Source organism: Photinus pyralis, unplaced genomic scaffold (assembly GCF_008802855.1).
Source record: "Photinus pyralis isolate 1611_PpyrPB1 unplaced genomic scaffold, Ppyr1.3 Ppyr1.4_LG4, whole genome shotgun sequence".
Lineage (NCBI taxonomy): Eukaryota > Metazoa > Arthropoda > Insecta > Coleoptera > Lampyridae > Photinus > Photinus pyralis.
This window is the reverse complement of record NW_022170511.1, coordinates 18,921,494-18,990,757: the sequence shown is the minus strand read 5'-3', so window position 1 is coordinate 18,990,757 and position 69,264 is coordinate 18,921,494. Positions and strand designations below refer to the sequence as shown.

Genomic DNA, 69,264 nt, shown 5'->3' with positions numbered 1-69,264 from the left:
GGTGCTAGGGTTAATAGCAAAAATACATCGTCGACTGATACACCTCTTCATTTTGCTGTTAGAAATGGTAATTTAGAAATTGTTGATATGCTTCTAGACAGACATGCTGAAATCAATGCTACAAATGTACGTGGCACTACCCCACTTCATATTGCTGTTGAAAAGGGCCACGAGAATCTTGTTAAGTTGCTTCTGGAATATGGAGCTGATGTTAATGCTGAACATTGCAATGGTAAAAGCGTACTATACATTGCTGTTGGAAGAGGAAATGAAGATATTGTTAAGTCACTTTTAGAATGTGGAGCTGATGTTAATGCTGAAGATCATGATGGTAAAAGTGTACTATACGTTGCTGTGGAAAGAGGAAATGAAGATATTGTTAAGTCACTTTTAGAATGTAGAGCCGATGTTAAAAATCAAGATCGTAATGGTAAAAGTGTACTATACGTTGCTGTGGAAAGAGGAAATGAAGATATTGTTAAGCCACTTTTAGAATGTGGAGCTGATGTTAATGCTGAAGATCATTATGGTAAAAGTGTACTATAAATCACTTTTAGAAGATCGATAATGGTAAAAGTGTACTATACGTTGCTGTGGAAAGAGGAAATGAAGATATTGTTAAGCCACTTTTAGAATGTAGAGCCGATGTTAAAAATCAAGATCGTAATGGTAAAAGTGTACTATACGTTGCTGTGGAAAGAGGAAATGAAGATATTGTTAAGCCACTTTTAGAATGTAGAGCCGATGTTAAAAATCAAGATCGTAATGGTAAAAGTGTACTATACGTTGCTGTTGAAAAGAGACATGTGAATCTTGTTAAGTTGCTTTTGGAATGTGGAGCTGATGTTAATGCTGAAGATCATGATGGTAAAAGTGGACTATACGTTGCTGTTGAAAGAGGAAATGAAGATATTGTTAAGCTACTTTTAGAATGTGGAGCCGATGTTAAAAATCAAGATCGTAATGGTAAAAGTGTATTATACGTTGCTGTTAAAAAGAGACATGTGAATCTTGTTAAGTTGCTTCTGGAATGCGGAGCTGATGTTAATAGTGAAGATCGGGATGGTAAAAGCGTACTATACGTTGCTGCTGCACAAAAATCTGTCATAATTGTTAGACAAATTTTAAAATGTTGTCCTAATGTGAGCAGTGAGAATAATAGGAGAGCTCTTCATGTTGCAGTGCATGACCGATGTAGGACGGTAGTTGAAGATTTACTTAAATATGGTTTCAATATAGAGCGTGAAGATGTAAATGATTATAAACTACTGGATGCTGCTGTTACGGAAGGATATTTGGGAATTCTTGAACAGCTTTTAAAATATGGTGCTGATGTTGACACACCTTTACATAAAGCAACAAAAAATAAAGTGGAGGGAGCAGTTAATCTGTTGGTAAATTATGGAGCTGATGTTAATTATAAAGATAGACATGGAAGAACTGCCATATTTTATGCTGCTAGGAATACCGATTTAAAAATTTTTTACTTGCTTTTAACTAATTCTGATATTAGCATGAGTGATAAACATGGGCAATCACTATTGCATTTTACAGCTTTGAAAACTGACCAGTCTTTTCCTTTATTATATTTTACAGCTTTGGAAACTGACAAGCCTTTAACTGATGCTGGTAATAATGCTAGGGGAGAAATTGCAAAAGTGATTTTAAGTCGGGGTGCTAATGTAAATGCCAAAGATGAATATGGTAACACACCTCTTCACACTGCTGTAAAATCAGAATATGTGGAAGTCATTGAAGCTCTTTTAGAACACAATGCAGATGTCGATTGTACTAATCGTTTTAACAGAACTCCACTCCACCTTTCTGCTGAACAAGGAAATGAAGTAATTACTGAAATACTTTTAAGCAAAGGGGCTGATGTCAATGCCAAAGAAAGAAATGGATCAACCCCACTTTATAAGGCAATTGAAGGGAATCATAAAGATGTTGTAGAAGTGTTACTAGAACGTGGTGCTCATTTGGATTGTATAATCAATAATAACTTAACATCACTGCTACATTTTGCTGCTAAAAAGGGATATTACAAAGTTATTCAAACTATGTTAAAATTTGGAGCTGATGTTGATTCCAGAAATCATCAAGGGAGCACAGCTCTTGATGTAGCTTCAGAGAATGGTCATTACGAAAGTATTTCAACTCTTTTAGAATATGGCGCAGACATTAATCTTACAAATAAAAATAAGAAAACACCACTTCAGGTTGCTAACGATTGTGAAATGTCCATCGCTTATGATGATGATTTTGATTATGATCGAGGCATATCAATGTTTAAATGGATTGCTAATATTTTTAAAGACCATATAGTTAAAATGACTACTGCAGGTTTGTATGTAAGTCAACAGAACTTGTATGCAATGAGTGGCTATTCTTCCGAATTAACGGATTACGATAAAAATGACTGTGAGAAGGAAATTGTAGCCATGAAGACTGAGAAAATCTATACTACAAACGTATCATTTCATGATATCTTATCAAAAGGTATAAATCAATTAGTAGCATACATGAGGAACGAACAAATTATGAGTCATTTAACACCTGACAATATAGAAAAAAAATTTCCAATCTATTCTAGCATGCTACAGGATCGTATCAGAAGGGGTATAGCACGGAAAAGGTTACTTGAACAAGGTGATAGAATGTTCCGTGTCTTGTGCAACAATGTACCTGATATGCCATTACTTTGTACAGAAAGAATATTTAGTTATCTCAGTAATAAGGAATTAAAAAATTTTATTGGTGGTTGTGAGCTTAGAATCTAATGTGCCTTTGTAATTCAGTCAACATCATTATGAATTTCTGCTCTATAATATCTATGTATTATAGAAAATCTATACATGTGTTTATAACTTTGAATAAATTTTTTTCTCTTAGGTGTCCTTCCACACTCATTTCTATTAGCCTTGATTTTAGGTAGGTGTTAACAGACTGACACCATAGACCCCCTTCTAACGCTTGCATCGCTTTGCTCTGCCACTTAATAACCAAGAAAATATGGCTATTTTTATTAAATTGTACCAGATCTACAAGTATGGGCGCATCATCCTTCTGCATCCAGGCAGCTGAACTGTGGAACAAGTTGCCAGGAGAACTATGTAGTTCGCCATCTAGGTAGCTTGTGTTTTTTTTTAAGTTTTAATTTATTTGATGTGTAATATGGCTATAAGAACATAGATGTTTGTCATGGAAATTTCCTGTATATGAAGCAATCAATGAAACGTGTCTATTGCCATGTTACATTACTAATAGTCTACATATTATATGGTTGTTGTGGAAATGGAGTAGGTACTTATTCATAAGTAAATAACCAAGACTTAAGTACACGCTAAGTATGAGTAAAGTGTAAGTCTAACTTAAGTAATGTTTATGAATTCCACGCTAAGAGAATAAAGAGTAGGTAACTAATATTTTGAAACTAAACAAATGTAAAAGATTAGTTTAACACCTTCTTAACTCAAGGACTGAACACAAGTAATGAACCTTTTTTCATCGAAGGTGTTCTTGAATGTAAACATTCTTAAAGGCATAATAGTATATTGGAATTCACAGCTATATCTGACACAATTTTTATCTTAATTCCATCATATTTCGATTTTTAAAACGCGTTCACACCTCCAGATGCAGTATGGAGTCTTATGGACTAAATCCTCTTCTTATACCTACTATAGTTTGCATGATTCTTCGATAACGCTGGCCTTGTTCCTCGCCACAATGATGTCAAACTAACAAATTTAAGCACAACATAATCTTGTGTGGTCATTGTCACGTTTGACAAGCATGTACTGTATGTACATAAGCACCATACTGAATCTGGTGGTGAGAACGCGCTATAGTAAATTTACACCAGTTTACTTAATTTAACGTGGAAAATTTTTTCGAGTCGGATGACTAAATTTTTTTTTACCTTCAAAAAATATTTATAGGTATCATTTAAAACCATTTAAGTGTAAAGAAAGTATTCAAATGCCCCAAAAGTATTTAAATACTATGAACGTATTTAAAACCAAATACTCTTAAGTATTTAAAATCTTCAAATACTTCCGAGCTCTGCCCCTGGATCAAAACCTTGAAGAAACGATTCCAGGTCTGCAAAATTCGTTAAAAAATAACTAAATATATCAATAATAAACCCATAAAGAGCGTTTAAAAAAGCGGCAGAGCACCTCGGGCTTGTTACAAGTGGCAAATAGGTCAACTGTGCAAAGTTTGAACCAAATTTAATCGGTCCAAGCGTTTGACAGTTATCGTGTTCAAGGACAGACGGACACCATCGACTCCTCTATAAAGCCTGCATCGCTTTGCTCTGCCGCTTAATAAATTCAGCCTGGTGATAAACTAACGTTAAACGTAAGTGCAGGGTGTCTGCAGAAAGTGCCCATAATAATAAATTACGCAACTTTTTGTAGATAACCTGCACGTTAGGTTTGACGATTCTGATACGTCACAGGACCGATTATCTTGTGGAAATCCTGTTGAGTTCAAACAGTTTGTCTACTCTTTAACCACCAGACTTCCATCTATAACTCTGACGATCCGTAACATGAAAATATAGACATACCTATTAGTAAATTATAAGGGGAAAAGTAACTGGAGCGAAGAGAACATGAAATCGTTTCATAACACCTACTTATAATTATAAACCTAGAAAAATTAATGCAATAACAGACTTGAGTTAATGTACAATGAAACTTGTAACAAGGGAAAGGGCAACTGCTATGTAGCAGCACCGATCCAGTGATGTTTGCGAACTTTTTTTTGATACCATGTCACATTAGTACAATTACTTAAAAAACAAGAATACTGTCATACTAACAAAACGCTTCGAAAGGCGACAACAGAGGTGCCGTACACTCCGGAGCAGAACGAGTGTAGTGAACGTGAGAAAGAAATCCAAGATTAGTAATAAGTAAATGTTATGTGCATGTATGTAGGCCAGTACAACGCTGTAGAAAACTGGAGGCAAAGGCAAAGGTCGCTTATAGGCTATGAAAGACATGATGGTTATCATATTTAGAAATTGTTGGTCTCAACAGGATGGTGCACCAGCGTACAACGCCCTATAATTGTGCGAGAATACTTATCGGGCAAATTTTCTGGTAAATTTCTCCAATAGGTTTATTCTCACATTAATAATAATAATAATCATTTCATAACACATAAGACACCATACTGCAAATACACCCCACAGATAATACTTGAAAACAACACACATAAATTATATTTTCTTAACATTTTGTCCATGAATGTGGCCCATGTGAGTGATTTAGCTTGAGAGCACTGTAACTTTTTTGCAGCATATGGGTTACGTAACTTGTAAATCTAAGTTTGTAGTCTATACTGATATCCAAACTGTTTACTTTATCGGTAAAATCTAACTTAGCGCCGCCCAATACTAATTGCAAATTATTATCATAACCCAAATACTATCGCTATCTATTTTTTAGGGTTTATTTGAAGGCCGTAATTGTTTGATATTGAAATTAAAGTTTCCAGATCGTTATTAATGAATGCGTTTACAACTGCCATTTGATTAGGGAGAAAAAAGGTCATTAGTTGTGTAGTCGGAAAAAAATAGCGAAAACGAATTACCTTATGAAACTGGGAGGTATAAACTGTGTAAAGATTTCTGGAACTCCTCTAGTAAGTGCCAGCGATTGTGACGTTGTTCCTTCTATAAATATCCTTTGACTTCTATCTGACTAATATTGGAACTAAGAGAGGATGACTATATCATGTCGAAGGTCTTAGAATAGGGATGCAAAATTAAGGTTAGCGTCCTTAGGTTTAGTGGGAATAATAGTACGTCGTCTTATTTGAATTTAGTTTTTTCAATTTTACCCACTTCTCCGTAACATACTGGTCTCTAATTTATGTTTGATTGGGGCGTTGTGCACCATCCTGTTGAAACCAACAGTTTCCAGTTTTTGTGCCGTACACTGTACACAGTTGTGTATTCATGATCAAAAATGCTAATATACTATGTACTTTTTTACAGGACATATCTTCGGAAGTAAAATCGCAGTTTTCTTGTTCTTTACAGCATAATAACACTTTAATTGCGCAATTTTCCTCTAATTTGAACATCTTCATACCTTCTATGGTGTTCGGGATCCTCATGACAGACCTTCTGTTGGACACAGTGTATATATTTTTTATTTTTGAATGTCTTTTATCTTTAGCAAACACAGAAAAGTAATCGTTTAAGAAATTAAAAACATTACCACATTGGCGTCAAAAAACATGAATTTAGGAATTCAGTCACTTAGTAGAGGCTGAAGTTATTTTATTCCAGGTAAACTATTATTTCCGTGTTTACTCTAATTTGAAAAAAAATCAGTTCATAGATAAGAAATATTTCAGTTCTGGAACTTATGGCACCCAATATACTACTGCCTATCACAAATATGATCTATTCCTAGCAATTCCTGTCAATTGAACAAAAACAAATTGGTCACTACACCAATGCCCTTGATACATTCAATGACGACATGAAAAATTTTAATAAACCATAGTTTCATTCCTTCATCATTACAATTCAAAAGCATTAACAGGAATAAGTCTGTTTTCATTGTAACAATCCCATACCCAATCGGATGTGACGGCATGTGCACTCGAGCATACTTCTTTCAAAAATCCGACATTTTTTGAGGTAGTGATAATAAAATCAACTTCGGCAGGTCCATCTGACACAGTTCTGAAAAAGAAATAAATATTACAATAAAAGACAAGAACTCTCTTTCTTACCCATTCAGCGCCATGATATATCTATTTAAAAGTTTCTTTTCTTCCTCGCTAAGTTCGTCATCTATGTACAGTTTTTTATGTGCTAAAATTGAAGGTAATTCTGGTATATCACCATTCCGATCAGGTCTAATAATTTCCTCGTCGGTGTCAACAGAATAGCTACTTGCAATGCCGGTATGTTGCTTTGGCACTGATGACACTGTTTGGATTTCATCATCTGTACTGCTGTTATCATCAATAAACACGTCATTTGAGCTAAAATAAAATTTTCAACACTATTATAGCTGGCATTCATAATATAGATAGATATACAAAGTACCATAAACCACTGTTTTTGGGACAAATATGAAACTGAAATACCCTTTGTCAGTTATAGATCTGTACTCTGTCCAAACCTCCAAGTGCAGTTCCAGCTATATCACCTATGTTCTATGAATATTCTTACAACTGCCCCTAAATGAATATATATCTAGAATCTCCCAGGAATATTACAAATATACTTAGAATAAAGTGAATATTCAAGGAATATTATATTGGATATTCCATGATTATTTCCTAAAGAATATTCCAGGAATAATTTTAGCGGAGGTTAGTAGTGTATTGACAAGAGTGAATAAAGACATTTAGGGTGAGCACTCCTACTTTAAAGTGAATAAACTGTTCCATGATGACCTTGTATTGTTACTCCACATTCCTACTTTCTTAATTTTTTCACTGGTGACACCCCAATATACTACAACAGATATTTTAATGTATAAATATCATCAGTAGTTCATTGAAAATATTCCAAGTATAATCATAGTTAATTGCGTTAGCGTGAACACGTGTATTATAAGCTTTGAATGTGAAATAATAGATTTTTAAGACGACACTGATGATCAACTGTTTCTATTATGTCATATGTGCACCGTTTTTTGATATTAAATGTTCAAACCATAATTGTTTAAGACAATATTGATTAAGAATATTCGGGGAACAAAAATTCTGAGATTATATTCACAGATATTCCTAGAATAATCATCTTATATATTTGGCAGAATATTCCTAGAATGTTCTGTGGGCGGACATAAGATATACTATGAATGTGCGATAAATATCTAATATATTTACGGTACTTATATTCTAACAATGTTTAGATATTCCTAGAGGAATATTCTCAGAATATTTTTAGAATACATAAATTGTGCTATCTGGGGGGGGGGGGGGCGGTTATCGGCTTTTGTAGCCATGTTGTAAATGCTAGAATCTAATTTAACATCTCTTATGCTACCAAATTAGTTATATATTATTGCTATTTTGTAAGTTTGGGAGGCATACACTGTACTGCCACTAGGTTCATATTGCCATTGAAGGTTTGGACCAATTAATTTTCTGTAAATCAATTTGATTGTTTATACAGATGTTTTGGTCACTTTATTCTATCACTTTTAGTGATATTTTTTGGAAAACATGGCTAAAGTTACATATTTTTGACATACAAATGGAACACTGACCTACTACAAACATCCGGTGAGCTAGGAAAATCTTCGCATATTTCGTCTTCGCTCTCATCTTTATTTAAATCATTACGATCCAGCGCATACCTTCGCCAAGGTAACCTTTTCCGTAGTGCGTAACAGTCGGATATCCACAATCTGTTGACTATTTTACCCTTGCCTTTAACCTGATTAAACTTCGGTGTGTTCGTAAAAGCGCAACTGAAATTAAAATTATATCTCGTGTGACTGTAACAGGTACGGATGTTACATTAAATGTGTGCAGCTGTTATCCCAGTCAGGTTTATACTTAGCGCCCATTTCGAGTGCGTTATTACGAATCGTCGACCTTTCCGGATTTTCAATACCACTAATTACGATTGTTACACCATCGAGTAGCCGATAGAATGGCTTGGAGAGTTTTTTAACTTTAATTTTCTTCGGTGATGGATCTTTCTGTTTTCTCTTCGTGGCATGTGAAGGAGTGGTAGGTAACGGACTTGCTGCCTTTTTTCCATTTGCTACAGGCTTTTTGTCCTTTTGTTTGGTTTTCTGTTGCGCAGCTTCGGCAATTTGTTTCTCGTCTAATTCCTTTTTCCTTTTCTTCATTAGATTGTCAATTTTTTCGTGACTATCTTCTTCGTCCTTTGAGTACAACAGTTCATCTCGGTTTCTTCGTTTTGAGGTATCAGTGCTAGTGTCTAGAGATGTGTCTGGTTCATTCGGGGTTGTGGATGGCTTTGCAGCAATTTTCAACTTTGGTGTTTTGTAGGATGGATTTGTTGATGTTGACGAATCTCGAATTGCCGCAGCCGCTAAGCGAATAATTGAGCATCAATAAAAAAATTTTAACTACAGCACACAAGAACTATATTTGCGCGATATAAGAGAATGAAATTCGACACAGAGTCAACAGAGATAAAATGTCACTTTGACAGATGTAGACAATTTCAAGAAACGGTAATTTTTACACAAATGCTAAATTCTAATTTATTTAATTTTTTCAGTATCCCAAATTGCAAAGTAATAAATGAGCAGACGCAGAATTTTTCAAGCTAGAAGAAAACTATTTACAATTTTGCTCTAAATTAATTAGGGAAGAACGGTATAAAGACATTCACATTGAAATCCCTGTGGTGGGTGAATTAACCGCTGCTACACCCTGTATAAAGAACATTTTATATAAAACCAATAATAACGCTCTTAACAAACTGAGGGGAAATTTTAGTGTAGAAAATATTCAAGAAATCCAGAAAGACATCGTGACGGCAAGTTGATAAAAGATTAGTCACCAGCGATAACGAATGAAAACGGATGCTACACATTCTTTCCTTGAAATGTGATACGTCTTCTAGAATATCCGAGAATGTTACATGATTTTTTCTAGAAATTTTTCGTTTGCTATATATACGCAAATTGAATCGCGTTTAAAGGCAGTTTCAACATCGATGCCTAAGTGATTATTAGTAAAGTTAGCGCTTGTATGTGATAAATTTACATATAAATTTGTGTACATTACTTTTCACTCAACGGTACAAGTGAGTTATTAACTGTTATAAAATCAATCTATTTAAGGACTGTTATAAATTCATTAATAATTGATTGTACCTAAATAAATAATGCAATTAAATTTACGTTACAATATGTTGTGCGAGGAAGAAGTGCGAATTGTGTGCTAATAAGAACGGACGTCAATTTGAATACGGATATTTGTTCTTAGTTACAGGCGGATTTTTTTCAAAATTTTAACAGAAGGTGCTTTTCAAATAATAGTTTGTCATCATTTTGATTAAATGACTAAAACAGAGTTTGGCTGGAGTAACGAATTATTGCAAAACTATTCCATTCTCCCACCAAATTTTTTTTTACATAGTTATATTAACCCATACCAACTTGATTCTGACATATTGATCAATAGCAGAATTATACCAAATTATTTACAAACCTGATGGAGAATTAGTCAGATCAAGATTCCTTCTAGAAAACAGGGTGCCTGTTGCCAAGGGATTGGGCGAAATCGGACGAAGTGTGAACTTTCCCAACTTCACTGGTGTGGCGCTACCATCCTTCGGCTCTGAACTACTACCAAGCTTCACGCCATCAAGTGCGTTCCCATCTTTATTTCCTGGAGTGTGTAACGTTAAAAAGGAGAGTCCGTATTGTACATGTCTATTAAAAGGTTGTGTGCAGACAATTTTAACAACGTCCCACTTTTCGTCCCGTTCCGGGCTCTGAAATTCGTTATAGGTAAACATTCTAACTTTGTTAACGTTTGTGCTTTGTCGCGATTCTAACGGACTCATGAAGGATGACATAACAAGTAGAACTTTAAAATCCTCTGTACTGCCAGAACGCTTAACCAGCACCTCGACGTAAGCGGAGTGTTCATTCCCAATATCAATGCTAGATATCAAGCTAGCTTCGTCTAATTGCAAAATAAGATTAGCAGATTTTTCTCCTTTTGCTGAACATTTCCACTTTTTGGTAGGCTCCGATGTTAAAATATTCGCAGCTTTGTGGTTCTAGAAGTAACAAGGTAGATGATGAGAATATAATTATTAGAGCTTACAGTGTCTTCTGAACTAAAACTGACTACGCGATTAATTTTTAATTTGGACATTGCTGCTTGATAGTAAAGCACAAAATTTTGGAAATTTCAAATATAACCTCCCTTATCTTTCAACATAACCTCCAAAAATATGTTTGCGTCTCAAAAGAGAGGGCGGCAAACAGTTTGTTATACAGGAGGTTGCGAAAGTTACGGTATTTGATTAGATCTTCGACAATACAGGATATTCATTTTAAATCTCCAAATGTTAAAAAAAAATTGTAAAAACACGTCCATTTTGATAGCTAGGGGGAAGTTTAATGAAATACATTTTAAATTCTTGGCAGATGTGCTTTAATACTGGATTTATGTTTGGTACCGAAAGCGCATGTTAATACATGCGTTTTACAATTAGATTTATCATTCATTGCAAAGTCACACTGGACCAGAGGTCGGAACCCATATGAAATATGTTCCGGTTCCACACTATATACATATAGGTTGAATCATTTTTTAAGGGTTCCGGTATAGGTTCCAGTTTTTTCGATTTTTAACGGTTCCAACATAAATAAATATAAAATTATTATTAAAAAATATAAATTTTTATTAATCATAGAAAATAAATAATAGGTACACAAAATTAAAGTAGGTACATTGTTCTTTTGCTTTTAAACATATTTGTTTCATTCTTTGTAGTCTCGTGTCAAAATGCTATTCCGCATGTGCGGTGTTCTACTTACCGTGCAAAATATACCTTTGTCTTAGTTTGACATGTTGGCACAGATACTCCTTATTGAAAGTAAATGGGAGGCTATCTATGTATGCAAAGTGTTACATACAATAGAACTAAGTATGTAAAAAAATTGATAGTTGGTTTGGTAGTTTGGGAGTCACCCTCAAAAAAGTGATGAAATTTGCATTTCTTTTTGAATTTTTTTTCAGCAACTATAACAGTTATAAAGACTGATGGCCCGTATTTGAACAGGTTTTGGTTGGGGTATGCCCCTGGGGATCTGTTTTTTACGAAACTTGGAATCTGAGGGTTTTTGAACATGAACATGAATCACGAATCTGAAATTAGTTATCGAAAAAAAAATTCAACTACAATTCTTGTCCGGACAACGAAAATGGAGAGAATTTCACCCAATGTGTTATGTACATACTTCATGAGTTAAGGAACAAAATTATCGAACAGTTTTTTTCAAATCAGTATTCAGACAATACTATTTAAAAATTGGTCCTTCGGGTCAGAAAAGTATCCCCCTCCTACTACTGAGTTATCTAATTTCGCATGTAGTTATTTATAGTTGAAAATGTCGCAAATAATAACACGTCATTTAAGTCGATACTAAAATCAATACTTGGAATATTTATTGCTATGGAACTCTACAGATGTCACGAAAAAAGAACGCTTGAAGGTCGAATGCGCAGTCGTCTTTTTTCAATTATTTTAAGCGCGGCAATTCGCAAAGTCCAGTGGCGTAGTAGGTACATACAAATTATAATAAATTTAGCGGAAAATAACAGCTCAGACGATGAATTTAGTGATTAAATTAATCAATTAGTAAATGTTTAATGTATACACAATAAACACTGTGTCCAAGATAAGGACGTCTATCATTAGGATCTCCGAACCCATAGACGATTCGACGAAGATCAAATTAGAGAAAATAGGCGCAATTACAGAACTATTATCATCCTTTAAAGAAAAACCAGAAAATTCCGATTCCTTCCGAAAATACACCTGAAAACCGCTGATTGGCTGATTACTGATTTCGTTATTAACGAGCTCCTAGCGAGTTTATAATTTTGTGGTGTCTGTCCGTCCGTCCGTCCGTCCGTTAGCACGATAACTCATAAACGAATGGACCGATTACGATGAAATTTTGCAGGTGGATTCTTTATCAAATTTGTAGACCTGAGTTCGTGAATTGGCAATGTAGCCCAAAAAATAAAGTAGGCCCTTTTGACATCTCCGTTAGTTATGAACCGAATTGCATAATTCAATATGCGCATAGCTTTAGCCATATAAAACACAATTCCAAAAGTTGAGCCTAATCGATCAGCATTCACAGTGCCCTTTGCGCATCTCGACAATTTACAGATCGAATTGCAAACTTTCTTATTTATGAAGGTATTTAAATGAAATTTGATACATAGCCACTTGGAATAAAAGAAAATTTAACGCCAGTTTCAAAATTTGGTTTTGCGCATGCGCAGTGACAACTTTCTTATTTATGGAGGCATTCAAATGAAAATTTATACATATACACTTTAAATCAAAGCAAAACTAACATCAGATTTAAAATTTGGTTTTGCACATACTATAGCCATACCCAGGAGCTCGTTTGCTATATTTGTTTAATTTATTATTTTTTTCTGATGTCATTTGAACAGATACAACAAAATTTAAAAAACGGTTTCTCATTGCCACTTTTTGAGCTCTATAAGACACCGTTGAGAGATTTTCAATACAACGTTTCCTTTCGGAGCAATCATCAACTTTATTTTTTTATATGGGCCCTAAAAAAAGTACATACCTACTGTATTGACTATCATACAACGATATACGGCACACACAAAAAGACAAGTTTGAAACTGTTGTCGTCGACAGGATGGTGCACTCGTGCACAAAGCTCTAATCGTGCAAGAATTTTCTGGAAATTCCGATAAGTATTCGTATTCTCGCACGATTACAGCGTTGAGCGGGGGTGCACCATCCTGTTGAACTCATAATCAGTTTCCAACTTTTGTAATATTTTGTGTTCCGTGCCTATATCGAATGTGGTGCAAGCGAAACTTTGATAATTCACTCTCGCAGAATTTATAGCACATTACTCTGGAACTGAAAGAGCACGTTTTGGTGCTACAGATTTGTTTGAAGCGCTAGCAGAATACGTTACGCACGAACGAAAATAAAAATACGGAAGCCAAAGCAACAATATTCAAATTAATTAATGTGACAGACAGACTTTATTTGTTTTAAGAATTTATTTTTGTTGCATATAATTAGGCGCCCTTCAGAAGAGATTTCTACATTTAAAAGTAGACATAGGGACAAACAATACGCTGGTTTTATCCTTCATGGTACTCTAATGAGAGGTGGTTACCAATTATCGCTTGCTTTCCCCGACCTATTATCGGGATCGCTTATAATTTCTTATATTTCAAGAGCCGATTGTCGGTTTATTGGTGATGAGTATCTCGAAAATGTTTGTCGGAAGAGAGTACTCCCAAAAGCAAAATTAATCGTCTGGACGAGACATATCTATTGGTGAAGTCCAAGCGATTATCCTGAAAACGAAGTGTCGGAGGAAGGTATTCATCATAAAGGGTAAGTGAAGAGTCTGGACGATACACATCTACTGGTGAAGTCAAAACTTTCAGTGCAAATATCTGCAGAACGGAACTTTCCTCAAGGGGTGGAAACATCTGCTAGATGCAATCTGTCTACTGGCGACATGAAAACTTACCTGTGAATATCTCCAAAATGTTGGACGAAGGAAAATGCAATAGGTATTTCTTTCTGTAAGGTCTAGATGCTCTTGAGTTCTTGCGTTATATAGCTCCCTCCCCCATTAATCATATAGCAAGAAGACAAACATCGATAAATATAGGTAGCATATCCTTATAACACAACAATTTACCAAGCCATTTCTGTTTCAAAAATGAGCTTTATCTGCACAATGAGGTGTGCACAATTTATACCTATAAGTATTTATTTTTGAAAATGCGTTACCAAAAGTGGCTGGCTCAAAGAACTGATTTGACATTTCAGAAATTCTTTTCTTACCGAGGTAATACCTGCAGAATCTAAATATTTGTATTTTCGTTCCATGTTTGTATTGGACATGACAATAAACATCAATTTCATTATATCATGGTAACACACCCGCACGCCTTGTATCAAATTACTGCATGTTTCGATTAATCGGATTTCATTTATGCAGTTATTAAAAAGCTACACAGTTGGTAATGGATCATTTTTTAGAAACGAAACGAAAAGAATGCTATCAAAATAGCTCGTTAGACGATGGTAATTTCATGCCGAATGAAACGTTTTGTACGTTGATATTTGATGGAATTATGTGTTGGAAAGCGACAAAGGGTGGCACTTTGAGCAAGCAGCCCTGTCCGTACATGGGAAATTCGCAGGTTAGTGCAGTAGGTATTCGCTTCAATGAAAATAATAATTAATTGTTAGGATTTTGCAACTAAAAAATGCGAAAGTAACGGCGAATGGTATTTCGATACGAAACTAAATCGAAGTTGGACGAATTATAGCCAATGTTGGGCACTAATTGACCATGAAACTGCTTTGGTCAATTTCGATTCTATTGAAAATTCAACCATTTACCGTAAATGGGTTCCAATATTAAAGCATGTGACCCACAGTGGCTACATTATTTCACTAATTGCCCTTATATCTGCAATGATTATTTTTTTCGCGATTAAGTAAGTTGCACTCTGTTACATAATGATATGCGCATGTTCATCTAGGTAATAGAAGTAGGTACATAGACAGTAAGTAGGTACATACTAAATTTTTCGCGCTTTTTCGAACTGCAGTACCTATAGTTTTCGACATATACTTACACCGTCGTTATGTGTGCCTCACGCCCAACATTTTTATAGCTACTTATTCTGGATTTTGAGCGGAGGGTGTACTTTTACGTCCACGCGCACATAGGCCTTCCTTTTGGGCCCTTGATTTTACCCTTTGTAAGTCACTCCACTCCAAACTTGAGGACACATGCAGAGGAAGCACCTTGGTCGTGCTCGGCCAGAATTCCCCCAGCAAGAAATCTCTCATTTGGACGAGTGCGACTTGCGAGACACTCGCAAAGAATGTGGTGAGCATGCAGTGCTTGTTTAATTTACACGTGGCCTTGATAACCTTGTACAAAACCGCGCCAAACTGCGAAATGGTCCTGTGATGGCCTTTCTCGCGTATCGGCAATCTGTCTTATTTTGGTAGCTTGAGTTATTATATTAGGTTACAGTGGATACTTCAGGTGAAAGAACCTGTTCTGCTTACAAAACGATTGTTTTGAGGCTAATTTCGCTAGTCTGTCGACTTTTTCATTTCGTTCTGTTCCAGCGCACCTTTTGAGCCACATGAGTACAGGGAATTCTTGCACCAGCAGTTCTTTTGAGCAGATGCCGGTTCGTATGCATTATTTATGATAAATAGTTATATCAAGTTGGGATACAACTTTCTCATCGAAAATAATGCGGTAGTTTCTCCCTATAAAGAACACGTTGCCTTCCATTAATGGCAGCCTCCTAACTGCTTCCTCTAGAATTCGATAATGACTAACCTCGTCTCCTTTATGGATCGAAATTGTAAGTTTACCGACAGGGTTTGTTCCTGCAGATGAAAATAAAGTGAATGCAGACCCAGAAGAACTTCCATAACGACTGTGGGGGAGGTACGCGTGGCGCCCGTGTACGCAAAGCACGAGATAGTCTAAGATCCCACATAAGGTCAACCTTCGTCCATCAGTTCACCGAGTAAAATACATTTTTAGCAATCTCGATATATAAACAAACACATTGCAAATGGGTTCCCTAAAAAGGTAAGTCAAGACTACCTTTAATTAAAATTAATGTAAATAATATTTCTGTCTGCTTCTATCACATGGAGAGAGCTTATCTTACATCGATACGTACACCACAATCAGCAGTTACGCTGGGTTCTTCTCTTTCACACGGAACAGTACGGTTGTCGTTATTTTAAGTAGCGCGCGACAGAGAAACGTGTATTGTTCCGTGTAAAACTCGTGGTGTAGACATCGAATGTAAAAGAGTGCGCATGCTCAAACTCCATGTGGTAGAAGCAGACAGAAATATTAATTACGTTAATTTTAATTAAGATTAGTCTTGATTTAATTTTTTAGGCAACCCATTTGCAATGTGTTTGTTTACGTATTAAGATTGCTAAGAAATGTGTTTCACTCAATAAACAGATGACCGACGGTTGACCTTTTTATGTGGGATCTTGTACTAAGAGTGCTCTGGTGGTTACTCTTACTTCTAAAGACACGGAAAGATTTAGGTACTTAAATGCGAGAAGGTTCCTAAACTGAACACTAATATGATAAATAGTAAAATAATCCAACTAATTGAAAATTAGCCTCCCCCAATTAAGTTCTATGACAACACACCTAAAATACAACTTTGTGATGATCCTATTAAGGGTTCTACAAACCAGTACTTACTGCAAACCTGACTTACAGTTGGCAACTCTGCCACACACCAGCCTTCCGCCTCGCTTCTCCACCAACCGCAAGCCGATATTCGAATCTGTAATCTTTGCAGGGCTAAAAATCGATATGGAACCAACGCAAACTTGACGACTCGCAACCACCTACGCTTTACAAACGGCCGTCTGACTGACTACTTGGTTATAATTAAGGTGGATGATACAAGTAATAAAACAAGTTATGATGCTGTATAAAAATCAAATGTCCACATTTTACTATTTCTAACTTACGAACTTTTTTATTGTTTCATTGCTTATACTTCCTTTAATTTCAATTTACTGGTGTGTACTCTTTATTTTCTGTCAAAATATGCAAAAATATACAGGCAATTCCATCAAAAAAAGTTTTATCTTTATAACCCGATGCTCGATTGTTTTTTGATTCAACCATTCCAATCGTGAAGAAAAAAATTCTTCATATTACGAGTACTAATTTAACCAACTTCGTAGCTATTTCACTAGCAAACTATGCCATCAGACATTTGCTACCAGGATAAAAAGGATCTGCCACTCCTTTTATTAAAAACAGTAATTTTTAACATTTTGTATATCACACAAGTCTATATCGATTTATGCAAAAAAAATCAAAGCTTGAGTGCAATTTCTCTTAAAATGTCATATCATTATGTAACACCCTGTATGTACGTACAAGTATATACCAATTTTTATGTTTCAGAAAGTTACAATGTCCCAGAAATCGTCTACACATGCACTTGTTTGCGTCGTTCATAATGCGAGGATTTATGTCACTTCTTAAAGATTTCATATTCGTGGAAGGAGTTGCTTTTAAATCAGATTTAGTATATAATATGGATGGAATATTGAAATATACCAAGGAACACCATGTAAAAACATTACAAATGGTCGTCATTTACATACATTACTTTCAGAATTGGATCTGCAAAGCACTTACGAGCTCGAGAAATTATTTTATTGTTGCCAATTATACGTTAATATTAATGGAGGGGATTTACCTGCACAATTTAATTTTTCTGACGTTGTGCTCAGATAAAACCAAAATTACTTTCTACTATATTTTTGGCTGGGGTTCGTATATTTTTGGTTAACGCTCATTTTCTGAATTTTGAATTGTCTAAATATTTTTGAGCTCTAGTGTGCCAAAAATATCAACAAACATCCTAAATCTCGTACTCCAAGCATTGAATGATCAAAAACCCTTTTTAGCATGAGATATTTAACAAAACACAACAATAAAGTACCTACTAATAAATCACAAATAGGAGAAATGAAAATGGTGTCAGAGATATACAGGGTGGTTCACGCAAACTGTTACTTAAAAAATATGAAATGTCCATAAGCGCTATTAAAATCAAAAAATCAACTTTGCAAGTGCACTCTTCGCCTCTTGCTCACAAGCGGCTTAACGAATTTTTTTTGTACGTCAATTGTGATGTTGAAAATTATTAAATACATTTGCGTTTCCAGATAGATCCAATCCGCGTGGTAGGTGGCCTCGGCTTTCCCTCAGGCTCAGGTTATATTCCGTAATATTCCAATTTAATGTTCTCCCGGTCACAAATACAATTTTATTTGGCGTCGCTAAAGTCTACGTGGGAATATCACAAAATATAAAACACAATTTTTTTAAACTAATTTTATCAAGGTTTGCTCGAACTCGAACTCGAAAAAACAAACCTTATCTTTCCCATCAGGCTTAGTTTATAGCAATCATATCGAGATCATTGTTGATCAGTTCCCACGCTTTGTCTGGACCATGACCACATTGTACTATAATGAAGTGGTGGTGCCCCATCATATATGCAACTGCACGTGTAAAGAATGTGACATGTGCTTAGAATGTGTTTACTTCTGTAAGGCCAAGGGTCAGTTTTATCTGGATCCATCTTCAAGCATAGGCACCTTAAAAGTTTTCTTACGGAACTCCAACAAATCTCTACTGCAAAATACTAAGTACAATTCGTGCGATTATGTGTTGTATACCAATGTGTCAGAAAATGAGCAATAAAATCTCATCCCAAAATCTGACTGATGAGGGTGTATTTTATTTTATTTGTTACTCAGTTGTAAACGTTGATTAACAAGACAAAACGCAAACGGGTAAACGTCATGTTTAAACGCTACTGACTTGTAAAACTGACAGCAGACCTGTAAAACTGACAGCAGACCTGTAAAAATTTTACAAGTTAGTAATCTAGTAATTTCATTGGCCAGAATTAATGCGAAGTCTCTGTTACATGGATAACATGATATTTTAGACATTTCTTCAAGATTAATTTAAGAACTAATTATTTACGTTTACTATTGTTTACAAATGAGTAACAAATAAAATATTGTACATTATACGCCAGGTAATAGTTTTTACTCGCTCTAGCAGATGACAAGCTCGCCTAACGGCTCGCTAGTCAACTTCTCCTATCGCCAGTAAAAACTCACTTACCTGGCTAATAATATAAATTCTATTACTTGCAGCTTTTCCCCTACTGTTTGTAATACCATGGATACTAATGAGGATATATCATGAAGATACATTCTGCTGGACTACATCAACAAATAAAAGTTATTTGATATTACTTCATGGGCCCATTACATTATCTGTTATAGTAAGTTCGCCAATTCGTTTTTTAAAATAATTTACTCTTTCAAGGTAAACTTTGTATTGTTCATAATGATCGTACGAATTTTACTAATGAAACTAAATTCGATCTACATCCAACACCAAAGGACAAAATACAGGTTTCAAGAAACTTATTTATACCTAATTATCTGTTTTCTATTATTTAGAAGGTTAGTGAAATCGACGTTGACTTTAATTCCATTGTTTGGAGTCCCATACGTAATCTCACTCGTAATGTTATATAGCACGAATTTAAATCCAACAACTGAAGTGGTATGGCTATTTCTTGATCAAACCTTCGTGGCTTTTCAGGTGAGGATTGTTTAGAATTGTTCGGATGGATACTAAGTGTTACTATTTCAGGGACTTTTCGTTGCATTAGTTTACTGTTTATTAAACACGGAGGTGCACAATGAAATTAAGCACAGGTATAACGCAATTCGGGATAGACAGGAACATCACCGACAATCACGAGAACGAACCATATCGCATACTTTGCAATATCCGACAGTTATAGTGCCGTTGAATGAAGATATACCTATGACAAATTATAGTGCAAAGTATATCTAAATATCTTTGTTTAAATTAAGAATAGATAACTTTAATTGCATTACTTACTATAAGTACTATTCCATTTAAATGGGTATAAGAAGAACAAAATTTCGCCCTCAGACGAGCACCTGTAGCACATTTGCTATGAACAGATCAGAAGGTACTTCCCGAAGGCTATATATGGACACAAGCATTTTGATAGTTAAAGCATATAGTTAATATTTCAATGGAATATCTTCATAAATAGGAAAGTTGACGCTCGCATGTAAGAAAGTTAAAATTGCGCACTCTCCGCATACGGTTATATTTGATGTATACGATATGTCTGTCTTTACTAGAAGCGTCTATTCCAGGAAATATCTTCATAAACAAGAAAGTTGGGATCTCACACTCTGCGCATGCGCACATCTGATTTTTACTATTTGCTATACGAGTATATATGTTGTTCTTTACTAAAAGCATTTGTAGTTAAAATTTTTTTAAAATCTGTACAAGTAAGAAAATTGGCTTTGAGCAGCCTGCGCATGTGTGTATTTTATTTGTACTATATGCGATATGTTTGTTTTTACTACCGGGTGATTCATTAGAAGTGAGGACAATTTGAATTTCCCGCAAATCAAATAAATTATGAAAGGTACTAACTGATGATCTTTTATTTAATTGCAGTGGTGTATCATCGTGCTTTCAGTAAATCGTTTACTTATTTATAATCTACAAATACTGCTTCTGTTTTACCACAAATTATAAACTAACACTAGCAGTCAAGTTTCTTACATATTTTAGTGCATCAACTCTAAAAATTGTTCAAAATGGAAAATGTAATAAACCGCAAATGGCACACAACAATTAACGGCGACACTGGTTTCTTAAATGACACTCATGTCAGAAAAAGATTACTAACGAAATTCAAACCGTCAATCTAATAATGCAAAAAATACTAAAACCTTACGCGCGAAATTCAAGCGATCATCACTTCTAATGAATCACCCGGTAGAAGCATCTATGGTTAAAATTTCAAAGAAATCGCTATAAATAAGAAAGATAACATTGCGTAGTTTCCACATGCGCATATATTAATCGTCCCTGGTGCAGAGTCCAAAAAATGTTTATCAAGCCGGCTTTAGTTTCAACAGTATATTTTTCACGAGAACACACGAAATTCTAATTTTGATCCATTTTTTTACAATAACCAAAGTCATAGAATAAGAGAGTTGGCATTACGCATGCGCAAAAGAGTATTTTGAAAATATCGTTCGTTTCACTCATATTTGTAGTGTTTAGGTTCGGTCGTGTAGAAGTAGTACGGACCACAGATGACTTTTACTTTCTTCTTGGGCCGATTTTTTGTGTTGATCCAGAGATTAAGAGAGAGTCGCATATTTCAGGTGTATTCGTATATGTAACCTAATTCTTCATTTCATTAAATGAATGTCTAATCGTCATTTGAGAATTGAATGTCAACAATGTTAATGATTATTAAAAACTTTTGGTGTCCTTTTAGACTGGTTCACTTTTATAAAAAGCAGCGTTTTAACAGGTTCTAGGGGCATTTCAGACAACATTTGGCCAAATAGGCGTTTTTTACTAATTTGGACCTGCTGAACACGAATATCGATGTTGGCATCTCGAAATCTGAACAGGAAGTTCAGAATTCAAGATGGCGACCAATTTCCGAAAATGTTGATCTTTTCACTCATGCGACCGATTTTCTCGAGCTAAAAACGGATTATAATGTTATTCCTGACGTACGTCACGATAATAATAGTTAACTATTGTTTTAACAACAATGTAATAGTTTTTTTACCGGCAGGATGCGTAAAACTAAGAATTAAGAAATTCCTAGCTCTCGTTGCCAGGAGGACTTGCAACACGATTGTTTCTAGTAATCCTGACACATATAAATATTCCCGACATGCGAACCCGGAAGTCAACCAGATAGTGTTTCAAAAGCGCTCTTCTTTACTGTTCACGCTGGGTACCATACTCCTCAGCGAGAAGATATATCTTTTGCAAAAATCTTCGTGACAAAACTATACAAGGTTGGTTCATAACTAGGTACACGAAACTTCACTTGTTCAGAATATCGACCTTGCTCGCATATTTTAGGAGGCGTCTTCCTCTATTTAGGTAGCTGATACCATAGTTTCCACCGACGGTGCGCGTCCCGCTTAGTTCGGTAGGGAGAAGTCTCTACCAGACGTCCGTTTGGAAGAATGCGCACGTCCCTGGCCCCATCTCGGTTAATCAAGTAGAACTTCCCAGAGTGGAGAAGTATTGCCAGGTTTCAGGAGCTGCGAAGCTTTAGATCTAACAATTTTGAACTCCATTCTCTTGGAATTCCATCTAATCTTTTCTAGCATTTCATCCATTTCCCTAATTACGGCATATCAGGTGTAAATCTCAAGAGGTAGTTCTTTGACCTTAAACTCTGAAATGTCGCCCAGACTAGCACATCTATCCTTGATTTCCTGGGGAAAGAATTGAATATGGCTACATCCCCATTCCAACAACGTTACATTAATTCGGAAAGCTGCTGTAGATATCGTCCTTTGTGGTTGTCAATAGGATTGCTGGTCAAAACTTTGTTAATGTTGCAAGGCTCAACTGATTTGTACTACCTATATTCTCAAGAAGACGATTGACCTAACACCATCAAAATAAGATAAATTTGTCTTCACTTTTCTATATGCTTTCATACTTGAACAATAATAATATATCCTGAGTAACGGTAATTACTACCTAGCAAAATAAGAATCTTCCGAAACACCGCAGTTTAGTTTAACTCCTTCATTTTTTTCAGTTAAAAATTAACGTAAAATTCGAAAGATTGTAGTTATCAAAACTTTATAAGGAGAATTATGCATTATAAACGCATGTCGGAAATACTTATATGTGTCAGGATTACTAGAAACAATCGTTTTGTAAATCCTCCTTTTGACAACAAGAGCTAGGAATTTCGTAATTCTTAATTTTACGCATCCTGCCGGTAAAATAGTACATTATATATCAAGGTAGAGAAGTACAGTATTATTGCCTGAGCACCAAGATTACATCTCGAGGCGCTTGCGCAGAGGGGTGTAAGGTGCGAAGGCAATAATAGACTTCTCTACCGTGGTAAGTATATATACTATTTTTTTCACTACTAGTACTTGAAATCCTCTAAATTAACATATTATATTGATAAGAAAATGAACGGTTGACAGAATTTTTTGTTTATTAATTTAACATGTCAATCAAGTACGTAGAAGTAGTAGGTACAAGTCAAACAGGCCGTATTTTGTTCTGTCATTGAGATATTTTCAAAGAGTAATTTCGTTCGAATTTTTTCAAAATGTGATGATTTTAAGTAAGTAATATACCTGGAAATGGCGGATGGTGGCAATTATTCTTTTTAGAGAACTTGTCTAAACGTTTATTGAGCGAAATTTCGGGCTGTGTTTTCTAAAAGTGACAGCGTGACAGTTCTCATTATTGACTACTAGTTAATAATGTCCAAATTATTAACCACTTTATGCGACTGGCCGAATGACAAATAGTCCAAGCCAAAAAAAAAAATTAACCACTTTGAACAAATGCCGAGAAAGCCTACTTTACAAGTGGAAAAAAGGTTAATAATCATGTCATCAGACGCTAGTAGTGAAAAAAAACTATTACATTATTATTAAAACAATAGTTAACTATTATTATCGTGACGTACGTCAGGAACAACATTATAATTAGTTTTTAGATCGAAAAAATCGGTCGCATGAGTGAAAAGATAAACATTTTCAGAAATTGGCCGCCATCTTGAATTCTGGACTTCCGGTTCAGATTTCGAGATGCCAACATCGATATTCGTGTTCAGCAGGTACCAATTAGTAAAAAAAGCCTTGTTGGCCAAATGTTGTCTGAAATGCTCCTAGGGCAGAAAAACTTCGAAAAGTGAACCAGTCTATTTTATTTGGCGGGCGGACCCGCATCCCAACTGGAAACCTTTCAAAAATGTGTACATCCTGGTGCGGGTTGTACCGTTGTACGGGTATATTGAGGGGAGGGTGGAACGTGAATCATGTACATTGTACTTCCAAGTTATTATGTATGTTTGTTATAATGAATAAAAATTTATAAAAAAATTTAGCATTGTAGCATTTGGTAGAGATACAACATAATTATGTAAAGTACGACGCGATTCAGATCACCGGCATAATGAAAGGTGGAACACCGGCTTTATTCCTTTCCCATCTTCGATTATATTCTAACCTTACTTTACTCTTCAACCACTTCCTGTTGTGATTGTGTACAGTTTTTGTTTTTTTGATTGTAGTACATTGCATCTAATAAGCTTTGCAAAATGGGACGCAAAGTCACTATTGCTACAGCAACATTAAATCAATGGGCACTTGATTTTGATGGGAATCGCGAACGAATTTTGGAATCTATTTTGGAAGCAAGAGAAATGGGAGCTACCCTTCGAACAGGACCAGAATTGGAAATTTGGTATTGTGACCTTTTGCTAATCACATTTTAAATATAATACATATCGGATGCAAGAGTTTGGAAACCTGATATTGAGACTGCTTGTCTTTGTAGCGGTTACAGTTGTGAAGATCACTTTTACGAAAGTGACACGTTTCTACACAGTTGGGAAGTTTTGTTGGAGTTACTAACGGCACCTTTGTGCAAAGACATTTTAATTGATGTTGGTATGCCTGTGATGCATAAAAATGTCGCCTACAACTGCAGGGTAGTGTTTTTAAATCAGAAGATTATCCTGATACGGCCCAAAATGTACCTATGTAATGACGGAAATTATCGCGAATCTCGTTGGTTTTCTGGATGGCAAAAGGTATGTTTCATATCGAAGAGTTACCTGTTAGTTAATTAAACGTTGAAGCATCGTGAAACTGAGGAGTATTACCTTCCTCGAATGATTTCTTCAGTTACTGGTCAAAGTGTTGTGCCATTCGGAGATGCTGTGATCGCCACTAGGGATACATGTTTAGGTAAAGCTCTCAGCTCTGTGTGTTATTAATTGATTTTCACGGTAGGATTTGAGATTTGTGAAGAATTGTGGGTTCCGCAGAATCCTCACATTGCCATGTGTCTGGATGGAGTCGAAATATTTTGTAACGGTTCTGGAAGTTACACTGAACTCAGGAAGGCCTATATCGCCTTTGATTTGGTGAAAAGTGCCACGCTGAAGTGTGGGGGCTGTTATGTATTTAGTAATCTGAGAGGAGGTGACGGTCAGAGAGTGTACTTTAATGGCGGATCATGTATAGCAGTCAATGGTGATATAGTTAATTATTGCCAACAATTTTCGCTTCAGGATGTGGTATGTGCAATTTGTTTTGTGACGTCAATTATTGCTTTACATCTTTTAGGAGGTCATTGCTGCGACAATTGACTTGGAAGATATTAGAGCGTACCGTAATGGTATACGATCGCTAACACATTTAGCGGCGTCTGCTCCTTCGTATCCCCGTGTCAACATTGATTATTCTTTGTGTCCTCAGTTTGATACCATGTTACCAGTTTCAGTTCCTGTTGCGGTTCAGTACTTAACACCAGAGGAAGAAATTGAAAAGGTAATAACGTATTTTCCATGCATTCGGTATGTAGGTATTTAGAAAGAATATTCTTGTTGACTACGGATGAAAATGAAATTGTACCTAATGCATCTTCTGTACAAATGTATCTAGGTCTCGACCTAGGTATTTTTACACCCTTTTTTTTGGAGGAATAGGTCAAAATTTATATTATACTAAAATGCGATCTAGCCGCTATGAATAAATAATCCTATATTGATAATGTAAACACATTCAATTTTTTTTGAATAGTATGATCTCTGAATAGAGACCTGGACAGTCCCTCAATACTTTATGTAATGGAGTTTGGCAGTAAACCTTAACTAAAAGATTTAAGTGTAGTGCAGTGGCACTGAGGGTCCCTGATTCGAATCCGGGTTTCGACATCTAGGTGTATAGTGGGTTAGCATGGTAGAAGAGCAGCATTGTTTATCTTAAAATAAAGACATATAAATGAATATCCAATGTTCCAATGTTGTTTATTTCATCAGAGGAAAACGTAATCTCTGCTCTTTTTTTTAGGGACCAGCGTGCTGGTTGTGGGATTACCTCAGGAGATGCGGCCAAGGCGGTTATTTCTTACCCCTGAGCGGGGGAGTAGATTCATCCAGTACGGCGCTAATTGTGTACTCGATGTGTTCCATGATTGTTGCTGCCGTTCAAGCGGGAGGTTTGTATACATTTCAGGGCCGATTCTACAATGCAGGTATATACCGAGAATAAGCTATACCTAGAATAAATGCAGACGGTTGCGTTGGTTACAATTGTGTCAACCAATGAGATACATGTTGCTATGGCAGTTATTCCAAGGATATCTTATTCTGCGTAAAAGTGTAATTGTAAAACCGGCCCTTAATCTATCACAATTCTTTAATAACAGAAAATAATTTTGTGACACACGAAATTCCAGCTTAGCTCGGCTAAAGGCACTTGAGATAGCTTTGTTTTTAGCAAACAGCTAGTTTTCCCTGAAAGCCTTGAACCTAAACTAAATAGCTATAGCTTTGGATATTAATGTGAAAAAAAAATGTTAAAGGAGTTTCCTTCTATAACAATATAATAATAATAAATTAATTGGGCTGGAATACTATATAATATAATGTACAGGGTAGTCCAATTCTTATGGAAACACTCACATTTTAAGAGAAAGAAATGACCTAGGTGTCAGGAGCTCAATTTTCAAGAGAAAATCACTGGCATGTACAAAATTCAGCTGTCTCTAATCGTTTGGCCCGTAATGGGCGTTTCTCGAATGCAGTCGACTTTTTGAATGCGCCATAACTGTCTTAGTAAAGATAATTGATTTTGGCAAAATCTTTCTTACAACACTTTTTTATGTAGAATCCATCACGATTCACAGCTTTTATATAGGATAGGATGTTTGGTTTTTCATATACTGCCCTAAACTACATTTTTTCATATAGACCACCCTTATATTTTTGGGAGTTTGAAAAGACTGAAAAATTTCCTAAATGTTGATGTATCACTCGTTATATTTATGTTAAATATTATTTGTAATATTTCTTTTTATACATTAAAATATGTTTACTGCTAACATCTAAGTTTCTATGGCGAACAAAAGATGGCAGAATTGTTTAAAAGGACAATTTCTTGGTTGTTTGGAAATTTTTATTCGTTCCAAATATTGTTAATTTCAAAAACACATTAAAAACAAAGGACGTGAAAACTCATATGAATAAAACAAATAAATATAATTATATATAAATAAATAATGCAGATAATCAAGAAATTCGTTGTAAACGATCCTGCCATCTTTTGTTCGCCATGGGAACCTAGATGTCTGCAATAAAAATATTTTAATGAATATAATGTAATATTAGAAATAATATTTAATATAAATATAATAATAAGTAATACATCAAAATTTAGGAAATTTTACACACTTTTCAAAAACTCCAAAATATACAGGCTGATTCAAATTCGAGGGCCACGGCCACCATGAGGATCTTGGAAACAGTAAGAGATAGGTGGATAGTTTAAATTTGGCGCAGTTGCGTATTTTGATGCTTAACAATATGCAGTTTTGAAACTAAAATTCAGACTACTTTCGGAGATTACGAAATTTTGCAAAATCGTTTTTATTTTTTACTGAAGTTATTTAAAAATATATTTCGAAATAAATGACACATTACTTGTTTCCCTCTACAAGATGCTACTTTGTTCATACATGTATTTTTTAGATACAAAAGTACTTTCTGATGTTCGAAGAATAGTCGCCGACGGCGAGTATGTACCAACACACGCAACCGAGTTGTGCAAGCGGATGTTTGTGACTTGTTACATGGCTTCTGAAAATTCCTCAAAGGAAACGAAAAATTACGCTGCTCTATTAGCGTCACAAATTGGAAGGTTTTTATTAGCACACAGATTTTGAGTTCATTCACTCCCCTGCTTTTAGCTACCACATGGTAATATCAATTGATCGAGTAGTAAGCGCCGTATTGGAAATCTTCAGTACAGCCACCGGACTGTTTCCGAAATTTGCTGCAAAAGGAGGCTGTCCTCGTCAAAATATCGCCTTACAAAATATCCAAGCTCGATTACGCATGGTTCTGTCCTATCTCTTTGCCCAACTGATGTTATGGGTACGAGGGAGACCCGGAGGTCTCCTAGTGCTTGGTTCTGCAAATGTAGATGAAGCCCTCAGAGGTTATATGACCAAGTACGACTGCTCAAGCGCAGATATCAATCCAATTGGTGGGATTTCTAAGAACGATCTGCGATCATTTTTAAAACACGCCAAGGAGAAATTTAATGTACCAATCATAAACGACATACTCCGCGCGCAACCAACCGCCGAACTGGAACCTCTCACTGACGGAAAAATTATTCAAACTGACGAGGCGGACATGGGAATGACCTATGACGAATTAAGTGTCTTTGGAAAACTCCGTAAGCAACATAAATGTGGTCCATATTCGATGTATTGTAAACTTGTACAAACATGGTCGAGTTGGTGTACTCCGAAAGAAGTTTCTGAAAAAGTGAAACATTTCTTCAGGTAAGATTCTTAATTTGGATAGGAGGGTTATTATGCTCTTTAGACTTCATATTTGGACCCTTTGTAACGCCTCTCTGTGACTAGAGTCGTCCGACCCTCCCAACCTTTTGCCCTGATGTAGGTTTTTTGTGCAACGGATGTATTGTTTGAAATGTGCTGTTTTATATTTGGTTTGATCGTTTTTAAAAGTGCAGGGATTTTTATACTGGATGTCCCATGACAAAAACAAAGGACACCTCAGAATATTTTGAAAATTCATTTAAAATATTTTGTAACATCGGGTTGGGCGGGAAAGAATTGCAACGCGCCTCTAGAAGGGTAAGGGAATTGGCCACGGCTAGCCAGGGGAAACGGGTCTTCCAATGAAACCATCCTCAAGGTTTGAGAAAGCTCATATAATTTTTGGGCGTAAATAAAAATATAAACTAAAAATAAAATAACAATGCAAGTTGTGTGAAACAACGGGACGTTACAGAATAACGCCACCCTAGAAAACATTGCATGTCCACTAAACAACTGCAAGTCAACCACAACCCACAACAAAGTGTTGGAGTTTGGAGGGTTATTATGATTTATTTTTTGATTGTGACAATTTTAGATGATACAGTAGTGGCAGGATTTCTTAAATTTTTTTAAATTTTGTTACATGGGCGAGTAGTCCTGAAATACTGTCCTTGACTTTTTAAATGCATTTGAAAGCTTGTGGCGCCGGTGAGTCATGGGATGTGACATGATTAGTTTAGATTACAGGAAAGATTTTGTTTATTTTGTAGGCGGCGTTCGCGTTAACGGAGCTTCGTGGCGTGTCAATCAGACAATTCGCGTTGAACCGCGAGAGCAGTCGCGTTGATAAAAAGTGGTTTTATTTCCCGTTACAAAGTTTGGGGCCCACTTGCTTATTTTGAATGGAATTTCTGGGAACATTTCATGACGAGTCTCACCGGGTTTCCGTGTAACTATTGTCCACTGTTTTTCAATTGGGTCTCTTGATTATTTTTTTTAACTTTAAAAGATGTGGCTTTATTTTTAAAATGTGATACAGCTTATGTTAATTAGCACCAGCTGGATTGCAAAAACCTTATAGACACACCTGCTTATTAATCATATTGTCTGATTTCAGATGTTACGCCATTAACCGACACAAAATGACCATTCTGACTCCATCATATCACACTGAGTCGTATAGTCCAGATGACAACCGTTTTGATCATAGGCCATTTTTGTATCGAGCAAACTGGTCGTGGCAGTTTAGAGCAATTGACAAACAAGTTTGTATTATAGTATCTTTATGCAGATTGTTTGGACCGGTTATTTTTTAGTTGGAATGTCTAACGAACATGAAGAAGTCTAATTCTGATAGCTTGCGCACTGGAAATGCGAAAAGTGAGGCTGTTCCTCGGCAACGTGTAGGCATTCATGTGTAAATTCTTGTTTTTATTATGTTTTTTATTTGTTATGTGGTGCTTTTTCTTAGACATGTTACATCTTTTATATGTACACTACCTTGATGGTACAATAAATTTTAGCTTATTTTTATTAATATTGCTCCATTGCACATGCTCATTCTATAAGTTTAGTGGTTTTGGGCTTTCAACATGCTTTCAATAAAATCTACTCAAGTCACAGGTAGTTGGGTATTTAAAGATTGATCTGAAGGGCCTCGTCTGAGGAGATTAACAGTGTAGTCTTTGTTGTACCTGTATCATTACCATGGATTCTGAATAAGGAAAGCAAAATTCCCTTACTTTGGCTCTCTAAGACTTCCTAGTACCTATGGATTTCACGCACAAACCGTTTGAGACATAGACGTGCAAATCAGAATGCTTTTCTTTGAAAATATTGACATGCACCTTGAATTTTTTTAAATGGTAACAGGTCATGTGATACGCCATTCATGATTAAGGCATTGAACTATAAACAACGTAACTGGCAGAGCAACCGGTATAGGCGACAAATGCGTACCGTTGACGCCATGCGACAGAATGAGGTTATGGTATAACTATTTCACTCTCATCGCGCCCAGTATGTTTATTAGCACGCCTGATAGAAGCAGAAAATACAACTGTATCAAGTTAAGTGAAATAGAAACATTTTGGATTTAATGTTAGTAGCTATATGCATTGATTATGTGTATAATCAATGCTATATGTAACATAGATGCAATCTGTTCACCCAACAGATGCAGTTAAGCCACTCCCAATAAGTTTTGGCCAATGTAATAGCAGACCCGTTTCACAGTCACAAAAATTATAAAAACCGGGAAATTTAAAATCGCATGTCACATTGTATGACTAAGTTATAAAGTGTTATGTTTGAATATTGACTTTTGAACACACAGCAGTGCATACTTTCAAATTGTTTATTAAGTTCAAAAGAATTATTTTGTTCGTATAATTAAATGAAATTAACGGCAAACTGAGGCAAAGCAAAATACAAAACGCAATGACAGGTTTGACTTAAGGATGTCAATTCAGATACGGCAATTTTAATTGGAAGCAAATAGATGCGTGTGTTACAGGTTTTGAAAATTCGGCCAATTAAAAATGTTCATTTAAATTTACCGGGAATTTTTTGGAAGGAGCTTAACTGCATCTATTGGTAAATAGATAATAGCTACAATTAAGTATCTATAGCGTTCGCAGCTTCGCACCTCCAAATGCAGTATGGTGCTTATACAGGGTGGTGACTTGCGTAACGCATCATAGGGATTTCAATGTGAAATTCATAACATGCGATTATTGGCTTCCCAAATTATTTTAGAGCAAAAATGTATTAAGGTTTTTTGTAGAAAACATTTTTTTACTCCAATCAACCGCATTAGTTTTCAATTTTTTTCAGATAAAGACGGAAAATTGAAAAAATAAAACCCGCATCTTTTTCAATAATCTGCGATGCCATGGAATTTTCTAAAACAAAAAGATATCCAGTTATCAATTAGCAGCAGATCGAAATGGATTTGACAGCACACCTTGTGTCGATTTACAATGTATGTTTTTCTTAAGGTGCGAGCGACTTCCGAAATAGGATCGTGCCGATGTTGAACGAAAAGTCTTTTTGTTTAACATTGAGACGATACTATCCCGGAAGTCGCTCACATCTTTAGAAAAACATAGATTGTAGACCGGGATCAAGTGTTCTATGACCGGCAATCTTTCCTGGCGAGAGGTTTGTAATTGATTGTGTTGGTCCAGACGCCTAGTCCACCACTGGCGATCTGCAGATTTGTTTAAATTTTTGTGGGTAACGTTATGTAACCTGTTGGTCACTTCCTTCCCAACTATAATAATCCATAGTAACAAACCTGCTATTATTTTTATTTATTTAAAAAACAATATTTTCCATTATATAGGTTGTGTGAAAAAGTAATTACGGCCCTGCAAGTTCGTCAAGCTGTCATGCCATTTGGAATCTTCTCATTGGTTGCTTAACGGTGCTTCTCATTGGCCACTTAAAAAATTTTCTATTTATCGTTCAATTCATCCTCCGAGCTGCCTTCTTCTATGTTTATTAGTTTTTTTCGGTAAGTACTAAATTGTGAACAAATTAAAGCATTTTGATTGATAATCGGTGGTGGACGATTCCAATTGGGCCTTCAACTCCATCATTTTTGACGACCGATAACCGCAGGAAAGGATTTAATTAATCATCACCAGTTTAGGTTAGAATTACTATTTGTCATTTACAAATTAATAAACCAGAGAAATAAAGTTTAAAAGATTCATTTGAAATAAGTATGCACGTTTACCGTTAATTAATATTAATAAGTTCAATAACCTGGGGTGGGAAATTGAATCATCCATTGCCACCCTTTCAGACCTATACTAATTTTAATTAAATTAAAAAGGGAAATTCTTGCATCATACACTTCCATAAATGCGGCGTATGAATAATTCTTCTCTAATTGCAGGTCTAGTTTGAGGCATAAGAAGAAATGGGAAAATTAGTAAGAGTTATTTGTACGTTATATCTACTGGTAGCAATTTCGGCTGTGAATCGTGCAGAGGAGGATCCTGATGAATTCGTAAGTTTTTGTTGTCTAAAGTGTAGATCTAAGGAAAATAGTAACGTATTCTAGCAATCAGTTTCCGTTAATTTATCACTTATTTAATTGTGGTTAGATTTCCTTTTCGAAATGTTAATTCGATTTCCTTATTTAAGTGCTTAAGTACTTAGAAATATTTGCTTCATTGTGTACTGAAGTACTTAGATAGATGAGGGGCACACAAGGTACAAATGATAATTACCTTATTATCTTGAACTGTTTTGAGTTAATTAGTCATGGGACTTATTAAAGTTGGTATAGTTTTTGGTTTCTTATTGTTCACAAAGGAAATGTAAACTATTGTAATCGGTATTGGCTCGAAATCTTTCTTGGACATCTAGCTACAGCTCTTCCCCAATGACTATTGGTGCAGAAATAATGAAGATGAGTTCAAATGTTTTTTGTTGTAATTTTGTGTAATTACTTTTGCAGGAATCTTTTTATTTTGTGAAACTTTACAAGAGGTTCACTTCAAAAAGAAATGTACACCTCATTTGTGTTGTAGCTATTTGCAACATTACTTAAGGATTTTGTATCTACTTTTATATTTCATTTTATGGCATTTGTTAAATTGACATGTTAACAGGTTTGAGTGAGTAGGCTAAGGGCCGATTCTACAATGAAGGCACGATACACTTACAACGGTATGCTCTTGCGCATCTAGTGTGACGTCACGTGCGAACAAAACCACAGAATATAGAGCAAAATTACGCTTCTTAGATAGACAAATCACACTGATATGTGTAGAGATCGTCGCGTCGGGTATTTCTGGGATTTAGCGATCGTATGAAATAAACTCTAACCAAAAATATAGGCTCTAAACATGAAGTGCGGCTTTTTAAGTAAATATTATGTAATTAATGCGTTATCAAAAGATCTAATCTCTCCTCCGTTTTCCTGTTATTTTGATTTTCATTATTACGTGGTGGTTTTAAAGTAGGTACAGGATCAGGTTTCAAATGTCCGCTATTTTTAAAAGTGTAATTAAGAAGTCGTTCCCATAGCGGTGCTTCAAAACGGCTGGATTCAAAATGGACAGAACAAATACAGACTATAAAATTAAACAGCAATGTAAATACTAAAATACACCATTTTTCAAGTTAATTTTATCATTACAACGACATGCAACAATCCATTTTCGAGAAAAGTCTTCAATGTCTGGAAATCGAAAGTATTATATTTCCGTTCCTTTTGATTTTCTATTAGAATTGCTCCATTGAACCACTACACAACCTGGCATTTTGGAATTTTCACTAGCGATTAATTATATCAACAAATTAACGCTAAAGCTCGTAGATACAACTGATCAGTTGCAAACTGTCACGCGTGACATGTGTACTGGATCGTGAATAAACATTTGAATTTTGGCGCCACACGTTCGCAGGTGACGTAATGCGCAGTAGAAAACGCGTTTGAGAAAAATAATGAGCATACCGTGTGTAAGTGTATCGTGAATGAAGGTATATACCAAGAATAAGCTATACTACCTAGAATAAATGTCGACGGTTGCGTTGCTTACCATTGTGTCAACCACAACAATTCTGTTTCTATGGAAACCATCTCGGTGCAGAACCTAAGCTTGCTATTTTTGCCGTCTCTAAATTAAATTCAGAATTGTCAGAAGCTTTACAATGATTTGTATGGCTTCTGCTATAAAATAAAGTTTTCTATAATACACGACAATAAAGGGAAATTGACCATCTCGTGAAACATCTTTCACTCGAAGGTGCCCTTTATCGTCTTGTATAATAAATAACTATTTCAGAGATTTAATACTGTAAACAGCAGACAGTCGGTTAATTCTTAACCAGCCACTGGAGAGTGTATTGTTTTCTTAGTTTCATAAAAAGTCAAAAACCAAGAGGTGCCCTATTATAAACAACTATCAGGCTTCACCCAATTTCTTTAGCTGATTGTAACCATTCACGCCTTGTGCCGCCGCGAATAAGGACTCTCAGCAATTCAATGTTTAAGCAGGCATAATGCAAGGTTCATAAGGTAACTAACAGCTCCAATTTTTGCAAGTTTTTCGGCAGTGTATGGTGGGTTGATACATATTAGACATTACTATCATTAAGAAATGACCAATAGAATCAAACGTTTATTGTCCCTCACTAACCAACCCTTCCATACCTTTGTTTCTATTGGCTATTTCTTAATGACCTAATGACTGTGTAAACCCACCATTAGTCGCCCTTAATGATTTACAACTACTGGAAGTACTAATTTCACGCACACTAATATGACGATGAGATTGACAACAGCTGCTCCGAGAACTTGCAATTCATTATCTTCCGCCAAAACCGGCGTCCGTTTAAATCTCCTTGGTCGCTTTACACTGCCAGTGGCTGTAAATCTATCCAACACCTTTTGAAACAGGCATAGATCTTTGTTCTGCCAGGATATCTCCCAGCGTACACTCGTGACACCAGCAAACAATTCCAGTAACGCTCTCTAAGAATAAACACTATATCAACCATTCCTGCTTGAGTATGGAACATTTTTGCAACGTTGATTAAAAAACAATCTGAATTGAACATCTTTTGTTTTTTACAAGTTGGCGTTTCGACTTGGTTTTTCTCTGAAATTTTCTTATGGTCAACTTTTGACAAAAAAAAGGGTATAACAGCGAAATCGTCAAATTTAAGGGTATAACATGTTACATAAAAAAATTAGTATTTTTAAGTAGGTACGTTCCAAATCAGTAATAAAACATGGGGTATTCCATTTAAAAAAACGCAAGTTTGATACGCCACTGAAATACAGCACGCCCCTGGTAATCAAAAATATTTTAGAAATATGGCGAAAGTAAAGGCCAATTCATACTATAGCTCAGGTGACGCTGTGACGCTCCGCTCAAAATATTGTAACATGCTATTTCAATAGGAATATTCACATTTGACGGTCAGAACATGTTCATAGAAATGCACGCTACAATAATTGACCGGACCGTGATCTGACCGATAATGTGAATTGGCCTTAATTGTATACCAGTTTGGTCTAAGACTTTTTTCGGTATCTTTTATTGTAAAGGAATTATGATCCGAGGCGTCTTAGATGCTACACCCTGTATATGATATGAGGCAAGTGAGATTAAATTGTAAAATACATGTATAAATATAAATCCCAAAGCAAGAAGCTATTGGATACAGAGAATATTCTTAGCGATTCAACACAGTAATACTATCAGTGTTATGGGTTCCATTCTTCGACAGTGTAGTCTAGATGTGTTCTATCCTTAATTAATACCCTTGTTATAAAGATTTACCATAGTATATAATGTAAACAGAAAATCAATTTTCTTAACAGTTTCTATTTGAGAATTCTTAAATATTTCCCAAGTTTAGAAAGTGGTTCCATATTTCTTAAATGTTTCTAGTATTACCTACATATTTCTGGAAATATAATTAATAAATTAAAATATCACTACAACTTTGATAAAGTTAGCAGCAATCCCATATCATCATACCTATCAAACAGATTTCGATCTACTAAGGTAAATAGTGAAAATCTCTTATTTTGAAAAATTGGTATAGGAGGGCCACAAGGTTCTGTTATAGGCCCACTCCTTTTCTTGATATTTTCGTTACTGTATGCCTAAATTTTCTAAATGTATTCAATATGCAGATGACACTACGATGCTTATTAGCAACAATGACTTAAATCAGACCAACTCCAATGCTTTACACACGTCGGAAGTGTGTAATAATTGACCCTAGACTGAATTTGGCGGAATACTGAATCTCTCGCTAAGCTAATTACTACTATAATATATACCTCTTGCGGTGACTTGGATAACTTATCCACAACTGATTTAAAATTAGCTTATTTGTCTTGCAAACAGACTACAGATCCATTTATGCTATTGCAACGTTGTATGGGTTACCTGTTCCAGCTCATGAAGGCTATTTTAATTACAGCGTGCCTCCTTGATGGTGTTGAATCTGTTGAAAAGACGTTTGTCGTCTCTTTTTTACCACCCGCACGTTAATAAGGGAGGTATTGCTTTGGGGTAAACAATGACCCCCACTTTTTTTTACGGATATACACGTTTTGAAGCACTAGGAATCCGAATCAAAGAAAATCTCGATATCAATCGGTCTGTCTGTCTATACTCTCATTATCAGCTAAACCGATTTGAACCAAATTTGGTTATCCTTAGACATCAGTGTACGTCACTTATGATATTATGACAATATTTGTGCAGGAAAACATATCAAAGGCGCGAAAGAATCGCACAAAAATCTAGGAACTTTAACTTACTGCGTGAAATAATAATTTTTAAACCAATATCATGGTCGATTCAATGTAAGAAAATTGTAAGTTGGGTCTATCACACGTCTACTAGTGGAGAACATATTATGGAGTTTTCTTACGAAAAGCACGTTCGGGCAAACCGGAATAGGTACGAACAAAATTTATGTCTAATTGTAGGGAACTAAATTTCCTACAAAAAAGTCATGGTATCGTCCAGCCCTAGCCGTATATTAGGTTTTAAATAGATTTTTAAAAAATTAATGTCAACTACTAAAACAATTAGGTTTATCTGAGAATTATTGTTACCTTTTGTTTCTAAGGCATTTGCTTAAAAATTGATCGCAACGCCATAAAAAGTCAATATCTATGTTATTATGGTAATAAAATTTAAAATTAAATATATCTTTCATGGCCACTTCGCGAATTACTAAAAAAAAACGCTTACCTACCTTCAGTAAATTCTACTACTTTTTTTATTGACTAAGAAATCGTCTTCGTTGTAGGATGCCGATGAAGCAACAGTAGAAGTTGAAAGTGAACCTTCAACGGTAGACGTTCCCTACGAAAGCCCCACACCAATTGATCAAAATAAAGTGTATCTCGCTGATCATTTCGATGATGCAGCACAATTTTCTAAAAGATGGATAAAATCCAAAGCGAAAAAGGACGGTATTTCAGAAGAAATAGCAAAATATGACGGTATATGGGAACTTGAGGCACCTTTGAAAGATGCGTTAGTGGGTGATATGGGCTTAGTTTTAAAATCTAAGGCGAAACATGCAGCCATTGCATCGTCCTTGATTAAACCTTTCGTTTTCAATACGAAGCCGTTGATTGTTCAGTATGAAGTTATTCTGCAAGATGGGCAAGAGTGTGGGGGCGCATACTTAAAATTATTAAGTGACGGTACCGATACAAGGAACTTAGGGCAGTTCACTGATAAATCTCCATATACCATAATGTTTGGACCAGATAAGTGTGGCAACGATCATAAATTGCACTTCATATTCAGGCATAAAAATCCTCGCAATGGAAGTGTTGAAGAAAAACATTGTAAGAAACCAACCGAGCGCCTTGAGGATTACTTTTCCGACAAATTGCCACATTTATACACTCTCATACTAAATCCAGACAACACGTTTGAAATAAAGGTTGATAAAACCGTCATCAACTCTGGCAGTTTATTGGAAGACTTCACCCCGAGTGTAAATCCTCCTTCCGAAATCGACGATCCAGAAGATAGTAGGCCGGAAGATTGGGACGAACGAGAGAAAATTCCCGATGCTGAGGCCGTCAAACCTGAAGACTGGGACGAAGACGCACCCGCGCAGATAATAGATGAGTTTGCCACAATGCCATCCGGTTGGTTAGAAGACGAACCTACACACATTCCTGATCCTAATGCAAAAAAACCCGTCGATTGGGATACAGAAATGGACGGCAGTTGGGAACCTCCCCTCATCGACAATCCCGTCTGCGCCGACGCTACCGGCTGTGGCAAATGGGAACCTCCCCTCATCAATAATCCTAACTTCAAAGGAAAGTGGAGAGCTCCTCTAATAGATAATCCCAATTACAAAGGAAAGTGGAGGCCGAGACGTATACCCAATCCAGAATTTTTCGAAGATAAAGAACCATTTAAGATGCACACTGTTGTAAGTAGCGTAAATTTTTTTTTTTGCACACGTCTATTTGCAACTTCCTTTTAGTCCGCTGTAGGTTTCGAATTATGGTCTATGTCCAAAGATATTTATTTCGATAATATTATTATTACCGACGACCATTATGTTGCTGAGCATTGGGCGGCGGCCACATTTGAAAAGAAACGTCAAAAGATCGCACGGGATTCTGTAAGTTAATAAGAACATACTCTGCAGATTTTTGTATCTTGTTCAATTTGTGATTGATATTGTCTTAAATGATAAAAGAAATCATGTTTTCAACAACAGAAGAGATAATACACATTATTTTCTAAAGTAAACCACAACATCTTTTTCATTATTACTAAATTGTATGTATTTATGATGATTGGGCTAATGTTTAATTGAAAACTGTGGGAACTGGGTTTTGTTATCCACTGAGCTATCATGGTTTGTATTGTATACAGTGTGTCCCTGGATGGACTGAACAAGAGGGAAAAAATTTTTAATTTTAACTTTACGCAAAAATGTAATTCTTTATAAAAATTTTTGCTTGCCTCAAAACCACCTATTCTGAAATAAAAATCTAGATATTCCTTTTAGCAGCTGAGAAAATTACAAAAAAACGCAAAATCTACAGCGGAAATTGTTCTAAGTTTCATGTTTTTGATTAAATCAGACTATCATTGTATCTTCCATGGCAAAAAATCACGGAAGCGATAAATTCTGTCAATGAAGATCCACAATGTTTATAAAGAATTTGTATGTAGAGCTGAAAAGTGTGTAGAGGTTGGAGGATACCACATTGAATAAAATAAAATGTTTCTCTTAAGCTCTAAGGTGTCTTTTTTAACTTGATTTGCTTATCAGGTTGCCATGGAAGATACAATGATAGTCTGATTTAATCAAAAACATGCAACTTAGAAAAATGTCCGCTGTAGATTTTGCGTTTTTTTTTGTAATTTTCTCGGCTGCTAAAAGGAATATCTAGATTTTTATTTGAGAATAGGTGGTTTTGAGGCAGGCAAAATTTTTTATAAAGAATGACATTTTTGCGTAAAGTTAAAATTAAAAAATTTTTCCCTCTTGTTCAGTCCATTCGGGGGGACACTGTATAACAAAATATTTTTCCAAATTTTGAAGTGGCATTTTTACCGTTGGCCATTTTTGTTGATTGATTCGGCTGCTATGGATACAATAAACAAAACAAAATCTCCACAAATCCGTGGCCTAGTACGGTAAAAAAGTAAGGTTTTTATTTTTGGTTAGTGACTAAAATTTTAAAAAAATGTAGTTTATGATACATCAATGTAATCAGGAAAAATAATGAAAAAAAATTAAGTTAAAATGTACAGGCTGTTGCACTTAAAAAATACCAACGTGCAGAAAAAATTTTTTACTACGCCACGGAATTCTATGTAAAAATATCTAAAACAGTTTTTACCTGTTTTCTATCTTACATGGGTAGTAAGATATGATTAAAAAAAGTCAAACTTTTTGTTTTCACCTTGTATTTATCTCTCCGAAAGAAACGTAGCTAGAGTGATTTTGTTTGTGGTATTAAAGTTTCACAAAAAACGTCAACGTCAAAAAGTCATTTCTTATACAGTGCGATCAATATTGAGTTGCTGCGCCGCTTCAATAAATTATGACGTTAGTAATCATTTGCCGCAACAGGCCTGGTGCACCAATACTAAAACATAACCTTAAAGTAAACTTTTGACGTTTAACCATATTTAACCTAAATCAACGATTAACCACCTTGTAAGTTTCCAAATTATGTGGAACTACATGAATAGCAAATTACTACAAAAATTGGAAACGATTTTATTTCTTTTACAACTCGTTAATATCGAAATAATTGGATAAATTACATGCACACTATAACAACTGTTCGAAGTGCTCGCCACCATTATTAAGACAGGGATCCACTCTTTTCTTCATGTTTTCGAAGACGGAATGTAACTACAGTTGCATAATGTTTCAAACGGTAGCTTCTATACCTGCTCGTAATTCGGCAATGGTGTGTAAACGGTTTCGAATACGTTGCCATCTCGTAAATTTGCCTGCACTAATTTAGGCGGCTTTGCAAGTCTGGACGAAGAGTTCTTGTAACACGGTTACTTTAAAGGATAGAAGTACAATTTTCTTCAGGCAATAGTGTCACACGTTCCGTATGAGATGCCCGTTAGTGGGACAAATTGTCGCAGCTGCTTTTTCCGACTTTGCTCAAGACGAGCAAGAACATCTTTTACAACCTCCTTATTAGCAATCACTAAGCGGCCAGGTGACTTCCCAGAAGAAAGACTTCCTGTATGTTAAACCGCTCAAGTAAACGATGAGCATTTCGGCGTATATTGTTGTAATCCTCGTCATGGTTGACAATCGTTTATCGAAACTCCTGTATACACAAACGTATCGAGTACTCCCAAACTCCACTTTCGTCTTTAGTACCATTACGGAAACAGGACAGCAAACACATCTTATTCTCTTCTAAAGTAAAAGGCTTGTCGGAGTAAACCTATTGCCTATTACACGCTACAACTAAAAAAACGTTTGTTTGTAATTTGCAAGTAATTTACCCACCTTGTAAATATTCGAAAGAAACTGGTAGTCTTGAAAAAAGCCGTTTTGAAAGGGACGAAAGTAATAAGAATCACAAATCATTGTTTGTAAAATTATAGGTTATGTTTTGTATTGGTACACATATACCTGGTTGCGGCAAATGGTTACTAATGTGATATTTTATAAGAGCGGCGCAGCATGTGATTATTGATCTCCCTGTATCTATAATTTGTTTAAATGTATAACGTCTAATAAGCAACCTCTTTGTATTGAAGATAATGCACACACTACCTACTGTTACATTGACATGTTATTTATACATAGTCATTAAAATAAGTATACTATACAGGCTGATTCAAAATCGAGAGCCACCATGGGGATAGGTAGGTAGTTTAAATTTGGCAAAGTCGCGTATTTTGATGCTTAACAAAATGCGGTGTTGAAGCTGAAAAAATTCCGATTACTTTCGAAGATGTCCAGACAAAAACAAAATTTTACAAAATCGTTTTTATTTTTTTCCGAAATTATTTAAAAAGCCATTCTGTTAAGCATCAAAATACGCAACTTTGCCAAATTTAAACTACTTATCTAGCGCTTACTGTTTCCGATTTCCCCACGGTGGCCCTCGAATTTGAGTCTACCTGTATAAAGTGGTACAGGTAAATATGTGGTTCGGTGATAGATCGAGTAATTTCTTTAAATTGTTTCGATGAAATTTCTTGTCATTTCAAAATGAAATGAACTAATCTGAAATCCACCAATCCCAGTGTTATCTTTGGTTGTACCTACAATAAAAATCGTCAATTACAGCAGTGATATACAATTCATTTTACTTGCACGTAGCGCACTTTCTGGGGATATTTGATGAAAGCAATTGGTTACCGGCCCAAACTAACGGGAGCCTTTTTTATATATTGTTTGATACCAGTCAGTGGTTACATATGGTATTTGTGTTCTTGTCTTAAACAGGTATTTTCATATTTCTTGTCTCACTCAGCTGTAATAGTATTGTTCAGTATGCTTGATGCAAAAATTACTTTTATCTTTTAACAGTAAATGCTTAGTTCCTAAGATAAATAATGTTTGTATTATTGCTAGCTAAGTAATGTATGCAATTATTAGGAAAGCGTAGTGCAGAGATTAGCCAATTTGACCAACGATTATCCTATCCTATGGATCGTCTACATCTTAGTCCTGGGCGTTCCTATTGTATTTATTTTGTACCTGTGCTGCAAACCAAAGTCTGCTAGTCCTACGGTAAGCTACTTACAAATCTAAGCCAGTCTCTGTGTGACTGCTTAGTTACAAAATCGTGCTGTAGTTTGCTGTATCAAGGCAATTACAAATACTTGCTATGCAAACTACCTTCAGCCTCACAGAAATGCAGCTTTCTTGTAATCATAGGAAAATGAAGAATTAAAACGTGCAGCTGAAGCAAAGAAGACTGATGCGCCTTCTCCGGATGACTTAGCGGCCCCTGGCATGTCTAATGCCAATAAAATAGATGAAAGTGTAGAAGATGATGAGGCCAGTGAGGATAAAGAAAAATATTCAGATAAGGATGAAGATGATGATGACGATGAAGATGAAAAGGATGCGGTAGTAAATTACAAAAAAAAAGTGTGCAATTTTAATCTGTTCATTTATAGGTAATATCCGATCAGAATGGTGAGGGTGACGTTCCTAGAAAGAGAAAGCCTCGAAAGGAATGATAGACTATCGTTTTGCACTAGCACCTGTTTTATAAAGTGAGTTGTACTGTATTTATTTATAGATCTAATTTAACAAAAAGGGAAACCAAGTTCTAGAGAAGTAAATTCATATAAATTTGGACACTATTGTTATACACATTACTATAGTGGCTATCTAGTGTTTTGTTTTGTTTACGTATTTGTTAATGGCGAGTTAGGTAGATTTTGTTATGAAAGTGTGTGTTCATATTCTGTACGTTATTGGTAACTGATGCATTTTACCAAACGGAAAATGTGTTTTAATCTGTAAGTTGTTATTTTGTATTACAAAATCATTTAAAGGGAATATTTAAGAAGAAATTAAAAGTGTTGCTGTCATTTTTATCAAGAAAATGTTGTTTCGTTAAGTCATCTGTATATGCACATTATTAATCCATTTAAATCCAACATGAAAATTTGTTTAAGTTAACGGTTTTGGTATACCGAGAAAATTTTATTTATAGGCTTTCAACTTTTGTACATCGTTGTGCTAATAAACATACTTCTAAAGTATTATCAATCTGTGTATTTTGTATAAAATCTTATTTTAGGTGTCCTACATATAGTTTGGAATTATTCAGGCGCTGGGGAAAGGTTAAATTTCATCTGAACTGAGCATTGACATGCTATTTGTCGAATTCTATTGCCTTTTTTGTAACGGCTTGTGATGTACCCAAGCCAGCCCCGAGAGACTGCGCAACTCAAGATTTAAATTCAAAACTTTCCCTCCCAAACAAACTGAACCCCATGGCACGTGATCGTCTAGACAAAGCTACCTAACTTGAATAACCGAATAATAGGACAACTTACTACGTTGTGTTTTTAAGAGTCGCTACAAGATATGTGTTACCTGTCGGAGTGAGGATCAAGTAAGGATTACAAATAAAACAAGTACATGCTTTAAAAATGGAGATTTAATCCAAATAATTCGCATTGCAAGTTAAATTTAGAAGATGGTAGTTCACCGAGTAAAAATATAACAATAGGCTGGGAAAAAAGAACTGATCAAGAAAAAACCCAGCCAACAAATTAATATTGAACTTTATAGCAAAATTAGTTGTCTATAATGGCATAAATGCATATTATGATGATGGTTGTCAAGTAAATTAAAATAACGTTGAATCACAGACTCCGCTGGAATTCCTAAAGAATCAATATTTCACACACATAACAAAAAAAACAGTCATTAAAATATTACAATAAATTCATATAATAGGTTTGGATATTGGATGGCCAATCCAAATCGCACACTGAGTAGTCTTTAGTTGCTCTGGTCATGACATGTCAACATTGTATGAAATCGCTAGGAGTTGGCTTCTCAGAAGAACCTTCCACAAAGGAAGGATAATTGATAACACAAACAAAAGGTCACAACAAGAACATGCCGCACGCTTTTAGCGAATCCCTGCGCAAGTGAGGCGGGACCCCAACTCTTTCATTCACACATCTCTAGGGCCAGTCCAACCCACTAGTTATAAATTACCGAACTCCAGGCTCTCTACCATGAGTACTGACAGTAACTGATCAAAAGACAAATCATGACATAACAAAAATCACAGAGTAACCAACGGCAAACTCGCACGCATACATTATCATAAACAAAATATGCAGAATTTATGTAGGCGTTGACATATTTGCACTGGCATAACAAAGACCGACACAAAACCAATATTCGGTCACTACATGTCAGGGATCGACTAATCAGATTCATTAGCAATATCGGGTAGATGGCTCTTTCAAAGACACAAAAAACAGTACATAAAATATATATCTCTGCGTATGTCAGTTCTGAACTTTAGCCAGCCTCTGCTCGAGATATTAAATATCGGTATCAAATATAGCACAGTACATATTTGAAACAAGTTACCCTGCCAAATATTAATAATCATAATCACCCAGTTCAAATAAATAGTAGGAGCATAACGATAGTATCACATTACAACAAAAACAAAGAAACATGTCGTGGCAAAACATTAGTATAAGGTAATTAATTCTCAATGCCACGTGCAATATGTAACAATCAACCACCTAACGTACGTCATTCGCCCCCAGATGAAGCACCCTGTAAATAAACAGTAACATATTCAGACAAACAAAAGCGAAATGTGCTGCAATAAATTCAATTATAAATTAAAATGTAGTTCTGCATACTGGTATTGGATATCGCCCCTAAGGAAGCATATTGTATCTAAATATAAATAAAACACGTAAATCGGTCAGTAATTCATGCTGCCAGCGTTTGGAACAAAGGAGTACTGTAAATTGGACAACAAGATATTTATGTAGAATCTCTATGCATTTAATTCAAAGTATGACCAGTATAATTAAAAGTGCAAGTTGTATTTAGAATGTGTTATAAATGGCAATAATCCTGCTGTACGAGAATACCATTAAATTGGCAAATAATGGAACACAATCATATCATTATTATTTATTAGATGGATGCAATAGACGTAGAGAAAAAAAAACGAGTACATCACCTTTGTAATTGTCGAAGCTGCACTCACTATTCGAAACGTGAAAATTTACTTCTGCTCTCAACAAAAGCACAAATACCTCTGCGGCAATGTCCCTTTTTAAACAAATCCTAGACGAAAATTATTAATAACGACCGTGCTCCGAGACGTCGGGTCCATACAGATCATTAAGTTCCCTCGCATAGCGTTATATTTGACACTTTTATTGTAAATTATGGCCCATTTCAATGTAGAGCAGAGAAGAAAAAAACACGTGTTCCACAGAAACGAAACACAGCGCAATCTTGACTTTTTTCGTCACGCCAAGGTCGGTTTCGGGAATATTTAAATCGAATTTTAGCAGGCTAATACGGTTCCATCACAAGCTTCCCCTCAAATTTATTTTTGCAAGTTTCCCAAATACATTTTAATGAAGTACAGATTACAAAACTGATCAGTAACCTGATGAATAGAAAAAAATTAGGATAACTATTTATATATACAGGATAACCCATTTCGTACACTTTTATAGGGTAACTCCGTATTGTTAGCATATTAAACCGCCCAAGTGTGCACGGCAAGCACTGTCGTCAGGAGTGGGCGTGGTGCGATGTGAAGCTGGGAAGGCGAATGTTCTATTATTTTAGCATACATTTCTCCTAAGGTAACTTTCATACCGAGGTCATATGTTGCACCAATATATTGCTACGGAGGTACACATACAGTTGACAATATCGCACGACTGCAAACCTTATTTATCGCCTCCTCCATATCGCGTATCTCCTACAATATATAGCTCATTGTATATCGCGTCCGTATGAACACGCCTAACATATTCTAGTGTTTGCTACTTAGACCATACAGTACATGGACTGCTATTCGCCCTATGCTTTCAATACAAAATGGATGGTCACGGATAGAGGGCACTGTAGTCGTGGGTATGTGAATCTCAGGGTAAACTAAAGTCGTGTAAACACCACTAGGATCGCTTAAAGAGCAGCTTTATAGTAACTGCGTATTACGGGAAGCTTTAAATACTCTTCATTATTTGCTATACGTCCACAAATAAGAATAAGTTTGCTTTTTTTGGGATATCTAGGCGATTCATTAATTGACGTTTGTTAATTTATAGGTTGACAGTCTCAAATCTCGTTTACCCTGAAACTCACATACCCAGGCGATGTCCTTGACCATATTTTAGTTACAATTAGCAGTCCATGTACTATATGGTCTAAGATTTGCTACGATAGCATTTTTGGTGACATCTATAGTAACCTAGCTTGTGACATTTCTGCTAGCAAACGTTTTTCGTTTTTCCCCCTTTTGGTTTATGTAATACAAAAAAAGGAGCAAGTACAAGTAGGATTGAATCTCTTATATTTTGCACTGGTTATATTAAAATAAATACTACATATAATCTCCCTGTTGCTTCCTCAAAACAATTCATTTCTTCTGGCACAGCAGCTGCCTATACACACACGCCTTTACTAAATTAAAGGGAATTTTAATAATGCCTTGTACATCTATGAAACCATCGCTGATTACACAAAACATGAACTTCATACTGTTTTCCACACTTTAAACATAATACTAACTGTTCACCTTCGTGCAGCTGTTGAAAATGCTTCGTGGCTGAGTTATACGCGTCGGCACCGGAAAAACTCTCGTTGCACAAATTACATTTAAAGGTGACACTAGAATTGTTTATAAAAAAAGTCAGTTCCGCAATATCTGAATTGGAGGGATCTAATAACTTTTCCGCCAGAAAATTTAAGCTTTTGAAGCTTACTCGGCTCGTATCCTCACAATCTTGTTTTGCCTTGAAATAATTTAAGGAAACATCCACCGAAGGGGTTATAATTTCAAAATAGTTTATAGGAGTATGCGTGTGTCTGAAAAAAAAAGGTAATCATTATTATTAAAAAGACAATTGGCGTGCGTGAATGTAACCAGTAGGAACATGATAACCAGAACAGTAGTACTGTCTGAGTAATATCCTTAATTAAGAAAATAATTCCGGTAGACGTCGTCTAGTATAAAAACAGTCGCAGGTAGCCGCCCATTGCAAAACTGGTCACCTGTGTAAAAATGTAAAGTTTTGTCACGTGTGTTTACGAATGTAGTGAATTTAGAGTCTCTTGTAATTTGAGGAAGCCAATTGTGTTTTAAAAATTGTTTGTAAATCTAATATTTGTGGCCTGTAGAAGTCCTTTTCAGTAACTAATAGTGGGATAGGTCTCATTTATTTTTTTAGTGTTACACATGGCGTTTTCATTTCAGTATTTTTGTGTGGGTCACACAGCAATGTATTAAAATTTAGCTAGGTTGGTAATGATTAGGTAGGATCGTAGGGACAATTTAGTTACTAGACTGTGGTTATCGAGGCGCATTTACGAAAGAAAAAGAGGGGCAGAGTAGCCACCTTTGTCAATAAAATTAGTCAGGATGTGCTAGATATTACGCACGCGCTTCACTGTCGGATCCTAAATACATTTGGTTTGAAGTGAAACGTCCATGGAGACAAACAGTACCTAACTGTCAGGGTCCCTCAACTTACGAACTGGTATTCCTATGAGGACAGTATCAAATTTGAGGTTGACAAATTCACCAAATAGTAAGAAACAGCTTCAAGTTATCTACATAGACGCTTACGTAAAGCATCTGAAATTGGAAACTTTGCTTTTGACCCACCGTAAGTATCTGTTGAAATCTACTAAATAAAAAAAAACCGCATCCATCTACCAGGTCCCAGTGCCGAGATCTAAAGTTTCCCAGATATCAACTCACTTGTCGTTGGACACCCTTCTAGCAGAATTATTTTCTTAATTAAGGATATTACTCAGTACTGGCTACCTTCACACATGCAGACGATTGTACATACTGTGCAGCAGAATTAACCATTTTTTTACTACGAATATATCGGCACTTTCCAATATTAAAACCTACAGTTACATATGGTGACATCGTCGACTTATAAAGCTTCATCTCTTTGATGTCTTTTAAGAATTCCGTAAATATCGCAGCCAGCTCGACTAAACGTTGCCTATTACCCTGCAACAGTGTATTTTAACGTTAACCCGACAAAATAGAAATCGTACATGTGGTAATGTTTGTAAGATCGCATTTAGCTGACCAAAGTAGTGTGAAAAGTACGAATACGAGTAAGGCTTAAACTCATTTTCGGCTTTCTCGGGTATCCGAGTAATGTGATTGATACGATCGAAGTGCGGACGCATTAGCGGGATCCCTTCTAAAGCTATGAAACGGCTTATTTGGTGTTGATTGGCCCTCGTTATTGAAATATCGGGTAGTTTCACTTCTGTGGTAACATACGGCCAGTTTAAGAATTGAGGTAATTTTAAATCTTTCCACGGCTTCGGTATATGCTGTTTTATTACGATACTTCCTACAAAACAAAAATATGAAACGGTACACTGTTCGCATGGTCTGGCTTTACCATTGTACATTGTAAATATAAGATTATTTAAAACTGCTGGAGGTCCACCAACCACAATATTATATGGCGCAAGTTCCTTTTGCCTATCAATCTTATTCGTTTGCGTCTCTTTTTCCACAACATCACCATTGTCTTCAATAAACTCTGTGGAATTTTTTATGATGTAGTTAGTTTTAACCGTGAGGTATTCACAAAAACGTTTAAACCAAACATCGTGGTGTTGATTACGATGCTCCCAATCTGTCCATATACCGACATAATAAACTACAGCTTCGCACAACACTTTAGTCAGTCTTATATCTAATTCATTTGTCTCAATATTCAGTTCCTTATTAATAATTGATTCCAAGTGCTTACGATTAACTTCTAAAGTGATTCCGCTTATGACAGCGTCAAAAATAATTCTTAAAGTTACTTCTGTGTCGGATTCTTTTTCATGAATATACCTCAGCTCTGGTAGTTCATCAGAATTCATATTACAAATACAAAAGAATCAACCCTTTGGTTTTTACTCCTCTCTACTGTATTGATTTAATTGAGGTTAGGTTAGGATCGACAGCAGGCGTACCAACATCAGGCAAATTTTTAAGTATGACATTTGTGTATAGGGTGTTGTCACAGAGTTGTATATAAATATATAATGTATATAGTACAAACCGAGAGAGTGTTGTTGCAGAAAATTTACTCCAATTGAACCTTTCGCAGGCCGTCGGCGAGTGTGCGCAGTAATCGACAACAGAACCGGCTTCAAATTAATAGACCCTTAAAGCAGCTTGGCTTTAAAATAATTTGCTACAGCTTTTTTTTTATTTCTTATGGGCGCCATATTGGATTTTTACGAAATGAAACTTCTGAGGTGCTTATGGTTTGGTAAAATTCTCTTTCAATCCCCTTTAAATTTCCTTTCCTTCTTTCTGAACTTGTAATACCAAGTTTTTGGAGACTCCCAACGCCTTACAGCAACTACAAAGCATACAAAAACTAAATGTTGCAAATTTATTTTTAGTGATGATCCTCTAAGGCACAATGACAAACACTATATTTATGATGTAATGATAAACAATATATTGTATTACTTATAAATAAAATGTGTAAAGATCTGAACACTATAATGATATGATTAAATCAGACTTCTTTTAATGAATATATTGGCGTTCTTGATTGCGGAAGATTTTTTGTGCAATTTATGCTTTTTGTGTTTCTTCTTTGATTTTTCTTTTTTGGCGTTATTATCATCACAGCCACGAATATCGACATCATTTGATTTTTGACTGGCAGTATCCGGTAAACTTTTCGACTTGCGTACTTTGCTATGGTCTCTTGGTGAAAACCATCCTAGAGCTGTTTGTCTTCTCAACCTATAGAAGTACGATAAATTAAAATATTTCCTTTCTTTGTATACATTATATTTACAAATCCTAGCCTCACTATTTGTAGCTAATTGTAAAGTGATAATATTATACCCATTTTGTTTTTTCTTGGCGACCTTTTCAACTTCTGGTTTTGCGGACTTTTCGTCCTTCTTTTCGAGCTTATCTGGTTTGGACGCACTTTTCGATGCCGCTCTATTATTTGACAATCTACAATGTAGAGGTAAAAAAAGGTCAAAACTGTGCAACTTTTTCACCTCTTAGAGCTGGATCTATCGAGCTCTGAAATTTTGGAAATTCCCCAAGACAGCGGTAGGGAAGTGTCGCCATCGTTCATACCCAGCCACAAGCGATTTTTTAAAGATGTTAGCTTGTATTGCACTTCTATCAATTGTCGTGAAACACTTCGAGAATGTCTGGATTCGACTGGATGCCTAGAAACTCGCATTTATAATCCTACGTTTTATTTTAGAGAAATACTTAGATGGTTGTAGGTAAGTCGAGTGATGTTTCTGGTTGGCTCGAAGTTTACCAACAGGAAGTAAATCTAATACCGACAAGCTCCGACAAGGTGATTTGTCTTCAGTTAGTTCATCTTTTACAAAACTCGGCTGAAATTTAGTTACAAATTACTTTCGATTACGTTATTGAAATATTTTTGTGTTTGTTCTTTCTAAAATTTTAACTAACAAATTAAAACAGAAGTCAAAAATTGGATGAATGAATGAGAATACCGGAAGAGCGTAAAACGTAATGATAACGAATAAGAAGAAGATTTTGTTGTTTTATTGTTCATTCAAATCCAACTGAGTCCTTAACAGTCTCTAACTTTTGTTTAAATTTCATTGCCAATCAAGTATTAACAAAAGAACCCTTAAGGATTCGGACGATATTTTTACAACAGAAGGAGGCTATACACTGTATATGATTTTTCTCTGGACTTATTTAGTATTAACCCCGCTTGTAGGAAAAGTTTTTCTTTTCATTTAAATACAAATTTAATTAATGAGAATTTTCTAGCTGAGTTAAAAAAAATTAGGTATTATGGTTATGCACTGTTTATGAAAAATGGTGAAACTCGTTTTCATTATTTAAATCAGGGGGATAGTAATTTAATTTTAAAGAAAGGGGAAAGTGGTCACTTAATCAAAGATCGTGCAGCGTTAGTACTGGTTTTATTGAATTTTACTTTTAATGTGGAAGTTTGTAGAAGAAAGCATATTTTTTTATGGATCATGTTTTTAATATACGTAAGGATTTAAAAAATACCGTTTGACCATTTTAGGAAAAAGGTATATGTGAGATCCATTCTCCTTTGGTGAAATTTGCAATAAAGACGAGATGAGCTAGCCGTTAGTATAAAAGTTTTACGTTCTGATATTATCAAATTCAATTTGTAACTGCCCGTTACACCAATTTCAGTAAGGCTACTTCAGTCTCACCTGGAACTTCTTACGTGTACGCTTCTTGACCCGACGCTTCTGAACGATTTTCTTATTGTAATACAGATCCTCTGAGTCAGAAGTGGAATTGGAAGACGAAAAGTAATTTTTCTTTTCTGGGGGCAGTGCTACATCTATGTTTGTTCTGTACATCTAAAAATTAAGTCAGTCAAAATACCCATTGCAGATCGCCGCATACTACAGGTAGAGGTTTTCGGGATTCTTTATGCACTCGACGCTTAATTTTTGGTTGAGCAGTTTTAACGGTTCTCTTTGATATTACAATTGGCGATGGAGGAGGTACGGTAAGAGGTGTGGTAAAATCCTCTCTTCCGACTTCATCTGAACTGCTATCACTGGTGTCACCCTCATCGCTGGAACAGAACGAGATGCACAAAGTCAAACCACAAGGTCTCTTCTACCTGGAATAATCTGATAACGGTATATTTGTAGGTTCGTCAGCATTCGATCCCTTTTTAAGTAATCTCTCTACAATTTTCGTTCTTAATCGTTCCTAGAGGCAGAAAAAATGAAATCAAAATGATCTTCAACGTTTATTGAGTACTTGGAAATTGTTTATAAATGAAAAATTGAATCAAGTAAACGAAAAGGCATAGCAATCCCGCAAGAGGTATTGACATGTAAACAGGCGCCGGTGCAGATACTACCTTTCTTGGATCGTCATCATAAAAGTCGAGAAGAGTTTGGCAAAATGAACGACCCATCAGCTCATAGTCTTGGACTGTGAAATGCGTTTCTGCACGATTACCGATTCTAGATCCCGCAAATGATGCTTCCATTGTAAAGCTGTTGGGTATACCCATCATCCACATTACGACACGCCCGGTACCTTCCTTACACCTTTGGATGCGAAACTTGCAACTCTCAAAGGAAAACTAAAACAAGGGAAATTAAACGTAGGAAATTCATTTAGAGTGCTTGCCTTGTCGGCGGAGTTTTTGTGCAGCATTAAAGGAAAAACTTGTTCACCCAAACGTCTGTCGAGACCTCGTCGGTTCTCGCAGCCATAAATAAAGATGTTGTGCTTCCGCGAATGTGCGTGCAGATCGCAATACATCGCTACCCCGCATTCTTCTAGCATTCTGAAAGGAAGAGTTAGGGAGACGATGATGGGGAGAGTTTACCTTTTTATTAATAGCTTGGTGTACCAGATGGAAGGGTACGTCTCTCTTATTACGGTACGGTATTGTCGATTTAAATCCTTGCCGGTCAAAGAACACCGTGTGTTTCCCACGATTACTCCGTCAGGATTTAGCATTGGCACCAATTTAAAGATAAATTTTTCGCGTAGCTCCTTGGCGGGACCGGAATCTCCCGTCAGAAAGTCTAAAAATCCCTTCATCATCCACGAGGCGGGAGTTTCACCGGGATGCACTCGAGCCGTCACCACTATGGCTTTCTTCCTCTAAGAAACGCGTTACTTTGGTTTAACCCTTTTGATACTGTACCTTAATTTCGCTGTTGTCTTGTGGCGCGGTCACCGTCACGTAATACAGATTATTCCCCGCTAACGTTTTGCAGAGCAAACGCAAGGATGTGTACGTCGACTTTACGGGGTGTTTTGAAAGATCTAATAGGTAATCTTGAAGATCAGTGTAAGTGTAAGGATAGCAATATGCAAGATAAACCTCATCGTCATCGTGAGGGAATTCCAGGGTAAAAGTTAAGGAATAAGTCATCACTTGGTCCGGATCCTCAGGTCCACTGTAAAGCGCCTTTTTTTCTTAATACACACACCTTGAAAGAACTTACACATTTTCGTTACAAAAGTACGTGATGTTATCACCGCATCTTCTCCAGCCGACGTTATGCAACTGTGCATCCTTCGTTGAATACAATAGTGGTTTCATGCCATCGTTGTAAAGACTTTCGTCTTTAGTCATATTTACTATAGAAAATCTAAAATCAAATACGATTTCAAACATGAACCTCATTTTAAATGATTAGCAAGGTGTATTTTTTTATCCAGAAAAGTTGGTGTTATATAGGTCCCGTTGTACTAAAATTAGAACGTAACACCCATTACGGATAACATGCCGGTGCATAATTATGTATAAATACGGACCTCGACGTAGACGAGTGTTCTTAATTGAAAAACCGTCTTGAAAGGAACTTATAATTCTTTCTCGCTAAGATTTTAAATGACCGTGTGGTCTTAATTTTAATCCATTACTTAAAATATGAATACATTCATTACAAGACTCACATCTCTTCCCCTACACGGTGATTGTGTAATCTAACGCAAAGTCGTCAGCAAAGATTTTCTTGTTTTTTTTTTGGTACCTATCCGTTTTGATGACGTACTACGTGCCAGTAAAACGAAGGTTGATGGCTACTGATGCCAGAGTAGAACAAATTTAAAAAAGAAAAGCCTGTCACCACGTCAAGTGGTATGAAGAAAACAGAGACGTTAGGGGGTTGAAACTCACAGCAATAGACATTTTCCCAATCAATTCAAAAACAAAACGGAATTTGTAATGAGTCTCGAAATAGGTTAGTATGTGTCAAGTGTGTACGTAGGTAATGGGTGATCTGCGTATTTGCAATATAATTTTGATTGCCTTTTTACTCCTAATTGGAAAGTAATATCAAATATGTACGTTGTGGAAATTCATATTATATCTTTAGAGAGACAACTTTAGAATGGAATGTGAGATAAGGTATAGAATTAAGGTGACGAAGAATTGAAAAATGTATCCGAACAGTAGTACGTGAAGAGAGACTGGCACGTCACGTTTAAAGGTAAAATTAAGTAAATTTTTTTAATAATTGCTCTTCTGTGATAAATATTAATAATTAAAGTTATCCTACGTGTTCTCAATGCGAGTGAAAAATTGGTCGCTCACATTTTATTTTTTATTACTTATCGTGAAGTAATAAATTGATTTCACGATAAACAAAAAAACTTTCCATTTAGAATGGTGCCCAAAGAAAAGCGGCGCATTATTTATTCATTTCAGCGCATATTGTTTAATGTTTTTACTTGAGGTTTTTTTATTTAAAAAACTAGCGTCTTGTTTGTGATTGAAGCCTAGGATACACGGTACGAGAATCCAAGCATTTGGTGGGGTTTTCGAAAACCCATATTCCATCACCGTGCATTCCATTAAAGAAGTGAGAGATGCAGTTCATCGAACCCATATCTGAAGGTGTTGGTTTTTTCACAACGAAAATCCGAGAATAGGAGACAATTATATCCGGAAAGGACAAAAAAGTACGAACTGTTATCTTTATTTCTTGCATCTTAATCGAGTTAGCAGTAAATAAACGGAATTGATTAAAGTTTCGTACGTATTATAGAATTTATTCAATTAATGATTTGAATTTGATTATTTAAAATTAATCGATACATTGTTTACTAGGGTAGGTTAAATTATCTGGCCAGCAGAAATACTTTTAGTTCAGTTTAACTATTAGGTTTTTGTATTTTTATGTAGGAATTTGTTTGATTTTCGTGCCTACTCATAATAAGTATATTCTATTTCAGATAACAATTATAAGTTTTCTTTACAAAGGAAGTAAAAATATTTCAAAGACACACCGATATGACAGTTGCATAATCTTTCGAAATATGCTAGGGTATTCAAATTTCTAAGTATTCTGCTAATAAGTTTGAGTTAGCATTTCCGCATTTTAATTACGAAGTGATGATTATTAATGAGATTATAGTGGAAGAAGAATCAATTGAATTCTTTCCTATTCTTAACCCGTTTTTAACTAAGCTAGTCTAGAAGGTAAAAGTGTGAAAGTTAGGTCCCACGTACTAGTATACACTGAGAGAAAAATCTGTTAGCAGTAATAAAAAAAATTTAATACTATATGTGACTATACAACTTGTTATTCACGATAATTAAACAGAGTTTTCTGTACCTGTTTGATTACAGTCAAATTTTAATTTTATTTGTAATTACATCAATTACCGTAGGTATTTGAAAACCTGGCAACAGACATAAACTTTCTTTAGAGACAATTAAAGGCATTTATTAAATTTATTAAACAGTTTAATTAGAATAAGTGTACGTTAAATAACCTTAAATAGTACACTAAATTGTTGTAAGGATATAATATATTTAGGAAGATTTAACCGCAAAATAACTGTAGGTAGCAAAGTGAGGTGTTGTAGAAACGTAGTTAAATTAGAATGGTTTTTAATTGACTTACTACAGTACATCTTGTTAAACAATATCTGAAAGCATAATATACTCGGTCGTGTCTGTACGTTCCACCTTGAACACATCACGACATAAAATTTGAACAATTTTCATCAGTGAGGGCCAATTGCACCGTCAAAATTAAGTATCCCTTAAAGTTTAGCATAACTTAAAATAAAATACCATAGCAACGATTGTCTTAATAATCGTTGCCATAGATTTTAAGTTCGACTTAACTTTAAGCAAGGCTTAATTTTTTTGGTGCAACTGGGTCTCAGTAGCTTAAAAACTTAAAAAATAATTTCGGTAGACAGCAATAGTAGCAAAAATATAACTCTTTCTACATACCTAAGAAATAGTCGAAATATACATCAAGCCCCCATTTAATAAGTAATGACTTAAATTCGCTCATTTTGGGGTAGGTATGGCTTAAATTTCAGCTCTTGGTACACTAGGTACAATATAATAAAACCGAATAAAACTTACACCCGCACAGCACAATGTACCTGCATGCGTATATTAAGAAATTGCTATATACCTACTGCTTTTATGGTCGTCAAAAAACGAACGAAAACGGCTTCTGAAGACGATTGCTACAAGTAGATGTTTACTCGCCATAAATTAGTATTTCATAACGCCAACTAAACTAAACGTTTATGGCAGTTACAAAAACGTAATTAAGCAAGAATATCCAATTCAATGCAACAGTTTTATAACTGCAGCGAAAACGCTATCTGCTGTTATTCTACCTATGAAAATCTACAAGCGTTTAGCAAATATGTCTAATTGCCCTTATCCACCACTTCTAGAAAATCGATTTTACTTAGCACAGTATATGAGATTATTGTCATAAATTGATAACTAATTGAGGCAAATAAAAAGACATTTATTGTAATTAAAATATTTTCAGGTAGACACTTTCATTATATTATTTCTCTCAGTGTAGTTTGCTTCATTGTAGTATATTGTAGTCCGAGTCGTAGTATAGGTATTTGCGTCGCAGTTTTCCCAGTTGGTTGTCGTTTATATTAATTCCTTTTAGGACCGATTCTACAATTACACCTTTACGCAGAATAAGACATCCTTGGAGTAACTGCCATAGCAACATGTATCCCATTGGTTGACACAATGGTAACCAACGCAACCGTCGATATTTATTCTAGGTATAGCCATCGACATGGTATAAAAATAAAAAAATTGCTATTGTTGTCACTTTGTCCGCCCCGGGATCCGTCCCTACGTCTGTGTGACTACTAGATCTTTATCTTAAGAGATATGACCCTAATTTTTTCTATTTGGGTGGATATGGTGTCGAAACATGCACAAAGGAAGAAATGTTTCTGTTCCACTTACGAAAAAGTTATATTATAGTAAAAAGTTTATTACACTCTCACATAAATAAATAAATAAATAAATAAATAAATAAATAAATAAATAAATAAATAAATAAATAAATAAATAAATAAATAAATAAATAAATAAATAAAAATAAATAAATAAATAAATAAATAAATAAATAAATAAATAAATAAATAAATAAATAAATAAATAAATAAATAAATAAATAAATAAATTATGTGCATGTCGCACGTGTTAAGTGAATTGCGAATGCGCAGATGCAACTTTCTTATTTATGGACGGATTTTTAAGCCACTGCGATTTCTAACAAAAAAATTAAACGCACAGCAAGAAAGCCTAAAATGTAGAAAAAATTCCGTATGCACAAACTTAGATATTTTATGTGTGACCCTATTCTTCTGAAACTTAAGCCGAGGAAGATTCAAATCACGTGTCAAAAAAATAGTTTGCGCATGTGCAGACATAACTTCGTCGTTTGTATCAGTTTTTTTGAAATAACTAAAGATGCTTCTTTCAAGATCGAATTGAAAACACTTAAAAAATGAATTGTGTATTGAGCAAAGTCAGTTGTATCAGTGGCAGATCTATTCACTATGTAAAAGTACACCTAGGAGAATAGAAAAAATGTGGAGGGGGGAGGGAAATTAGGCAACCTGGATGCCGTGTACGCCATAGTGCAATGACTAGAGTTTTTAAAATTCGTAAAATAGTAACTTACCTATAAACAATTCCCTTCTTCATGTGGGTAACTTTAAAATAAAACCACTGCATATGCTTATTTGTATAAAGATCAGTTCTAAGATATAGTTCATAATATATGGCAGTTATTTTGATTGCTTTGGCTAAATTTCCGCTTTCAAATCTCGATTCGAATTTAAGCGACTCTTCCTCTGGCGTTGGGCAAGTTTCGAGCAAATATCGGCTACCATTGACGCTTGATCTACAAAACTAGAAGAAGAAAATGTTGCCAGGACGACGATTGGGTAGATAAACTTACGTAATTCACGGCGCTAATCGGATAATACTGGTACACGATCATACCAAGCTCCTCTCCAACCGGTTTCGGTTGCACTTCTCTTCCATTCGGCAAATAATACGGTTCCGGTACGGACGGAACATAGTATATATGCCGCACTTTTTCATCTAAAACCTAAATCGGCGTTATGTGCGTTTTGGAAGTCGTAGAACATGTGTATAGGTCGTACCTGACATTCGGCCGGCCACCTTGCCGGTTGGATTGTGGAGCTAGGTTCCTTAATAACGGCGAAAAGATCTTTGGAATCTTTTTTCATTAAACATAATTCGTCCGCGTTTTCCTCGTCGTCCTCAAAGAGATTTTGTTTTAAAACCAAATTCATTAGATATCCACCTGGTGAACTACTAATTTTAGGAGCACTGGTTATTGGGAAAAATAGTTGTTGCAGTGATTTAACCAACCCATATTCCGTTTCTGTTATTAAATTCCGATAAGGGCGCAGAAGAAAAGAATGAAATGAAAGGTTTGACAATTAATGTCAACGTCTTAGATTTAATAATTTATCTACCTTTAATGCGAATTTCTTGTTGATCTGAATCCATGGTGAAATTTTGCACAATATTTATCAACTGGCCGTCATTGCAAGTAACGTAAATTTTTGCGAATGCACTCCAAATTACCGTTTCGGACTGAGAGCAGGTAAACATGAAGCATTGCTATGGGGATTGGTTGATCAATATAACGTCTATCATTTTTATTCTTGACGTCCGCGCTTTTTGCATTCACACTCTGCTTTCTCTATTAAGACGATTCCCCGATTTAAATGGAGAACAGTAAAGGGGTGGTAGTAGTTATCTACTGCAACATGAGAACTGGCACATCAATCTTCCATTTATACCTATAAAACAGGAAGGACTATGCAGTAATCATATGATGTCATAAATCTGCCAAAAACATAAACGTCAATATTACAACACTGGCACTACCAGGACAAATTGTGTGGAACGAGATCAATGTATTCCTTAATACCAAGTTTAATGACTAATTGCCTGTCAGAATTCAAATTAACCGCATAATTATACGTAGCTATACCTACCTAGACAGCGCATCAAATTAAGAGTTATAATTAAAATCACGATTTCTAACAATTTCATTCTGAAAGTGAGTATTTCTACCAAAGAGTATACGTTATATACCCTTTGTTTCTACCTATGTACTTTATAAAAAGGTCATTGCAGTAAGTATTAATTATACATTACACCTATCTTAACTCAGTAGGTACTGTGGTGAGTCTTTTACGGTAATGCACTAATTAATATCACTCATCCTCTCGCAGACTCGGACGTCCTAGATGTTGGGTCTTAGATTTTACGTTGTGTTTTGTAGAATTTTAAGTGATTTTAGTCTACCAGTTCTTTTATTTGAAGTCGCACCATAGACAAGACAAATTAAATAGGTATCATTGGAGATAATTAGGTTTATTCCTTAATATACATTTTGCAAATTAACCCCTTTTTCCATGTGCAATCACTGCAATCCATACCAAAAGGAATGGGGATTAAACAAAATAATCTGATCGAACGGTGCTCAAACTTGTAACAGGTGATCGCTTTAGGCTTTAAAGATTTTTTTGTTAAATTTACAAATTTGCCGATATAGGAAATTTGTAAAGTCCCTAGATTGGTACCAATCTAGGGACTTTAGAAATTTGATACGTGTACCGCTTCATGCGGAAAGAGAATGGAACTAATATTCGAGAAAATAAAGCGCGTTAAGATACGAGTGTTCAAGCATATAAGAGTGAAAATGGTACAGTGTTGCCGGTTTTAAAAATTGTCCTAACGGAAAATGAAGGACCGCATTTCTGCTATACCTTCACATATACAGGGTGGTGCCTAGCGCAACACAGCATAGGGATTTCAATGGTAATTTATTTATAGTCAATTACTAGCTCCCCTAATTATTTTAGAGCAAAAGTCTAAATACTTTTTTTTAGAGAAAAAAATACTGCATCTGTTCATACTATTACTTATAATTTTCCATTTTTCAAAACCGTAGAAATCGAGAAAATAAAAAATTACATTTTTATAAATCAGTGATGCTTTGGAATCTTTCAACAAACTAGAAGCGCGTCGCATCTAAGTTATCGTTGTTTGACGTCGAACGATTTTCATATTTAATTCTGTTTCAACTAACCCATGCAATAAAAGGCATCTTAGGGTAATGTTTTTTTAGATAATGTATGCTGCATCTGCATCAGATCCTATTTGTTTATCATTTTCCGAACCAGAGTAGGTACCTACATAATCGAGGAAAAAAACTGATTTGAAGATTTGTTCTTAAACCAAAGAGTAAATTATGGGTATACTCTTTGCTTAAACTTATATTCGGATTTTCCGCTACTGCAGTCAAAACGTTGAATGTATTGTCATTTTCCTGATGGTTTTGAGGGACATTTTGAATGCACTTGCAGTTCTTTAACTAATTTATAAACAAGTATAAATTTAATATACGTCAAAGGCAAATAATGAAACGTGATCGCTGTTTTTTTAGGAAATTCCAAGGCATATTTGATTTATTGTAAAATGAACCTTTTTATTTTGTCGATTTCTACGGTTTTGAAAAACTGAAAATTATAATTAATAGTATGAACAGATGCAGTATTTTTTTCTCTAAAAGAAACATATTTAGACTTTTGCTCTAAAATAATTAGGGGAGCTAGTATTTGACTACAAAGAAATTACCATTGAAATCCCTATGCTGCGTCGCGCTAGGCACCACCCGGTATAAAAATTGTAGTGAACGTTTGGGTTTCGTTTACCTCATTTTATCATTCGAACTCGTCGGGTTCATATGTAAAAATTTGGTAGGTGAAAGGCATTCTTAGCCAAACTTTCGAAACGAATCTATGCAGGTCGAGCGCTGCATTTTCTGATCGCGTATTGGATTCTTCGAGAAAAATCTACGTAACGCAAACACGGCGATTTTTATATAAATTTTATTTTATATACTTTTCGTCAAAGACTAGTTTATACAAAAAGAGCAACTTAATTGCGTAGCGGAGTCGAGCGGTCTACTGATATAATTTTCAACCGTGAATACTGCTCAGTGTTGCCTCTTAAAGCGTGAGCGAACAAATTCGGTTCGGATTAACGTGCTCTCATTTAAACAAATTATTACCCCGAAAGCGTTGAGGTCTCAGGTATAAAACGTTCATTGCGAATATATTTGGAGCGGTTAGTGGTTAGACGATTAAAAAACAAGTTTGTCAATCAAAACTGTCTCTCTTGTGTTTACTGGGTGTTATTAGATCTACATTAAATGGCAACCAGTAAAAAGGTTAAAGACAGTTAATTTGTGCTTTTTTTGGCACAGTCAAATTTTTACCAGTGTCGTAGAGAATAAAATTTATTTTCTACAAGAAGGACGTCCAAAGTTATTTATGTATTAGAGGTATAAAAGTGATGTTTATATTCTCGAGGGCGACGAGTTAAAATGTTCGACGGCCGACAGACTCATATTTTCAGGATTTGCTACGCCTTACCATGGCCCTACACAATACACAAACACATATTAATTCGTAGCTATAACTCTCGCCAGGAAAGATTGCTGGTCACAGCACACCTTATGTCGATCTACAATCTATGTTTTTCTTAAGATGCGAGCGACTTTCGGAATATGATCGTGCCAATGTTGAACGGAAAGTCTTTTTGTTCAACATTGACACGATACTATCCCGGAAGTCGCTCACATCTTTAGAAAAACATAGATTGTAGACCGGGATCAAGTGTTCTGTGACCGGCAATCTTTCTTGGCGAGAGGTTTAAGTACCTACTATGCGATCAAAAATGAGTTGCTGTCCAGTCACCTTTGGAAGTTTTGTTTACTTGGGAAATCGTACTTAACTTGAGTCATTGAATTTATCTCAGAGTAAGAAATAAAGATAGAGATGCCTTGATGCTTATCTATGCGTGCCATCATCTCGTTTGTTTACTAACATTGCAGGAGGCTAAGTTGTCACATTTCACGAGATAGTTTTTAAGGGAATAATAATAACATATGCATCTGGAGTAATCTAAATGGATTTTTAGATGCTTATAAGAGTTCAGTAACCCAAACAATTTTAACTTACAATTAAACGGCGTAACAAGAAAAGTTATGGTGATTAGTGCACCACATCGGCAACGCTGTAAATTTGTTTTTGCACTCCTTCGTACTAAATCGCGTTTTCCCAATAAAACACGAACGTCGGGAACGTCAATCTACTTTCGCGCACTAGTGCCTAAAAATTCAACGAAATTATTTATTTAGTGCGGATCATAAACTAAAAAGTAGTATGATGGAAGAGTAAAAAAGAAAATATAAATACACTTTACATCATTCCCTGTAGTACATGGGCAAAAATAAGCTTAAACCAGAAGTTTTGAATAATAAATTGACATTTTAAATTTCTAAATTTCTACTTTATCGGCATAGAGGACTTGATTTTTTCAAAAGAATTATAATGTCGCAAAAATCTCACGAAAAGGATTTGAATTTATATAAATTCGATTTAACTAATCCGTGCAAAAAATAGAATACATGTTACGTGCGTGAACAGTATTTGCTTGATTCGCGCGACATGCGTCGCTCGTGCGCGTAGCGCACTCGCGCCGGCAAACTTCGCGCTCATCTGCAAAATAACTGTTCCCGCACTAATAATAATGTAAATAACTATCTCCGTTGAGAGGTATTTTGTTTATTTCGTTAAAACGTGATTCCTCAATTTTTAGGCGTTTTTATAGTGCAAGACTTATTCGATTTATGGTGTATTAATTTATGGGGGACCTTTCAAACACATACAGCTTTTGATCATAAATATTTAGTGATACGTTATTACGTTTGCACATGTAAACAAAACATAAACTTTGTTGCCCATAAAGATAAATAAACCCTACGCCACTGACTAATGTTTATTTTCGTCCTCTCAACGGTGAGATGTTGGTTCAAAACAAACATTCACGTTGTTATAGCGTACGCGTACTCTATCTTTATTTCTTACTCTGAGGAATTTATAACTTATAAATTCAATGCTTGAATTTCCAACGACAGCACTCATTTTTTATCGCCCGTTATATATACAGGGTGTTCAGAATTCTCGTCAAGTTCTCAGGGTTGAGAACGAAAAACCTTTATTAGCTTCCTAGCATGTGCTAGGTAGCTATTGCGATAGCCGTTTTTTGAACATTTCAAAATTTCATCAAATGTCGACGTTTTAGACCATTTTAAGCAACTTTTAAAGAATAAAATTTTTTTCCGTCTGTATGTACGTACGTACGTACGTTTGTTGGCAATTTTCTGAGAAAACGGCTCGACGGATTTTGTTGAAATTTTGTATATATGTTTTAGGCATATCCAACAGAAAAATAAAGGGCCGGATTTTTGAAAAAAAATTATGGAGCGCCGTAACGGAATCGAACTTTTTTTTTCAAATAGCAACCTAAAATTTTTATTCTATTATTTGGAAGACCTTATTTTCCTGTGTACAACCTACAAAAAATTGGGCCGGGTTATATTATCAAAAAACGGAGAAAAAAATTGTCAAAGTCAAAAAATTGTGTTGCATATGTGCAAAACGCAACGATCTTGTTTCTGAAGCAATTTAAACGAAATTTCTATGGTAAGTCCCTTTAATAAAAGCAAACAAAATTCATGCGCAAAAATCGTGTTGCGCATGCGCAGAAATGCAATTTTCTTATTTATGGAACAATTAAAACGAAATTTGGATGGTAGGTCCTCCTAATAAAAGAAAACAAAATGCATGCGCAAAAAATCGAGTTGCGCATGTGCAACATCCAACTTTCTTATTTATGGAGCAATTTTAACGAAAATTGGATGGTAGGTCCCTCTAATAAAAGCAAACAAAATGCATGCGCAAAAATCGTGTTGCGCATGCGCAGAAATGCAACTTTCTTATTTATGGAACAATTTTAACGAAATTTAGATGGTAGGTCCTTTTAATAAAAGCTAACAAAATGCATGCGCAAAAAATAGTGCTGCGCATGTGCAACATCGAACTTTCTTATTTATGGAGCAATTTTAACGAAATTTGGATGGTAGGTCCCTCTAATAAAAGCAAACAAAATGCATGCGTAAAAAAACATATGTTGGCAATTTTTGGTTTCAGCTAGGAAGCTATTCTGTCAAGAATTTGACACCTGGTTTTTTAAATTGAACCCCTTTTTCTCTTCTCCAATTGATTTTACACTAAAAAATGTGTGCCGAATCGAACTATTGAAAAAAGAGCAACTCTAACTCTTAATTATATTTACAAATAACATTACCTTAATGATTGCACAGTATTGTGAATAGACTGTGCTAATTAGCAGTATAATAAAGGTTGTCATCCCTAGTTGCATTTGATAAGGTATAAGATATGCTTACCATAGTATGTTGGTGTAATGTACTTGCATCAGATGATATACCTACCTACAGGCTACAGGCTTATTACCACTTTTGTCTTAATCTGCTCAATTCAGTATGAATGTAGAATTTGAGAGAATTTTTTACTGTAGACGTAAAAACTAGGAATATGAAAAATTTTTCAGTAACAAAATGCAAATTCGATTACTAAAAGAAATACAATACCTACAGCTTTTTAATTTCATGCAAGCATTGAATATGAATAAGCACTATCAAGTTAACTTTAGGACCCTAATGTGTGTCAAGCATTGTGTATTGCCTACCTTATAGCCACAAAAGCCTGAAAGAACATACTTATAATATAATGTCTTTGGATGCCATAAAAGTTAGCCTATAAAAGAAATTGTTTTATTTTCAATTAAAATTAATACATGTTTAGAAATATTTACTTATAAATAAACCTTGGAATAAATCAAACTAATTAACTTGAAGCAGTCGCAATATCTTTTTTATCGCTATTCGTCCAACTTAGTTTCTCATAAGTACCTTTGCACACAGGCAAGTGAGGGCCGATTGAATTAGGATCACCAAACATTTGTAACGGTACGTTTAATTGTTGCACTGGACTTTCCCTACATGTGAATTCTCTTAATATATATGGTGTCGAAAAATCATGATAATATCTCGTATCGTTGATACGCACCAGCACTCCATCAACGCGAAGAAAAAAACGAAGTAATACAAAGAACGAACTTGGCATTACCCTCTAAAAATATAATTAAAGTAATAATTACAAACAACTCGGAGCTTACAATTTTCACTGTGCATGAGGCAATACCGTTATCATGTAACTCGTCTTCAAACAGCATAAGATCCTCATAAAACAAAATCTTTTCTCGTTCCTTTAAGCGTTCAATGTTTATCCGCTCGTCTGTAGGTTCTATAGAAAACCGTCCAGAAAGTGAACCATTGTAATTCGTACTAAAAGTCCAATCGAAAGGTTTAATCTTCTCGACAAGATTGGAGGGGTCGCGTGATTCCTTCCACGCCTCCGCATAGGCCACCTTTAGATCTAGCTCCACGCTTGATACCAATTTCAAAGCATCTAACGCATTAAATTCTATTTGCAGTCCACTGCCATGAATTAGTGACAGTACATTATTCGGAAATACCATCTCTGGCAAATGTGGTAATTGTACACCTGTAGTAAACCTACATGAAATTTTATAAGAATCTTCGAACTAAAATTGTATGCTACTTACATACAAAAAACGCAGGGAGTGCAGCTATCGTTCTTGCACGAATCAGGGGTGCTACACTTTGAGTGAAGAATGTGTGATTTCTTGTACTTAAATAACCAGTCGTTTATTTTATATTCTTCCGAATTGATGGGCAAATTGTTAATGTTAATATTATCAATAGTAGCCTTGGCATTGTCTACAGATGACATTCTGTGAGATTTTATCGTGAATGTTTTTCGAAATACACTTTTTGCATAGGAAAGGAATTTTTCAAAACAAAAATTATAGGTTATGTACAATAATCAACGTCATGGCGGTAAATATACAGTGAGGAAACATAAAACGAACCGAGTCTACATTCCATAACCTATACCATGGCCTAATAAAAGTATGGGCTGTAGAAAAACAAAAAAAACCCTAATATTAAACAAAATATCGGCATACTCGACGTGCGTGAATAATATCAATAAAAACAGTCTGATTACACACGCATAACACAAAAACGGCATACGCTCAATCTTTTCTGTTCTTTATATTATAATATAATATAGAATAAATACAATAGAGGTACGCCACTGGTCAAGAAATACAAACAGCCGATGGGACTAAATAAAAAGTAAACCTCAGAGTAAAAAATAAGAGGAGCGAATGTATTATATCCTTTGCATTGGTCAGTATATTGACTTGACTTATCATAAAGCAGAAGAGACTTGAAACCCAATGACGAAAATAAATAATATAGTAAAAACGAGTAAAAATATAAGGGTTAGTTTCCTGCCTCTCATAAAATAATTATATAAAGACATACTATTACGATTTATTTATTATTAATTGAGTTAAAAAAACATCCTAAGAATTTATAATTAAAGTAATAACCTTTTCCAGTGAATGTATAGACAATTACACGCACTTCTATATAGTAACTACTTATGAATTTTCATATGAAGCCCCATTTTATACTTCCATTTCGTTACAAAACCACAATCCTCACATTTAAATTCAATTGGCCCATGGTTACCATTCACATGGTGTGTTAGAGCACTTTTCCAACTCGTGACGTAATCACACTGTTCACATTTCAACTTATTTGATCTGTAATGACGTCTGATATGCAGTACGAGATGCTGCCTCCACTTTGTTTCATATTCACAATGGGCACATTTGTATTCACTTGATCCTTTTTTAGTTACACCGTGGCAACGATTCAGATGCCTTGCCATAAAGGTTTCGTACTTTGTTATGTAATCACACTGTTCGCATTTAAATTTTGTTAGGCTATGACGACGTTCCACATGTCTAGCTAGAGTGTGCTTCCATTTTGTTACGTGTTCACAATAACCACATTTAAATTGATTTGTACTATGCATGGCAGTCATGTGTTGAACCAGAGCATTTTTCCATTTTGTTACATAGTCACACTGTTCACATTTAAATTCATTTGAAACAGGCTCGTATACTACATTTGCATGAAGAGCATTTGTATGGTTGGATAGATGAGTTTTATATTTTGTTGTGTAACTACAGTGTTCACATTTAAATTGGCATGAATCATGAAAATCAATGATGTGTCTGTTTAGATTAGTTTTCCACTTTGACTCATAATTACAATGATCACATTTAAACTTGATTGAAAAGTGAAGCGCGTTCACATGATTAGTTAGAGTGTCTTTCCGATTGGTTACATATTCACAATGGTCACATTTAAAATCCATTGGACTGTGAAGTGCGAGCACATGTCTCTGTAGGCAGCTATTCCAGTTTGTTACATAGTCACAATGCTGGCATTTAAATCTTTTTGATACCTTTACCTGTGAAGGAATCGCATTACGCTGTCCATTTGGCACGTAAGGAACTGGTATACCATTTGCGTATTGCTTGACACCAATGTTATCATGATGTGCTAGGGTTTGTAGATTATTTGCATCCACAATACCCTTTTTAGTATCTTCATGTTTAATACTGTCGTTAGTGTCATCGTTTACGAGAACCTCTTGTTTTGTATAAAATACTTTAACCTCATTTTCATATTTTGCTTCCACTTTCACTGTGGCAATGTTAGTGGCATTAGATTGTAAATGTATGTTCCACTGTTCATCGGGTTCCTTTTTAACCAAGGAAATGTCCGGAACTTCAACTTTCTGGATGGACATAATTTGATCGGTTGCAGCCATAAACATATCAGATAATGTTGCAGCTTTTGAAAGGCAAAACCACGCTGCATTCATTCATCGCCAAAATCTACCAAACGCTTGAGGGTGAAGTAAATAATCACAAATAAATACAGATTCCTAACCTAAACTTGAACAGGGCTTTTCGATTTAAAAATAACTGACCCACTGGTATTTGTAGCGGACGGTAGGTTGGTAGCACGCATTGCCAGCACAGAAGAGAATTTGGCAACACAGCATTTGCACACAGTTATTAATGTTATTATAGTCGCTTGAATGCTACAATTTGATTTTAATCGTGCGAGATGCTTATTGTATGTTATGCCTCTTTATATTTCTTGTACCAGAAGAAAATGTATAGAAAACTATTTTCTTTTTCTTATACAGTATATATTGCGTGCAAATTTGTATTCAATATACACTACCGTTCAAAAGTATTCAGCCACTAACATTTTTTTAATTTTTTATTGCTATATACTAAATTAATGGTGTTTCGCTCCAAATGAGTTTTTTCCAGTCTTCAACAGTCCAATTGTGGAGTTGTCGAACCCAAATTAATCGTTGCTTTTTATAATGCCTCTTGTCCATTTTAGCAATGTTATTTACTGAAACTTACCAGAAGTGGTTTTTTTGCGTTTGAACTTCTCTACAGGTAGAATAAAGGCAGATGAATCAAGTAAGATTGACAATTAACATTGCATTCGGTTGTTCATCTATTCCAGGCAACTTCAAAATTTAAATTATTATTCATAAACTGGCCAGCTGGGTATCAAGAGTAAAACTGAAGAAAGTAATGTGCGATCAAAAATGAGTTGCTGTATCGAGTCACCTTTGGAACTTTTGTTTGCATGGGAAATCGTGTTTAACTTGAACTTCCAAAGCCGACTCAACATGACGGTGACGCGCGTTATCACGCTGTTGAGCAGGATTTTATATTTTACTGTATGTGAAAGCAGGCAATTTTGGGTTCAGAAGATATCATTGGCTAAAAGGAATTAATCCTATTGATGGAAGAGTTCGAAAGATAGGTAGGCGTGGAGAAAATGCTGGTAGCCAGAACAGTCACGTGAAGCGGATCAAAAAAATCACCCGTACGACCGCACTGGAGTGGTTAATGAGATGGTAAAAAAAAAGTTTAATTCACGGGAAAATTAATATCGATATAAATTAAATCTATTTATTTTTGGTCTTTATTTTTAA

General features: G+C 35.3%; 9 protein-coding genes across 13 annotated transcripts in view; 4 read left to right on the top strand and 5 right to left on the bottom strand.

Annotated features, from left to right (window-relative positions):
- Nucleotides 1–2,891, top strand: part of LOC116169865 (ankyrin repeat domain-containing protein 50-like) — a 3,543-nt gene extending 652 nt beyond the window's left edge. Inside the window, exons 3-5 of one of the 2 annotated variants that reach the window (XM_031486047.1) lie at nucleotides 1–529; nucleotides 571–1,704; nucleotides 1,768–2,891. The exon at nucleotides 1–529 is cut by the window's left edge and continues 241 nt beyond it. In XM_031486047.1, the coding sequence (XP_031341907.1) occupies nucleotides 1–529; nucleotides 571–1,704; nucleotides 1,768–2,780 (2,676 nt within the window). In that variant the 3' untranslated portion in view covers nucleotides 2,781–2,891. Of the gene's footprint in view, nucleotides 530–570 lie in introns of both variants that reach the window. The other variant, XM_031486046.1, reaches the window with a different exon arrangement.
- A 3,608-nt stretch (nucleotides 2,892–6,499) lies between these two features.
- On the bottom strand, nucleotides 6,500–10,961 carry LOC116168726 (DNA repair protein XRCC1). The gene is made up of 6 exons (XM_031484677.1): nucleotides 10,807–10,961; nucleotides 10,183–10,759; nucleotides 8,509–9,052; nucleotides 8,256–8,459; nucleotides 6,763–7,017; nucleotides 6,500–6,712 (listed from the first exon to the last, which is right to left on the bottom strand). The coding sequence occupies exons 1-6, from the start codon at nucleotides 10,855–10,857 to the stop codon at nucleotides 6,547–6,549; spliced, it is 1,797 nt and encodes a 598-aa protein (XP_031340537.1). The 5' UTR covers nucleotides 10,858–10,961; the 3' UTR covers nucleotides 6,500–6,546.
- A 3,796-nt stretch (nucleotides 10,962–14,757) lies between these two features.
- LOC116169313 (parathyroid hormone/parathyroid hormone-related peptide receptor-like) lies at nucleotides 14,758–20,803 on the top strand. The gene is made up of 8 exons (XM_031485378.1): nucleotides 14,758–14,940; nucleotides 14,990–15,240; nucleotides 17,727–17,895; nucleotides 17,941–18,097; nucleotides 19,502–19,632; nucleotides 19,677–19,765; nucleotides 19,814–19,958; nucleotides 20,010–20,803. Exons 1-8 carry the CDS (start codon nucleotides 14,761–14,763, stop codon nucleotides 20,214–20,216), a joined length of 1,329 nt encoding a protein of 442 aa, XP_031341238.1. The 5' UTR covers nucleotides 14,758–14,760; the 3' UTR covers nucleotides 20,217–20,803.
- A 3,619-nt stretch (nucleotides 20,804–24,422) lies between these two features.
- LOC116169432 (glutamine-dependent NAD(+) synthetase) lies at nucleotides 24,423–30,327 on the top strand. The gene is made up of 10 exons (XM_031485517.1): nucleotides 24,423–24,674; nucleotides 24,768–25,023; nucleotides 25,072–25,180; nucleotides 25,226–25,512; nucleotides 25,562–25,765; nucleotides 26,288–26,435; nucleotides 27,967–28,135; nucleotides 28,185–28,787; nucleotides 29,908–30,055; nucleotides 30,107–30,327. Exons 1-10 carry the CDS (start codon nucleotides 24,529–24,531, stop codon nucleotides 30,209–30,211), a joined length of 2,175 nt encoding a protein of 724 aa, XP_031341377.1. The 5' UTR covers nucleotides 24,423–24,528; the 3' UTR covers nucleotides 30,212–30,327.
- A 1,826-nt stretch (nucleotides 30,328–32,153) lies between these two features.
- Nucleotides 32,154–43,076, top strand: LOC116168170 (calnexin-like). 2 transcript variants are annotated; one of them, XM_031483847.1, is made up of 7 exons: nucleotides 32,154–32,307; nucleotides 32,695–32,808; nucleotides 37,590–38,741; nucleotides 38,796–38,936; nucleotides 42,414–42,548; nucleotides 42,696–42,890; nucleotides 42,941–43,076. In XM_031483847.1, the coding sequence occupies exons 2-7, from the start codon at nucleotides 32,719–32,721 to the stop codon at nucleotides 43,001–43,003; spliced, it is 1,776 nt and encodes a 591-aa protein (XP_031339707.1). In that variant the 5' UTR covers nucleotides 32,154–32,307; nucleotides 32,695–32,718; the 3' UTR covers nucleotides 43,004–43,076. The 2 variants fall into 2 exon arrangements, with proteins under 2 accessions (XP_031339707.1, XP_031339708.1); XM_031483848.1 differs by lacking the exon at nucleotides 32,154–32,307 and adding an exon at nucleotides 32,308–32,445.
- Nucleotides 43,077–46,837: 3,761 nt separating this feature from the next.
- Nucleotides 46,838–49,487, bottom strand: LOC116169416. 3 transcript variants are annotated; one of them, XM_031485499.1, is made up of 4 exons: nucleotides 48,935–49,487; nucleotides 48,576–48,883; nucleotides 48,359–48,528; nucleotides 46,838–47,369 (listed from the first exon to the last, which is right to left on the bottom strand). In XM_031485499.1, the coding sequence occupies exons 1-4, from the start codon at nucleotides 49,407–49,409 to the stop codon at nucleotides 46,982–46,984; spliced, it is 1,341 nt and encodes a 446-aa protein (XP_031341359.1). In that variant the 5' UTR covers nucleotides 49,410–49,487; the 3' UTR covers nucleotides 46,838–46,981. The 3 variants fall into 3 exon arrangements, with proteins under 3 accessions (XP_031341359.1, XP_031341360.1, XP_031341362.1); XM_031485500.1 differs by having other exon boundaries at nucleotides 47,202–47,369; nucleotides 48,331–48,528; XM_031485502.1 differs by lacking the exon at nucleotides 46,838–47,369 and adding an exon at nucleotides 47,376–48,282 and having other exon boundaries at nucleotides 48,331–48,528.
- A 473-nt stretch (nucleotides 49,488–49,960) lies between these two features.
- LOC116169954 (cytosolic carboxypeptidase 2) lies at nucleotides 49,961–59,188 on the bottom strand. Its single transcript, XM_031486166.1, has 16 exons — nucleotides 58,822–59,188; nucleotides 58,483–58,727; nucleotides 58,275–58,427; nucleotides 57,996–58,225; nucleotides 53,520–53,666; nucleotides 53,216–53,471; nucleotides 52,892–53,172; nucleotides 52,690–52,849; nucleotides 52,415–52,642; nucleotides 52,169–52,260; nucleotides 51,946–52,120; nucleotides 51,747–51,899; nucleotides 50,785–50,915; nucleotides 50,562–50,738; nucleotides 50,398–50,514; nucleotides 49,961–50,292 (listed from the first exon to the last, which is right to left on the bottom strand). The coding sequence occupies exons 1-16, from the start codon at nucleotides 58,958–58,960 to the stop codon at nucleotides 50,055–50,057; spliced, it is 2,922 nt and encodes a 973-aa protein (XP_031342026.1). The 5' UTR covers nucleotides 58,961–59,188; the 3' UTR covers nucleotides 49,961–50,054.
- A 5,861-nt stretch (nucleotides 59,189–65,049) lies between these two features.
- LOC116168461 (TIP41-like protein) lies at nucleotides 65,050–66,229 on the bottom strand. The gene is made up of 3 exons (XM_031484314.1): nucleotides 65,918–66,229; nucleotides 65,468–65,867; nucleotides 65,050–65,421 (listed from the first exon to the last, which is right to left on the bottom strand). Exons 1-3 carry the CDS (start codon nucleotides 66,103–66,105, stop codon nucleotides 65,137–65,139), a joined length of 873 nt encoding a protein of 290 aa, XP_031340174.1. The 5' UTR covers nucleotides 66,106–66,229; the 3' UTR covers nucleotides 65,050–65,136.
- Nucleotides 66,230–66,693: 464 nt separating this feature from the next.
- LOC116168578 (zinc finger protein 676-like) lies at nucleotides 66,694–68,219 on the bottom strand. Its single transcript, XM_031484492.1, has one exon. It carries the CDS (start codon nucleotides 68,119–68,121, stop codon nucleotides 66,820–66,822), a length of 1,302 nt encoding a protein of 433 aa, XP_031340352.1. The 5' UTR covers nucleotides 68,122–68,219; the 3' UTR covers nucleotides 66,694–66,819.
- Nucleotides 68,220–69,264: the final 1,045 nt, after the last annotated feature.

What these genes read in the sequence shown, in the direction of transcription:
- LOC116168461 (XM_031484314.1), bottom strand. Translation starts at nt 66,105, where the DNA reads ATGTCATCTGTAGACAATGCCAAGGCTACTATTGATAATATTAACATT. An exon ending in ACTCCCTGCGTTTTTTGTAT is followed by an intron (nt 65,868 to 65,917) that starts GTAAGTAGCATA and finishes AATTTCATGTAG; the next exon opens with GTTTACTACAGGTGTACAAT. An exon ending in CCTCATGCACAGTGAAAATT is followed by an intron (nt 65,422 to 65,467) that starts GTAAGCTCCGAG and finishes TTATATTTTTAG; the next exon opens with AGGGTAATGCCAAGTTCGTT.
- LOC116169313 (XM_031485378.1), top strand. Translation starts at nt 14,761, where the DNA reads ATGGATCATTTTTTAGAAACGAAACGAAAAGAATGCTATCAAAATAGC. An exon ending in CGTACATGGGAAATTCGCAG is followed by an intron (nt 14,941 to 14,989) that starts GTTAGTGCAGTA and finishes ATTAATTGTTAG; the next exon opens with GATTTTGCAACTAAAAAATG. An exon ending in CCATTACATTATCTGTTATA is followed by an intron (nt 19,633 to 19,676) that starts GTAAGTTCGCCA and finishes TACTCTTTCAAG; the next exon opens with GTAAACTTTGTATTGTTCAT.
- LOC116169416 (XM_031485499.1), bottom strand. Translation starts at nt 49,409, where the DNA reads ATGAATTCTGATGAACTACCAGAGCTGAGGTATATTCATGAAAAAGAA. An exon ending in TCTTACAAACATTACCACAT is followed by an intron (nt 48,529 to 48,575) that starts GTACGATTTCTA and finishes ACACTGTTGCAG; the next exon opens with GGTAATAGGCAACGTTTAGT. An exon ending in ATGGTTAATTCTGCTGCACA is followed by an intron (nt 47,370 to 48,358) that starts GTATGTACAATC and finishes TTTTTTTTTCAG; the next exon opens with ACACACGCATACTCCTATAA.
- LOC116169954 (XM_031486166.1), bottom strand. Translation starts at nt 58,960, where the DNA reads ATGTTTACCTGCTCTCAGTCCGAAACGGTAATTTGGAGTGCATTCGCA. An exon ending in ACCAAGCTATTAATAAAAAG is followed by an intron (nt 52,850 to 52,891) that starts GTAAACTCTCCC and finishes TCTTCCTTTCAG; the next exon opens with AATGCTAGAAGAATGCGGGG. An exon ending in GATAGATCCAGCTCTAAGAG is followed by an intron (nt 50,515 to 50,561) that starts GTGAAAAAGTTG and finishes TCTACATTGTAG; the next exon opens with ATTGTCAAATAATAGAGCGG.
- LOC116169432 (XM_031485517.1), top strand. Translation starts at nt 24,529, where the DNA reads ATGGGACGCAAAGTCACTATTGCTACAGCAACATTAAATCAATGGGCA. An exon ending in AAAGTGAAACATTTCTTCAG is followed by an intron (nt 28,788 to 29,907) that starts GTAAGATTCTTA and finishes GTCTGATTTCAG; the next exon opens with ATGTTACGCCATTAACCGAC. An exon ending in TTAGAGCAATTGACAAACAA is followed by an intron (nt 30,056 to 30,106) that starts GTTTGTATTATA and finishes GTTATTTTTTAG; the next exon opens with TTGGAATGTCTAACGAACAT.
- LOC116168170 (XM_031483847.1), top strand. Translation starts at nt 32,719, where the DNA reads ATGGGAAAATTAGTAAGAGTTATTTGTACGTTATATCTACTGGTAGCA. An exon ending in AGGAGGATCCTGATGAATTC is followed by an intron (nt 32,809 to 37,589) that starts GTAAGTTTTTGT and finishes TCTTCGTTGTAG; the next exon opens with GATGCCGATGAAGCAACAGT. An exon ending in CAAAGTCTGCTAGTCCTACG is followed by an intron (nt 42,549 to 42,695) that starts GTAAGCTACTTA and finishes TTGTAATCATAG; the next exon opens with GAAAATGAAGAATTAAAACG.
- LOC116168578 (XM_031484492.1), bottom strand. Translation starts at nt 68,121, where the DNA reads ATGAATGCAGCGTGGTTTTGCCTTTCAAAAGCTGCAACATTATCTGAT.
- LOC116168726 (XM_031484677.1), bottom strand. Translation starts at nt 10,857, where the DNA reads ATGTCCAAATTAAAAATTAATCGCGTAGTCAGTTTTAGTTCAGAAGAC. An exon ending in AACAGCTGCACACATTTAAT is followed by an intron (nt 8,460 to 8,508) that starts GTAACATCCGTA and finishes TTTTAATTTCAG; the next exon opens with TTGCGCTTTTACGAACACAC. An exon ending in TCACCGGATGTTTGTAGTAG is followed by an intron (nt 7,018 to 8,255) that starts GTCAGTGTTCCA and finishes ATTTTATTTTAG; the next exon opens with CTCAAATGACGTGTTTATTG.